Source organism: Saccostrea cucullata, unplaced genomic scaffold (assembly GCF_032062105.1).
Source record: "Saccostrea cucullata isolate Sc308-1 unplaced genomic scaffold, CSIRO_AGI_Scuc_v1 ctg1939, whole genome shotgun sequence".
Classification (NCBI taxonomy): domain Eukaryota; kingdom Metazoa; phylum Mollusca; class Bivalvia; order Ostreida; family Ostreidae; genus Saccostrea; species Saccostrea cuccullata.
In genome coordinates this window covers 5,824-77,912 of record NW_026937659.1, presented here as the reverse complement: position 1 = coordinate 77,912, position 72,089 = coordinate 5,824, and the positions used below count along the sequence as shown (strand labels likewise).

The window sequence follows — 72,089 nt, the reverse complement described above, 5'->3', positions numbered from 1 at the left end:
CACAAGGGGCCTAATGCTCAATCTTTGATGCTTTATATCTCAAAAGTGAGAAATGTTTTGATAAGTAATATTGAACAAAAGATGTTCAAAATAATGTTCTGAAGAATATGCAACCTTTCACTTTTCGCTAAACGTCCCCGTTAAGGAGTTGAAGGGTTGGCCCCTAAATATTTCTTTTGCAAATAACTCGAAAACAAAACAGAATTTGTGAATAGTTGTTGAACAAAAAGTGTTCAAAATCCTGAGAGATTTGAGGTAAAATCCAGAAAAAGGGGCTGGACACTTAAATCAAGGGCTGAGAGGGGCCAAAAGTCTTAAATCGATAACTCTTTAGCAGTTAATATTTTGTTATACATTACTGAAGCAAAAATGTTTATCTCAACAATCTATAACTATGTATTATGATTTTTATGTCGTATGGTACATAATTATGGGCGATAAAGGGCCAAAATGCTAATTTGTTGATGCTTTTTATCTCAAAAATGGGAAATATTCTAATAAGTAATATTGAAAAAAAGACGTTCAAAATAATGTACTAAACAATATGCAACCTTTCATTTTTCGCTAAACGTCCCCATTAAGGAGTTGAAAGGTTGGCCCCTAAATATTTCTTATACAAATAACTGGAAAACGAAAACGAATCTCTGAATAGTTGATGAACAAAAAGTGATCAGAATCCAAAGAGCTTTAATTTGATATGAAGAGAAAAAGGGCTGATTTCTAATATAAGGGACCGTGAGGGGCCAAAAGTTGAAGTTTTAAGCCTTTAATGTTCAATGTCTTTTTACAGATTATGGAGGCAAAATCGTTCTTCTTCATCATCTTTATCCATTATTTTTTAATGAAAATCTCAATTAAAATCTAATCTCATCTCAACAATTATCGGACGGAATTCCCACTCGTTGCTCGCAACGAGATCGTATCTAGTTCTTCTTTTTCATTTTTCCCCCCAAATCTTGTCGGCAGGATTTCTCAGAGATGGCTGGACGGATTTTCCTGAAATTTTCAGGGATGATAGAGAATAAAAATATTCCGAGATTTTTTTTCATTTTTTCAAAATTCACTTCCGGTCGTCAGATATGTCCGATTTCCGCTTTTTTCAAAAATATTTAATCCGAGTGAGATCTCAGAAACGGTAAGAACTTACAGGGATGATAGATCTTGATAAGTAGGGAAATCCATTTGGGTTAAGATCGTCCGCCGTCACTTCCGGTCGTCACAGGAAGTGTTCATTAATATCGAAAATTTCAACTTTTCTTTTTTGAAATTTTTTTTGCATCACAGTATAGCATCTTACTTGTAGTGTTGAAATATGTCAGTTCCACCGGAAACAAAAACGGCAAATTGCGGTTATAAGAGAAAAACAACATAATTTGAGTATTCTTCTTTCCTATCAATATTTTTTATAGCTAAAGTATTTGTAATGATTTTTGGATATGTTATTCAGACTGCCAATGTCTACAGTAACGTCAAATATCTTTTTAAAATTCACTTCCGGTCGCGTGATTTCCTGTCCTCAAAATGAGAACTTATCATAGGGAGATCTCGGAAACGGTAAGGGATGAAGACACCAAACTTAAAGGAATGGTAGATCTTGATAAGTAGGCAAAACCTTTTGGGTTAAGATTGTCCGCCGTCACTTCCGGTCGTCACAGGAAGTGATCTAAGAGATCGAAAATTTCAACTTTTCTTTTATGAACTTTTTTTTGCATCACATTATAGCATCTTATACGTAGTCTCGAAGTATGTCAGTCTCATCGGAAACAAAAACGACAACTTCCGGATATAAGAGAAAAACTGCATATTTTCAGTATTTTTCTTTCCCATAATTTTTTTTTTATACTTTAAGTATTTGTATTGATTTTTGGATATGTTATTCAGGCTGCAACTGTCTACGGTAACGTTAAGTATCTTTGCAAAAACTCACTTCCGGTCGCGTGATTTCCTGTCCTCGTAATGAGAAGTTATCATAGTTAGATCTCATAAACAGTAAGAGATGAAGACACCAAATTTATAGGAGTGGTAGATCTTGATGAGTAGGCAAAATCATACGGGTTAAAATTGTCCGCCGTCACTTCCGGTCGTCACAGGAAGTGGTCTAAGAAATCAAAAATTTCAACTTTTCTTTTATGGAACGTTTATTGCATCACATTATAGCATCTTATTTGTAGTTTCAAAATATATCAGTCCCACCGGAAACAAAAACGGCAACTTCCGGTTATAAGAGAAAAACTACATAATTTGAGTATTTTCTTTCCAATATATATTTTTTATAGATAAAGTGTTTGTAACGGTTTTTGGGTATGTTATTCAGATTTCATATTGCTACAGTTACCTCAGATATCTCTGTAAAATTCACTTCCGGTCGCGTGATTTTCTGTCCTCAAACTAAGAAGTTATCATAGCTAGATCTTGTAAACGGTAAAAGATAAAGACACCAAAGGAATAGGAATGGTAGATCATGCTGAGTAGACAAATCTATTTGAGTTAACATTGTCCGCAGTCACTTCCGGATGTCACAGGAAGTGATCAAATAAATCAAAAAATTCAACTTTTCTTTGTGGAATCTTTCTTAATATTACATTATAGCATTTTATCTGTAATTTCGAAGTATATCAGTCCAAGTGGAAACAAAAACGACAACTTCCGGTTATGAGAGAAAAACTGCATAAATTGAGTATCATACTATCCCAGAAATATCTAATATAAAAAGAGTATTTGAAATGATTTTAGGACATGTTATTCAGACTGCAAAAGTCTAGAGTAACCTCAAATATCTTTTATAAACTTTACTCCCAGTCACGTGATTTCTTGTCCTCAAAATGAGAAGTTAACATTACGAGATCTCTTAAAATGTAACAGACCAAGACACTAAACTTGTGAAGATTGGGCAACAGATATAGGGTAAAATGCGTCAGCTGTCACTTCCGGTCGTCACAGGAAGTGATAAAAAATTGAAAATGATTTTTTTTTAATAAATGTTATTAAGATTACAATTGTCTAAAGTAACGTCGAGAATCTTATTGATTTATACCTCCGGCCGCGGGTTTTCCTGTAATTAATGTAAAATTAATATTATACTGTAAAACAAGAATATTTGGCGCACTACCAATTTTAGCGCCTTTGGCGCAAGATCCCCTGAGCGCTAAAATTTATTGTGCGCTAAAGGATTTCTAAATATCATTTTTTATGTGTGTTCAAAGCTTTTACATAAGTACATGTAAACCGGAGCGCATGATTCTGTAATGTCGAAGGGTCATAGGATTTTATATAAACACTAGTACTTCACATGTTTGGAAGACAGAAAATTCTGTCAAATTATATTTTAATTAAACTCTTGTTACCCCGGTAGTTGTTACCCGATTATTAACATTGGCACCTTCAAAGTTTGGCTTCTCGTCGTGTCAATCATCTATCGCCTCAAGGTAAAAAAAATGCAATCAAGCATGGCGATTGAGTTTGCAGAAAATAAATGATTAGGATTACCGTTTTATCCAAGTAATTTTCCGTTGATGCATGCATTGATTTAATGTGATTCAAAGAAGTAAATACACCATTTCTTTTAATTGAAAATAGAAATAAAATAGATTTTAACATTGTACTACGTCCATGTGATAGCAACACGTACTGCGGTAAAGGTAATATGGAAGGGAATTACCGCCAAAAGTCTATGTATCTTGCTTTTATTCTTATTCTGGCTACTTCTTGATGCTTTGTTATTATTGTAATTATATGTCACTATTCCCTTCCATAATATGGAAGGGAATTACCGCCAAAAGTCTATGTATCTTGCTTTTATTCTTATTCTGGCTACTTCTTGATGCTTTGTTATTATTGTAATTATATGTCACTTTATTGTTTCCATATTCGTCTTTATTACATTTCACTTTGACTTTTATCATTCTTCATTTTGTCTTTACTTCTATGTTGCTTTATTCTTGTAAATTCATTCTACTTTCTTTTAAACTTAAACAGTTTCTTTAATAAATTATTAGCATTATCTCTACTACGAATGTTTATTCAATCACACTAACAATGAAGCATATTCAATGAAGACGAATGGAAGTTGTCAAACCGTCTAAATTTAGTGCGGCATTATAACGCTAGGTGGCGTGTTGTTCGCTACGAGTGTTGGTAAAACTAGGTAAGCAAACCCGGGTCGGGTTATTTGAGATTTTTCAAAACGCCATAATACTTTATCAATCGAACTTCAGAAGGTCCGATCTCCCGATCCAATGATGGAAACTCCATATTTATTTTCTCTGGGCACACAGGAATAGCGGCTTCTTTTTTTCAGACATAACTTTATACTATACTGAATATGTTCATTTAAAGGTCGACACACTTTTTGTAAGAGTAAGGGTCAAATAAGTAAATGTAGTACGTATAGTAGGAAGAAAATTTAAATTTGATTGTATAGAAGAATTTGAATCTAACTCAACCCCCCGCCCCCGAAATAGGTTTTCATTGGCGTCGCAAGTTAATTGAAAGTTGGGGGGGGGTGGTAAGTGTAAAAAATTTTTTTGGACCTTCAAAAAAAAAAACCTGACAAGCAAAAATAAAATGTCCATTTTCCAAACACAAAAATCCTATTTCGTGAGGAGGGGTGGGGTGGGGGGTGGGTTGAAGGTTCGAACTCCAGTGCCAAAGTTTTTTTTTCCAAATACCACCACTTTCCCCATTTTAAACCTTTACTGCATCGTATCCATGGAAAGTGTGGGGGGGGGGGGGGGGGCTAAACCTACGCAGGAATGTTCAATGTCTATACTAAGTCTATCTTTGGAAAGAAGTGGGGGCTAACCCCCCCCCCCCTTCCCCGGTTCCGACGCCTACGTATTTTCAAGTTTGGACAATTTCCTGGGGTTTATTTTGCGCTTGTCAAGTTGTTTTCAGCTGGGTAGCTTGATTGCCCCCCGTTTAAAAACGATGCTACGTCACTGTTCTCTCGCCTGAAAAAATATATCTCTACTAAAGTTATTTGTTGGATATTTGAATTACAGTTTAATTGTTATAAAAATGTTAAATATTTTGACACTAGTTAACCCTTATAAATTGGGTTGTTTTTCAGAACCTTCCACTGAACTGATCTTTATTTCACGACAGATAATAACTGTACGTATATGCTGATGCGCTTGATTCTAGGGACAGGACTTTGCAAAGGAGTGTGGAGCGTTATGGGTAGGCAGGCGCGGATCCAGAATTTTTTTCCAGGGGGGGGGGGGGGGGGGCACCAAGTAAAAAAAAATCCATTCCCAGAAATTTCTTGACAAGCATAAAAAGAAGAAAAAAAACCTAAGCTCACTCAAACGTGAAAATTCTATTTCGTGGGGGTGGGTAACTTTTTTTCCTTGTTTTAGTAACCTTGTTAATTCCTGGGGGTCCTACCCCCCCCCCACCTCTAGATCCGCTCATGGAAGGCGAAGTCAGAATTAGACTACATGCATTCAGGCATACTAGAAACACCCCGGTCTTTTTTTCTGCGTTAATACTTTATATTAAAATAGCACTTTTCAATAAAGAAAGAAATATCTTTAGTACGCACCGTGTTTGTCATCAACCAGGAGAACTAAAAAAAATCTTAACAACTCGAAAATTCTATTTGGTGGTGGTGAAGGGGGGGGGGGGGGTCGTCAACTTTTTTCAGTAATAAATCTTACTCATATGCCACTAAGTACATGACTTTTAATATATAAATTGACTATTAGTACTGCAACAAAAAGTGTAAGGGATAAGGGATGGGGGGCAACAAGCCTTTCGCTGAACTTTTCCAGTAGTAAAAAGTTACGTTTAGGAAAATGTTTCTTGGCCACCCTCCCCTCTACCGAAACTTACCCCATAGGAGGTCGTCCACCCGGAAGTCAGTATATATATTGAGAATTTGGTGGTGTGATTGTACATTGTATAATTTCCTTTTCGAGAATTTTTCACTCAAATGGAGAAGCCACCTCTTGCCGGTGGAGAGCTGCAAATTTGTCCTACTGTATATACTGTAAACCAACTTTAATTCGCGTGCGAGAAATTTTCGCGAAGTTCGCGAGAGCCTATTTCTCGCCGCGAACCGGTCCTTAAAGTGTATGTGTCTATTAACAAGAGATCCAAAAAGGCTTGATCGCGAAAATTGATCGTCGCGAACTAGAAAACCCTTAATAAATCGCGAGTTAAAGTCGTCGCGAATAAAAGTTGGTTTACAGTAATCGGCACTTATAGCCATTGAGCAGTGAGGGGTCTTTTTTGGTGCCAGCACCTACTGCGACACAGGAACTCGGATAATACGGTCTAGATCTCATCCGAAGGACCGAACTCCACATCCTTTAGTGGGATTCGAGTGGTCGACTCCTTACTACTGTACTTCGTGACTCTATGTAGAGCAGACGCCGTAACCACAGTGCCACGCGGGCGACTGCATCCAATGGGGGGGGGGGGGGGGAGAGAAAGAGTCATTATCCATATGTACTCGTGAAGATAATCTATGTTTAACTAAATGGTTAAAATGATTTAATTATAAAACACTATTAAAATGACATTATTTAAATATTTATTCATATAGAACCAGGGACCTATATACTAGTATAGGTCCCTGATAGAACAGGTCTGGGCGGCCTCCGTTTTTGGAGGATCGCTAAATTCAATATGGCAGCCAAATTTTTTACCATATATGGAAATCGCAGTGCAATGTCGGATAGTTTATCTTCTGTTTTAAGAGTATAACACAGGTAATTTTCAAACGCCTCGTGCCTACTTTTAATCAAAAAGTGCAAGCACGAGAGTACAATTAAATAAAAGTTCAAACATTAAACTATCGATTGTATGTGGCGATTTGAGATTCTATGTCTAGAATTTTTACAAAACGCTTTCAAAGTTGGCACTTCTTACGATTTATTTCTACTTAATATTTCTTGTTATTTTGTTTAATTTTTATGTTTTTCCCTATACCCTTTTCCCTCTTAGACGAATGAACAGGCACTTAAATGCTCAAACAATACATACATGATATTATTTTCATTTAATTCAAAATTAGAGATAAAGGGGAACACAAAAGAAAACGTACTGTAAAGAAAAAATACACTCTGCCTGATAATTTTAGCAAATAAAACAATTTGAAGATAAAATAAGTATTATTCAGAGAAATCAAGAAAAAGCACCGCCACCCACTTTATAGCTGTGCAGCATCCAAATTCCTATATGAGGCCTCGACGGGGAGTATGCATCCGCAGTATATATATTTCCACGGACAACGTAAGGTTCAGTCAGATTAGTTTTGTCAACGGGATAGACGTGATTGAATTTTATTCAGTCTTAACTGATAAAGATGACGGTTTAACCGTGCTGTAGATGGAGATTGATCCTAATTTATTTCAGGGTTCTTAAAATCTCAGTTTAATTAGATACAGATACAGACAGTTCTTCGATGGGCTTTGATGTCACAGATTTTTATTGTGTTATTGAAATGCGACAATAAAAACGAAGTAAGAGATGTCAGATGTATGTACTGCAGTCGTCAGAGATAAAGATTTGTAAAAGATGATTTAGAGGGTTTTTTTTTAAAAAGTGGGGGGGGGCTAAAAAGGTACATGTACTTGAATCAGTTTGCACGAGAAGAGAGGAAAATGGAGGGGGTGTGGATTTCACGTAATGTATGCTGCATCCGTGAACCAATGGACTTTACTTTTATTTGAAAGGGACACAATAAAAGCAGGGAAAGCAAACATGTTTGCAGGAAATTATCCAACATACGATTTTTTCCGTAACTTTGAATTTTCGTTATCGTTTGGATCGAAATATAATGTGTAGATTCAGTTAGGAATAATTTTAAAAAATGATTGAGAAATTTTGATATTATACATTGCAAGGACAATATTTCTCCACAATTTATAATAGGGAAAAAAATCAGCATTTAATTAGTATTTGTACGTGCTTTTGATAAATTGAAGCAGATCCATTTTTTGACCGTGCTGCATGTATTTTAGTTGGTCAATACAACAGTATACAAGGGTAATACAAAACGGAATGTAGCTCTGCCCTCTGAGTCCCGTTGCAAACTTAATACCTAGATTTAATCATCATCGTATGAAATTTAACATTTTATTTGTTTTGGTTGAAAAATCAGCGTAGACTGCCCTTTGTTTTGAAAAGTCCGGTAGGTGGCGACACCTCTATCCTCTGTTTTTAGGGGATAAAAACTATCCTCCAAAAACAGAGGCCGCCTAGACCTGTAGAACGGATAAATTTCCTTCAAAAACTGAAAACGTTAATATATATAAACATTGTTTTACGATTTAAAAAAACTATTCGGGGGAGGGGTTGCTAGGAATGGGGGCGAATTGCTATATTTAGCGAGATTTCCCACGGAAGACTAGCTATATATTGAAACTTCCCCGGGGGAGTCCCACTGTATAGTCTTCCGAAGGAAGCATCACTATGTAGTCAGTCTTCCAGGAGAAATCTTACCATCTAGCGAGACTTCCGAGGAATTGGCATGTATCGGGTTTATACCTGGACTTATAACAAACATCAGTCTTTTAAAAATTTAAGTTTGATTAATAAAGTATTAAGGCAGAAAATTGAAAAAAAAAACTCGAATAACCCCGGCACGGGTTTGCTTACCTTATTTTACCAACACTCTTAGCGAACACCCCTGCCACCTAGCGTTATAATGCGGCACTAAATTCGGACAACTTGTAGTCGTCTTCATTGAATATGCTTCATTGTTTGGGTGATTGAGTTAGCGTTCGTAATAGTTATAATCATTTAAGAAACTGTATCAATTTAAAAGAAAGTAAAATGAATTTACAAGAATAAAGCAACATAGAAGTAAAGACAAAATGAAGAATGATAAAAGTCAAAGTGAAATGTAATAAAGACAAATATCGAAACAATAAAGTGACATATAATTACAATAATAACAAAGCATAAAGAAGTAGGCAGAATAAGAATAAAAGCAAGATACATAGACTTTTGGCGGTAATTCCCTTCCATAAGGTAACGAATGTTTACTGATATGCGGGAGTACTAATGTCTTTCCGTGCTTGACTAACCAAAAAGTCAAATACGGGTGTATATAAAAAATTTTATATCACATGTATACATTATACTGACAAGTGCAAGCGCTAAAATTTATTTGCGCCAATGCATTCCCACTTGTGTTTGCGCTAAAATACGTATGCGCCAAATTTTCTCGTTTTACAGTCTGCCTTTTTTAACATAGATAAAAGCTCAATTATACAGATAAATAGAGGAGAACGGAAGACCTTTTTTACTGCTGTAGCAACAAGAGTTTCTAGTTATAATACTGTTTACAAAAATGTGGGATTTTTTTATGTTGACATACACTTCTGTTTATTTTGCATTTTAAATAATATGGTGACCTGCACATTCTTTGCAATAATTGGAAAATTTAAAGTATATTAAATGAAAATAAATGCAGTTTTTGTACTTTGAACCATTAAAAATGTGAGTGTGGAAACACCTTAAACGGACAAAACATTTTTTACATAACTTTTACGGGATGGATTTCGTCCGTCTATTACTGCTTCTGGGTCAACCGTGAGCTTTCCTCTTATTGTTGAACCCAGATTCCTTTAAACCTCAAGAAACAAATACGAGCTACTAATTTTGTACTTTTATGTAGAAACAGCAAGGAACATACTTTTACATGAGCTTGGGAACTATCAGCACCGAAGGTCTGATTCCAACTGACTATAATTTTTTAAGAACAAATCATACATAATATAATAATAATAAATTCTTTTACTTAGACAGGATAGCACAATAAGTTCAAATGACTAGTTTACATTGTGGTCCTGTATAAAACATATTTACAGACAGATATAAAAAAAGTAGAAATTAGAGTAAAAAGAATATATACATAGCATATTATTAAATATTGCGCCATACGATAAAATTCATTTAAGAACAATTTCTTCACATGTTCAAATTATAATTTTGCAAATATGCACATTTAAAAGAAGCTAAAGAGTTACAATTTCTAACAGTGTCAGGCAACTAGTTCCATAAAATTGCAGTTGAAACATTAAAAGCTTTGGGAATGTATAAAAGGCCACTAACACTACTCCTTGTTGCCCTAGAGCTAACCTGGCTAACATATCTAAAACATGCAAATATTCTAGTGTCAAACTTTACATAACTTTAAAAGCAAGGACAAGTTTTCTATATATAAAATAATCATGTATAAGCATCCATTTAAGAGCACTAAAATGTCAACAGTAGGAGTTTGAATATCTTTCACATTCATGATAATTCTAGCGGCCCTTTTCTGTAATCTAAAAATTCTATCAATAAAACTCTTGTTTTTGGCTGAACACAAAACAGTGCAACAATAGTTAAAATGAGGAAAAATAACAGTGTTATAAACTTTTAACAATGCTGCCTTTGACGTAAAACTTTGAAGACGGCGTAAGATACCTATTTTTTGTGAAAGCTTATTACATAAAAATTCAATTTGTACAGACCAAGTTAAATATTCATCTATATGTACACCAAGTAGTTTGGCACTTTTAACAGTCTCTAATACAACATCACCTACTTTGATACACAATTTTCTACATTTTGAGAGCTTTTGTGCAGTACCAATCAACATGCATTGCGTTTTCTTTAAGTTCATCGTAAGCTTATTACTTTCCATCCATTTCATAGAATTTAAAAGATAATCATGCAACCTTTCTTCAATAACATCAGTAGATTTATGTGACACATCCTGTGAAGTATCATCAGCATAAATATTGACATTTGAGTGCTTCAGACATTTTGGATAATCATTTACAAATAAAATAAAAAATAAAGGCCCCAATATAGATTCCTGTGGCACTCCTACTGTAACATCTTTTTCCTCAGATAAGACACTTTTCCATCTAACACATTGTGATCTTCCACTAAGATAAGACTGAAACCAGTTAAAAGATCTTTGACATATGCCATATGACAAAAGTTTGTGCAACAATACTGCATGATTTACAGTGTCAAAAGCTTCTAAGATCAATAAAAGAACACCAGTTAAATTGCCATTGTCTATATTGTTTAACCATTTATCAATAATGTCATGCAAGGCCGTTTCACATGAATGCTTTGGCCTGAAACCAGATTTATGTTCAGTTAAAAGATTATTATTATTCAAATACTCATAAAAAGAGTTAAAAACACGCCTTTCTATGATTTTGCTAACAATTGGTAAAACTGACATGGTCGATAATTGTTAAGAATAAAATTTTCACCCGATTTAAAAAGGGGAGTAACTCTAGCTTTCTTCCATTCAGATGGAACGTGACCATTTCTTATAGATTTATTCATCATAAAAGTTAAAATGTCGACAATAACATCTGAGCTAATTTTTAACAATTTTACAGAAATAGCATCCAATCCTGTACCTTAGAATTTGACATTGTTTTTATTTCTTTTACGACAAAATCTATGGAAATGTTTGGAATACTAAAAGGCCCCTTAGGCATTAACTGTTCAATTTCTGGTAAGGAATTATCAAATTTCTCAGCAAATTTATGTCCAATGCCACAAAAGAAGTCGTTAAAACTATTGGCCATGTCTTTTATATTGGAAACCGATTCGCCATTCACATCTAAGTATGATGGTGAAGCCGATGCTGATTTCGTTGGTAAAAATTGATTTAATTCTCTCCACATGTCCTTTGGTTTTGTGTTGGCTTGATCAATAGCATTTTACACAAACTCACGTTTTGCATCGTTTATTATAGTAACGACTCTGTTTCTCGCCGCCCGGTATAGTATCCAATCGCATTGATCACGAGTCTTTAAAGCCCGAAGGTGAAGGATATCCCGCTGACGCATTTCCGAGAGAATTTGGTCATTTATCCATTTTTCCGAATCGCTTCGATACGTCGTTCTTTTATGGGCATATGCTTGTCGACAACTGACATGAACATAGTGCGAAAAGATGACCACATACTCTCTACGTCAGACAGTGACCTTATCGAATTCCAATCAACGGCGTGTAAATCATTAATAAAATCGTTTTCAATAAGTTTCTTTTGATCTCTATATTTAACGTAAGCATGGTCTAGTTGCGGATCGCCTTTAAATTTCTTTCGAACCGAATACACCAAGTGATGATCGCTCAGTCCGATTGGTATTACTCCACTGGAAATATAGAGCACGTATGGAACGCCATGGCTGCCTTATGTTAAGTGATTATATTATATGCTGTGGTCTATTATTATATGCTGTGGCTATATAATTATATGCTGTGGGTTTGTTATTATATGCTGTGGTTCTTATATTATATGCTGTGGTTCTATAATTATATGCTGTGGGTCTATTATTATATGCTGTGGGTTTGTAATTATATGCTGTGGGTCTATAATTATATGCTGTGGTTCTATAATTTTTTTTTTTAATGCTTTATTTTTGAATATTTTCATACTTACAAAAGAAACAAAATACACACACAAACACACCCTCACACACCACACGCACTCTGTGCACCTTTCCTAAAATACCAGCTTTTATAATTACACCTTAAGTGATAATTGAAATTATGTATGACAAATCAAATCAAACATTGCCCATTTACTATACATTTTAGTTCTACAATGAAAATTGCTCTCACAATATTTTTCAATTTTCCTGTAATACTTAAAAATGTTAACAGCTTCTGTAAATTTAGGTATAGTACATTGAGTTTTTGAGTAATACAAATACTTTTTTCCTAACAAGATGAGAAAATTTTCTAAACAACTTCCTTCAATATTACCCAGCATCACCTTTTGTTTTGAAATTACATAATCATTTTCAAATGCTTGATACCAATTTTCAAAATCTTTCAAAAAAATAGTTACATGTTTACAATCATAAAAAAGATGAATCAATGTTTCTGGATCTGTTTTACAGAAAGAACAAAAATTGTTTTCAGCAATTTTTATCTTGTGAAGAAAAGAATTTGTGGCAAGGAAGCCCATAAGAATTCTATATTGAAAGTAAATTATTTTGGTGTCCTTTGTACAAATTGAAGCATTCCGAAGGAAAAATTCCCAGTGTTTTTCTGTAATAGGTTCATTTAAATAAATCTCCCATTTTAACTTTTTGGATTCTGGTGCCACAAAATTCTTATCTTTTATAATTTTATACAGAAATTTTATACTTGTCACAGATATCATTTTTTGTATAACACATTTCTCTGGTGCTGCAAATTGATTGCCTCTTTCTGTCATATAAACAGTTACTTCCCTTTTTACTCTTGCTGGTACATTTGATACAATGCTAAAATAGTTTAAAAAATTATTAGTACCAACGATTTTTTTAACATCATTAAAACACCTAAATTTTCCATCATCCGACAACAAGTCTTTCAATACTTTAAAACCTTTTTCTACCCAAGTCTTGTAAAAACTCCATTTTTTGATATCAACAAAATTTCTAATCCCAGATAGCATGACTATGTTTGGCCAACATTTGTAAAAGGTTGTATGGTTGGCGTTGGGGGAACAACGTTGGGCCAACGTTGAACCAATGTTACCAAGTCAACCTTCTTGACCATGACAGAATTCCTATGTTGGCCCAACGTTGGTCCAACGTAAGCAACTTCCATTCACTTTAGTGCCCAAGAAAGGAAGGATCCTGGTGTTGGTTCAAAGTTGGACCAATGTTTATAATACACCCTTAAAGAAAAGTGTATTGACAAGTTGTTAGTAGTATGTTGGCCCAACGTTGGCCTGATGTTTGTAATACACCCTTAAAGAATGTGTCTCATCAAGTTGGTAGTATTATGTTGGCCCAACGTTGGTCCATTGTTTGTAATACACCCTTCAAGAAAGTGCCTTATCAAGTTCAAGTAGTATGTTGGCCCAACGTTGGCCCGATGTTTCTAATACACCCTTAAAGAACGTGTCCTATCAAGTTGGTAGTAGTATGTTGGCTCAGTTGGCACAATGTTTGTAATACACACAAGTGTTGTTTTGGTTAGGTGTTTAAAAGATGGGATATTTACATAGGGCCAACGTAGGCCCAATTATTATACTGCCAATTAATTGATGGTGTCAATTTTATAATTAGCTACTGAGCTTTACGTTGGGACAACGTTGGCACATTCTGAAATAATTAAGAGGACTTTCTATGTCCATGCTTATCATTGGAAGACTGCTCTTGTTTAGATATGATATTTTCAACATTTTAACTTTGCACTTAAGTGATCACAGCACCAAAGAGTGTTTTATTCTATTTTTTGAATTGTGTTTATGCTTATATTTATTTGTATTAAACCAGATAGCAGAACATCGTTGGCCCAATCTTACATTATGGTTGTATTAACACTGTTGGGTTACCTTTATTGGGCCAACAATGGCCCAACATAGAATATCGATAGCTGGTAATGTATAATGGTGCGCTAATGCTGGGCTAACTGTTCGCATTATATCATAAAATTATTATCATGAGAGAAAATATTTGTTTGGGGATTGGCATCGGCCCAACGTTGGCCCAATATACCATGAATCTGACTGAGGATCATGGGTAGACAACAACCGGGTTACTTGTAATATCCGCGCCATTTTTAATCTGACACGAGCGAGCGTAATGAGACTGATACCTTGCATATCTGCTTCCACTTTGTAAGTATGTATAATATGTTTGCCTCGGCACAGCTGAATTAACGTTTAGTTTTTAAACGATATCATGTACAAATCTGCGCAAAGCAGACACGGGGAAGTGCAGAGGCCAGGTGCTGTTGGGTCAACACTGTACCCCAGATGGCATGCTAACATTGGGCCAACGTTTGGCCAATGTAATCGGTTACATCGGGCCAATGTTGGCAAATGACATTGACCCAATTTAAGTTTGCTCATCGGCCCAATATGTTGGGCCAACGTTGGCCCAGTGTAGAGTGTTATTTCTACAGATATTGGCCCAACGTTGCGCCAACACTGGCCCAATGAATGCGACATTGTTTGACCAACGTCAATAAGAACATTGGGCCGATGTTGGCAAATGACGTTGGTCCAGTGTCATTTTGCTCCTTGGCCCAATGTTGGCCCGATATTTTGGACCAACATTGGGCCAGTGTGTATAAACATTTAATTGTTACAAACCTGTATATCAACAAATCTGATCATCTCTACAATCATTTATAAATCTACAACCAACCCTTCTTGAAAGTACAAGCTAGCTAAAATAAATTTACAAGGCTTGTTAAAATGTTAAATTATCAGTGATTAAATGTTTTTGTTTTGATACAAGAAAAATAAATTAAAGTATAAAATAACAAATGTGTTTTGATACAGTTAAAACAATAAATAATTTGCCCCTTATTTATATTGAAATGTATGACTAGTAAAATACATTTCCGAAGTCTACCACTGAATTTACTTATATACACTTAACGTCGAGCACATGATCAAACATTTTGAAAATGTTGAACTTGTTGAAGTTAAAACTAAATTTATTCAGTACTAAACATAAATTGGGTTCTTTTTATTAAAATTTGTTCAGTGCAACGACTTTTCTATACATGTATTTTATATGGGGCAACATTGAATCAAAATCGTTGTGATGATGATAATGATCAAGCGTAGAAACGTTATGCATAAATGCCTTCATCATGCAAGCTAATCACTTAATCACACCATGAAATAAAAAAGACGGTTATTCCTTAATTGACAGCTTAAACATATAGTGATATACTTGTAAATTTAATTGTATGTTTACTCTTTACTGCATGAGAAAAGTAACAAATGTATTAAGTACCAAATACTATAATTTTAGTGCTACTGGAGATTCTAAAAAAGACATTCAAAACACAATCAAAGAATAGCTAAGGTATGCCAAGGACAGGGATGGGGGAGGAAGAAACGGACAGAGAAGAAAAGAAGGGGGAGGAGGAGACTCGGGAGAGAGATGAGAAGACTTAAGAGAGGGATCAGATGGAAAGTGGCAGTGCCTAGCTTTTTCTGTTATATACTGTGACAAATCTGTTGTTCTACCCTTTTCTGTGTCTGTTTGTCGGTTACAAACACGATGCAGATGCCAGAAACATTTTTTGTGTAAGTAAACAAAATGACGGGATTCGTTTTAGTATTATTTTAAGAACAGGGGGGGGGGGCTTTGTTTCTTTGTTAGACCTGCTTATTGATACCTGCAATTTACTGAACTTGTGCATAAATTTACATCAGAGAGGGAGTATACAGTCATGTAACCCTACATGTATCGCTTGAAGTGAGCATCAACTTTTATTTCTTTATTAATGTTTTCTTCATGCACTGAGCAATAAAATACTAGTATGTTCTAATTTAATTTCATATTTTGATTTCTTTTTCCTCAGTTTTTAGCTCACCTGAGCCAAAGGCTCAAGTGAGCTTTTCTGATCACATTTTGTCCGTCGTCCGTCCGTCCGATTGTCTGTCCGACTGTCTGTCCGTCTGTCTGTCCGTCTGTAAACTTTTCACATTTTCGACTTCTTCTCAAGAGCCACTGGGCCAATTTTGACCAAACTTGGTACAAAGTATCCTTTGGTGAAGGGAAATTTAAATTATTAAAATGAAGGGCCAAGTCCCCTCACAAGGGGAGATAATCAAGAAAAGACAAAAATTGGGTGGGGTCATTAAAAAATCTTCTTCTCAAGAACCATTAGGCCAGAAAAGCTGAAAATTATGTGAAAGCATCCTTGGGTAGTGTAGATTCTAAATTGTTCAAATCATGACCTCCGGAGGTAGGGCGGGGCCACAATTGGGAATCAAAATTTTACATAGAAATATATAGAAGAAATCTTTGAAAATCTTCTCAAGAACCACTGGGCCAGAAAAGCTGAAACTTATGTGGAAGCATCCTTGGGTAGTGTAGATTCTAAATTATTCAAATCATGACCCCCGGGGGTAGGGCGGGGCCACAATGGGGAATCAAACTTTTACATAGAAATATATAGAAAAAATCTTTGAAAATCTTCTTCTCAAGAACCGCTGGGCCAGAAAAGCTGAAACTTATGTGCACATGGAAGCATCCTGTGGTAGTGTAGATTTTAGAAATTTTAAATTATGATCAGTTGGGTAGGGTGAGGTCGCAATATGTATTAAAAAGGGGAAATCTGTTAAAGAACAGAATGGTAAAAGTTTCTCAGGTGAGCGATGTGGCCCATGGGCCTCTTGTTAATTAATGCTATGAGATATATATTGAGAATATGTATTAAACTATTAATCTAGCATATATAGATAGTATTAAAGGGCTTTTACCATTAAACTGTACTACAAAACTAGTATAACCTTAATATATGTATTTGTTTGTCAATTTTGAGGACAAATGGCCAACCAGTGAAGAGCAAATGAGTTGTCATGATAGAGAGCCGATAAGATACAAACCAACGTTGGCCCAAAAATGATGTTTGCATAATATTGAAAGAATAAGTGGCCCAACAATGGCTCAATAATATCCGTTCGTTGGTCCAGCAATAAGCCAACAAGTTGGTCTGACTAAGGGCCGATGAGCAAATTACCGTTGGCCCAACATTAATTGCTTACAATGGCCCAAATGTACAAAAAATGACGTTTGCCCAACATTGAAAAAATACATTGGCCCGACAGTGGCCCAATATTAACTGTTACATTGGCCCAACAATAAGCCAACAAGTTGGATTGATTAAGGGCCGATGAGCAAATTACCGTTGGCCCAACATTAACTGCTTACAATGGCCCAATTGTACAAAAATGACGTTTGCCCAATATTGAAATAATACATTGGCCCAACAGTGGCCCAATATTAACTGTTACATTGGCCCAACAATAAGCCAACAAGTTGGTTTGATTAAGGGCCGATGAGCAAATTACCGATGGCCCAATGTTGAATACAAACGGTGGCCCAACATAAGGAGCATTGTTGGCCCAACAAAGGTCCAATAACATCCTGCTATCTGGGATATCAGTATATAAATAATCTGTAGCACTCAAACAATCTTTTTTAACAATTATAAGAGCTTTTATAACATCTTTCCAAAAATCATTACCTATATGATTCAAAAATTCTGAGAGTTTTTCTTTGGTTAAAAAACAAAGTTAAAATCTTTTTGATTAAAAATACAGGATAATAATTGCTGCCATGCTCCACTGTTGTCTGTAAGGACTCTCTTGACCCATTTAAGTTTTATATATGAAATGAAGGAGGATAAATGGATCATGTTTAGTCCACCTTCCTCAATTTTTCCTATCAATGTATTTCTTTTTACTTTTTCCACCTTGTATGCCCAAATAAATTGAAATAAAATTTTATTGATCTCATTAAGTAATTCCTTTGATGGATTTGGAAGAGCTGAGAATAGGTGCACAAATTTTGGAATAACAAGGGTTTTAATGACTGTAATCTTTCCTATTGGGGTCAAATCTCTTTTCGCCCATGATGCAAGCAATTTTTTGATAGAATTTTATTTTGGGTCGACAATTGACAGACACAATATTTTCAAAGTTTTTTGTGAAAATTACTGTAGATTGGCAAATAATCACGATGGTTTTAATTTCGCTATGTTTGCGATTTATCATTTTCCCGCGAAATTAAACCCATCGTGAATGTCATTATTAGTTTTTAGAAATGTTTAAATGCTTATACGAAATTTTGAATTAATTTCTTGCAGCGTGAAATTAAAACCATCGCGATTGGTACTTTTTCAGATATCGTGAAATTTTAACACCGTGAAATTAAAACGATTTACAGTATTCCTAAGAGCTTAAAGGTATCAGCACTCCAATTAATTTTTAAGTCATCACATAGAGTTTGTTTTGATCCTGCCTTGTTTCCCAACCATACTGCTTGAGATTTCGAAATATTAAGCTTCAAACCAGAAGCATTTCCAAATTTTTCGATTATTTTCATTGATTCTCTCAAAGACTTTTCACTTCCATCTAATGTTAAAAAAGAGTCATCTGCATATTGTCCTAGTTTATTTTCTTTCCCATTAATCGATATACCTTTTATGTTTTCATTATTCTTCAGTGAGATTGCAAGTAGTTCTACAGTAATGATAAAAATGTATGGTGCCAAAGGGTCTCCCTGTCTACATCCACGTTCAAGATTAAAAAAGGAGGATAAGTTTCCATTATTTATCACGCAGCTTGTACTGGTTGAGTAAAAGGTTTTAAACCATTTAACTAATGAATCTCCAAAATTAAAAGACTTTAATGCTTTAACAATAAAATCCCATTCTAAAGAATCAAAAGCTTTTTCAAAATCTAATAAAAGGAGCAAACCAAATTGTTTTTTATCTTTAAGGTAATCTATTAAGTCGTATAAAAACCTAGTGTTTTCACCTATGAAACGCCCTTTTATAAAACCTTTTTGGGTATCACTTATGATACTGGACAACACATTCTTAATGCGATTTGCTATGGTACTAGAACCAATTTTGTAATCTACATTTAACAATGAAATAGGTCTCCAATTTTTCATATATCTTCTATCCTTTTCCTCTTTTGGAATGCATGTAATTACCCCCTGAGATTGAAACTGTGAAAGTTTTCCAGTTATATACCCTTCATTTAAAGATTTCATAACAAAAATACCTATATCTTTCCAGAAAAATTTGTAAAATTCCACTGTAAACCCATCTGATCCTGGGGATTTTTTGTTTTTCATATTCTTTAATGATGTTGTGCATTCTTGAAGTTTCAAAAAACCTTCACAGTTGTCACTTTGTTCATCAGATAATTTGACATTATGTTGTAAAAAGATATTTTCACACAAAGATGTTTCATTAATATTGTTATCCTTTTTACTTTTGTACAAGTTTGAGAAAAAAGACCTTTGTTCATCCAGAATGGCAGACTGGTCTGCAATATGATTACCGTCTGAGTCTATTAATTCAGATATTGTTTTATTTACATAATTTCTTCTTTCTAATTTACAAAAGTATTCAGAATTTTTTTCACCCATTTCATACCAAGTAGCTTTTGAGCGTAACATTAAACCCTCTATATAGTTCGACCTAGAATTTTGTAAAGTTTGTTTTTTTTCTTCAAGTGTCAAAATATCTTCTTCTTTTCCTGAAATATTGACTTTTTCTTCCAAATCTAAGATTTCTTTTTCTAAATTTTTCCTCTCTAGTTTTTGTTTTTTGGACCTTATGGAAGAATATTCTATTGTTAAGGATCTGATTTTCATTTTCAAGACTTCCCAGAAAAATTGATTACTTATACTAAATTGAATACTCTCCCTTTGCTCAATATCTCCTGATATCATATATTCTTTAATTGTTTCTGAAATACATTGCTTTACTTTTTCTATAAACTCCTTTTCATGTAATAATTGACAATTAAATTTCCAATAACCTCTTCCTCTATTACTGTCATTTGTTTTGAATTTTAATACAATTGCTGAATGATCTGTTCTATACCCTGGGATTATTTTGGTGTCTAATACTCTACTAAAAATACAATCAGAAACAAGAAAATAATCAATTCTACTTTGAATAACTGGATTTGATCTTCTCCATGTGTACTGCCTAACTTCTTCATTCCAGATTCTCCATGGATCATAAATTTCAAGTTCGCTTTTTATATTCTTTATTACTTCATTTGCCTTTGGATTATTAAGATTTTTAACATTGAAAGTGTCAAGTTCTTTATTTTGGACCACATTCCAATCCCCACACATGAGGATTGACATGTTTTCTAATTTGGTAATTTCTTCATAAATATTCTGAAAAAATTCTGGATTATCATTATTTGGACCATACAAATTTACCAAAGTAAATCTCAAATTTAACTGAATGGATATCTAATTCAAAGTTATTTTTGAAAAGTATTGCGACTCCAGCTGAGCTGCTTGTATAAGTACTGAAATAGGATTTGTAACCCCACTCTGATTCCCATAACCTTGAAGTCTCATGAGTACTATGTGTTTCTTGAAAACAAACAATAGAGATATTTTTACTTCTAACCCAATTAAACACATCTCTACGTTTTTGGCTGTTAGAAGAGAAACCTCTTACATTCATACTCAATATACCTGACATTTCTACTTTGTTGGTCATTTTAGTTGTCGCATCAAATGTCATGAAAATTTTTCATTCTTATTACACAGAACATTAGAGAAGGTGCACTAAAGCTCAAAAACAACACATACATACACACTCTACACATACTTACATTCACAAAAGTCAACCATTGTGGTTCTATAATTATATGCTGTGGGTGTATTATTATATGCTGTGGATCTATTATTATATGCTGTGGGTCTATAATTATATGTTGTGGGTCTATAATTATTTAAGAAATAAACAACGTTATTCAGTAAACATGGCGTTATGAATAGCAATTGCTCTGCTGGCATATTCCATGATGCGCGCTACCGCATCATTGAAAATATGCCAGTAGAACAATTGCTATTCGTAATGCCATGTTTACTGAATAATCGTTACTTATTACTTATATTTGCATTCTTTGATTTATTCAGGAATATCAGAGGAAATCCTGACTTACATAAGGACGCGGCCTCTTGTCTTCAGTAATGAAAAACATACGGCTTTAAAATCGGTACACCTGATCAATGATCCTTTTATCTAATAAATCACAAACAATTATAAAGTATTTGTCTCTCAAACACAGTTATCTGGATACAAGCAGCGCCGTCAACACATTCTCTTAATTTTTGTTTTGATGCAGTTGTGATGTCATTGATCAACGTTATTGAAACGGTTTTACCCTCTGACAAAAATCAATGATTTAACACTATGATGAAAAATGATAATGCTTTTATAATGATTATTACCCCAGGATGCTTTTCTATTTTTTTTTTTAGTTCTTCTATTTTTTTTAATAGCTGAAATTATTCTTGAAGTAGATATACTAGTTATATACTAGTTTTCTGAATGTTATTACCCAAGTGTGGAGAGTTATCGTTCTTTGTACAAATATGCATGATACAAAAAATAAAAATATGGCAGTTTTCTACAATTTTTAAAAAGTTTTATTATACAATTAAATACATTGACCAAAATTGAATTTTTAAAGATATAAATCAGCAAATTTAATTATTCTGAATTTATTTTTGTTCAAAGAATATTATTAAAACCTTATTTTTATTCCTTTTACGAAAAGTTTCATATATATATACTTCTCAACACAATATGCTATTGTAGAAGAGCTTGTTCTACAGAAATTCGATAGAGCAATTGCATTCATAGCAGAAGCAATTGCATTTATAATACTATGAATGCAGTTGAAAAGTACATGTTCATAGTGGGAGGGAGCAGTGGATATGCAAATATATGCTGTTGTTTCATAATTGTATGCTGTGGGTCTATAATTATATGCTGTGGATCTATTATTATATGCTGTGGGTTTATAATTATATGTTGTGGGTCTATAATTATATGCTGTGGATCTATTATTATATGCTGTGGGTTTATAATTATATGCTGTGGGTCTATAATTATATGCTGTTGTTTCATAATTATATGCTGTGGGTCTATAGTGTGTGAGAAAGAGGACATCAATCAGCCAAACTGTTCATGAAATTTATTAGGACCCGACACTCTTAACCAAACTTTGTGACATTTTTTTAAAATTTTAATTTTGATTCATACATCATTATATAGTAAAGAGTGTTTCGGCGGTTTTAAAACGGCTATATGCCCTAAGGCCCGCCTATTCAGGGGTCCACCTTAGCAGTGTATTCTTGTGGTAAACGTGATCTAATAATCATATCGCCTATGCTTTTGTGCTTGCTATAAGCTACAACTGGTTCCGATGTAAATATTTCTTTGCATCTTGTGTCTGTTTTCATTTCATTCCAATATTTTAAGATGCGTCTTTTTAATCCTTTGATTCTCGGATTATATTTTGTAACCATAACTAATGGATTGCGGAGTTTAGATTCACTGTTGTTTTTATTTAGCATCTTATTTCTGTCTGTTCCAGTTACGTCCGTGATAATAGGGTCTATTTCTGTATCAGAGTAGCCTCTCTTTGATAAGTGTTTCTTGAAGTCTTGTAGGATTGTGCTGAGGGTTGCAGTGTCATTGGTATTTCTTATATGTCTTATGCATTCTCCCTTAATAAAACCTTTGAATACTGCTGGGTTGTGAGAGCTTTCTCTGTGTATATATTGAAAATTATTTGTTGGTTTAATGTACGACTTGTTAGAGACGGCTTGAATAACTTATATAACCAATGGTTAAAACCATTGGAGTTATAAGTTATTCAAGCCGTTTCTAACAATGGCGCGACGCTTCAGGCGTCTAGATAAACAGAAAAAAAGTGTGTTAAGAACGTCTAATGCATTTGCTCATAAACAACGCATTCACAGAGCAAGCGTAATAAATGCAAAAAAATTTGTTCTTAATTTATCCTCATGTGGTCTTAAAGATAACGAATACATACTGCTAGCCAAAGGACTTAAATTCATCCCGTCACCACAAAGCAGCAATGTCAAAAGGTCTCTCCTTAAGGATTTTGACGAGTTTGCTAGAAAACTCAGATGCAAATTCTTCTTTGATACCGGGGAAAATAATAAACTTCATCCCTTCAGAACATCTACTGGTTTTAAACCCGATCAGGCATGCGGTGCTCTTGAAAATTATATTGACAAAACCAAATTAGAATTATCATCTATGCCAATAAAGCAATATCGGGATAATTTAACTAACCAGGAAAGGGCGGCATTGGTCTCATTAAAAAACAATCGCCATATTGTAATTAAAAAAGCTGATAAAAGTAACACTGTGGTCATCATGGATAGAGAAAAATATGTCACTGAAGCTTTACGTCAACTTGAATCAAAGCACTACCTTGAAGTTGAAAAACCTGATTTGTCACATTTACGTAATATCATACAAGAAAAAGTATCTGATATGTTTATTGGAGGAGCTTTAGACAAAGAAACATATCGTTATCTAAGTGATAGCGATTCGTCCCTTAAATGCGGACATTTATACTTGCTCCCAAAAATACACAAGATCAAAGATAAAATCATGACTGCCCTTATGAACGGCACTTGCAGCCTCAGACGGCTACCACCTGGACGACCAATTATTTCACAATGCGATACACCAACACATAGGATTGGTGCTTACTGTGATTACTTTCTAATCCCGATTGTTCAAAAACAATCGACGTACATAAAGGATACTACGGATTTTATCAATAAAATCGAAGCCTAATGCTTACCATCGCAAATCATACTGATCACTTACGATGTTACAAGTGTGTATACGAACATGGAGTTTGATGAATTATTAAGCGCTGTTGAAGAGGCCTACCGAAATAACAAACGAGATTTATCAGATCTGCCTTATCCCGAGGTCTCAGATCTCCTCTTTCTTCTAAAATGCATACTTGGAAATAATTATTTTGAGTTTAATGGAAAATATTACAAACAAATAATCGGTTGCGCAATGGGTTCAACTGTTTCCCCTGAAGTATCTGATATAAGAATGTTCCAGATAACTCAATCAATCATGGCGCAATTTCAATATGCCAATAAAGTCTTGTTTCACGGCAGATTTAGGGATGATGGTTTTATCATTTTCAATGGGTCTGGGAATGAGATTCTTGATTTCTCTCAAATTGGCAATCAATATAATGCCACCCGCACTTGAAATTCGCTTTTGAAATCTCAATTGACTCTGTGAACTTTTTAGACACAACAGTGTACAAAGGGAGGAAATTCCAAGAATCCAACAAACTAGATATTAAGTCGTACATTAAACCAACAAATAATTTTCAATATCTACACAGAGAAAGCTCTCACAACCCAGCAGTATTCAAAGGTTTTATTGAGGGAGAATGCATAAGACATATAAGAAATTCCAATGACACTGCAACCCTCAGCACAATCCTACAAGACTTCAAGAAACACTTATCAAAGAGAGGCTACTCTGATACAGAAATAGACCCTATTATCACGGGCGTAACTGGAACAGACAGAAATAAGATGCTAAATAAAAACAACAGTGAATCTAAACTCCGCAATCCATTAGTTATGGTTACAAAATATAATCCGAGAATCAAAGGATTAAAAAGACGCATCTTAAAATATTGGAATGAAATGAAAACAGACACAAGATGCAAAGAAATATTTACATCGGAACCAGTTGTAGTTTATAGCAAGCACAAAAGCATAGGCGATATGATTATTAGATCACGTTTACCACAAGAATACAACTGCTAAGGTGGACCCCTGATGAGGCGGGCCTTAGGGCATACAGCCGTTTTAAAACCGCCGAAACACTCTTTACTATATAATGATGTATGAATCAAAATTAAAATTTCAAAAAAATGTCACAAAGTTTGGTTAAGAGTGTCGGGTCCTGTCACGACACCCTAAGCTTGATCAGTGATAACAAAACTATTTTCTATTTAAAATTTTATATAAAAACAAATATGTACAAATATACAAAATGAAATTAATGAATTTCAAAATGTCTATCAGTGTCCATCCTGAGACCACGTTCCCATATCCGTCCCCGCCTCCTGTGTTTAACGGTCCATGACCTACGGGTACCACGCCCTTACACTAAATGCCACCACGTCCTCGACGTCCCGCGCCTATCCCAAGCGTCTTAAGCGTCTGCAATGCTGCCAAATCCGGGAAACCACGTTTCCTCTCTCACGGTCTCGGCCCAGCGTACCACGCCCTTAGGTTGCCTCCGCCGACAGCACCAAATCATACTAACGTACATGTATCAATAGGGACCTTCAACAAATATGCGTAGACATAATAAGCTTGACCCCGAACGGGCTGCCTTACAACATAACATAAATGTTTACACATATACTTGTTTAAACATACAGTTTTAACTAACATGTATCACACCGCTTCGCAAAGCAAAATAATAATACAATGTAACGTTACACTTTGAGTAATAAACTAAAATCATTTCTTTACGCTTAAACTCACGGCATGTGCACGTGGTAAAATTCCCGTATACAATTCAAACACTTTCTCGTGGATAAAAATAGAATAAGCTCAATTAACATAATACTGTATTACTTTTTAATATAATAAATGTAAGTAAATTACACTTACCCTGATTGGAGATTCAGTTACCACGAAAAACTACCTAACCCTCCATGGACATGTGAAACTACTTTCACTGGTCAAGGAAAACGTGCGCTACCCAAGACAAACCTGACATCACCTTATATAGCGACTGGCCAAATATTTAAATCACCTGAGCGTCACAATGGGGCTCCTTGCAGGATAAACACTAAATACAAATAAGGCTCAACACAGGGCAATACTAATAAAAGAAAAACAAATAAACATGTAACAAAATCAACTTTGATTGTGACAGGTCCTAATAAATTTCATGAACAGTTTGGCTGATTGATGTTCTCTTTCTCACACATCATTATACGGTTTCGTTATTATATGCTGTGGGTTCATAATTAAATGCTGTGGTTCTTTTATTATATGCTGTGGTTTCATTATTATATGCCGTGGGTTCATAATTGTATGCTGTGGGTTCATAATTATATGCTGTGGGTGTATTGTTACATATTATGTCGGTTTATTAGAAACTAGCTATTCGAATCTGGACTTCTAGTTTTTTTTGTATTTTACTTGCTCAAAAAAAAAAAAAAAAAAATGGCGGCAACTGCAACAGGCCTAACCGTAATAGGAATGAGAGAGTGGAGTGCTGAATAGGAAGGTATTACCTGATTGGCTGAAATGAGGTACATGTAATGTTTTTTTTTAAAGTAAAAATATTAATGCTTGAAATAAATGAGGGAATGTATGAATATTACAGAAATATAGAAATACAAGGGGAGATTGCAGGAGCGGGGTTGATTTTATTTTTTGGCAGAGTGTTATTTACTGCCGGTTAATTTTAAACAATTGCAGTTTTGACCTATAAACACCATGGGACCCTATATTTTTTGGGGTGGGTGGGTGGGGGTGGGGGTGGGGTTATAAGCGCCTGGAATATTGGAATAATAAAGTTTCAAACGATGCCAAGGAATTGTCTGAAATTAAATTAGTGTAGTAGTGAGAGGACAAAAGGTTTGTATAGAGTTCTGTGGTAAATAATTGGCACTCTTTTTCCTTAAAGAGATCTTAATTTTTAAAATGTTACGTGAAATTAAAGCCAAGAAAAGTGATATTTTGCTCTTTATTTGATTACACACCGAGAGGAAATATACATGTATATATATATAAAAAATTTGTTTTTCGTGTGTTGAAATTTGAGAGGAGTTATGTCCTTGGTTAAAGGTGGGGGGGGGGGGTAGTGAGAAGAATGTAGATATTAGTATAGCGTGGTGCATTTGATATTGTCCGAGGAGGGGAGTAAGTTAATAATGTGCATCAGATTGCTCTTATGATAAATATTTGTAGTGTATGGCATCATTTGAAACTTTAATCCAAGCGCTTATAAAAAAAAATTCCCAGAAATATATGGGGTTCCATGGCATTTATAGGTCAAAATTGCAGTTGTTTAAAATTAACTTAAAGATACCGGCAGTAAATAACACTCTGCCCCCCCCCCCCAAAAAAAAAAAATCAACCCCCACTTCTACAATCTCCCCTGGTATTTCTATATTTCTGTAATATTCCTACATTCCATAAAAAAAATCTACCCCCGCTCCTACAATCTCCACAGGTATTTCTATATTTCTGTAATAATCATACATTTATTCCCTCATTTACTTCAAACATTAGTATTTTTACTTTAAAAAAAAAAAAAAAATTACATGTACCTCATTTAAACCAATCAGGTAATACCTTCCTATTCAGCACTCCACTCTCTCATTCCTATAATTATGATTAGACCTGTTGCAGTTGCCGCCATTTTAATTTTTTTTTTTTGAGCAAGTAAACTAAAAAAAACTAGAAGTCCAGATTCGAAAAGTAGTTCTGTTTCTAATAAACTGACTGAATATGTAACAATACAACCACGCATATAATTATGAACCCACAGCATATAATAATGAAACCACAGCATATAATAATGAAACCACAGCATATAATAATAGATCCACAGCATATAATAATGGACCCACAGCATATAATTATAGACCCACAGCATATAATTATAGACCCACAGCATATAATTATAAACCCACAGCATATAATTATACAACCACAGCATATAATTATATACCCACAGCATATAATAATAGATCCACAGCATATAATAATACACCCACAGCATATAATTATAGAACCACAGCATATAATATAAGAACCACAGCATATAATTACAAACCCACAGCATATAATAATAGACCCACAGCATATAATTATAGAACCACAGCATATAATTATAGACCCACAGCATATAATAACAAACCCACAGCATATAATGATAGACCCACAGCATATAATAACAAACCCACAGCATATAATATAATCATCTAACATAAGGCAGCCATGGCGTTCCATAATCACGGGATGATTAACATATATATGATCAATCAAAGTACTGCTGTCTATCGTCTCACGGGTAGGCTCATTAATGATTTGAATTAGACCACAGACTTCCATCATGGATTTAAAACTTAAAGTTTTAATTCATCTATATAAAAATCACCCATGATTACTTGTTCAGTGCCGGTGATTGATAAATCTTCTATCCGCTCCTCGAAAGCGTCCATCCATTGCGCGTTTGAATCAGGCGGTCTGTATACAACTCCTACAGCGATTTTTGGAGAATTAAGAAGTTTAATATCTGCTGTCATAAACTCCAAGTTTTCATCCTTGTGTATGTTCATCACAGTCCATTTATCTTTTATATACATAAGTACCCCTCCCCCACGTCGATTTCGGTCCTTTCTTATAACCTTGTATCCATGTATTTGAATTTCAGAATCGGAAATATTACAATCAAGTTTGCTCTATGTAACAGCCAAAACATTAAATATGCCATCCTTATACATACTGAGCAAAGACTGAGTAAAATAAAAGGATTAACAAAAGAATATTAGAAATCAAGTATCAAACAATTATTGAGTAAATGGTGACATTTTAGCAGCATGTATATCATAGAATTAAAGATGAAAGATTAAGTGTCAATAAATATAAACAGCAGTCAATTTAGGGATTAATTGTCCAATCTCTGACTATGCCTCAGGTGGGATTAAGGCTGTGCGGAATTTATATAATTTATCACATTTGCCGAAATATAAGAAAGTGTTTATAACAATTTACACAAAGTCCGAAAAGTTAATTTACAAGGTAATTTAAAATAAGTCCAAAAATGTCGCATTTTACACGGTAACAAACTATACTCGTGATTATGTGTTTTGGCCAGGAAATCCACTTGCAATTGTATTCACCGATAGCGGATAGTACAACAAAGGAATTAATGCAGACGCAAATCCCTTTAACAAATGAATTGTTTGCCATTGTTAACATGAATAATAATAGAATTTAAAAAGATGCTTTTAATTAACAAAATGGATGGGAAAATAGTCTTTGCGCCTTTCCGATCGCAATGATATTTTCCTTTTTTCAGGCGTAAAATTCCTGTAGTATTCGACGTAACCCGTAATGCAATCCTCATTCAGCTGATTTGTCCATCAAAGTCATGTTGGTGCCGCATTTGCTAATCTGACGCCAAAAAATATGGTCCATTTTCCGATGCTAAAATATTTGTCCAAAAAGAAATTTTAATTCATGACTGCAGAAAATTGTATCATAGAGAATACTTATTTAAGTTTGAATGAATTCAACAGAGATCGATTGAAGTACATTCTTACAGATATTATAGGGTGGTGAAAACTGAAACGCAGCATAACTTTTCTGTTTTCACTTCCTAGCTATATTTCCGTGAATAATTTACCCTATCTCACTGTAGTGACGTCGCTAAATCTCGCCAGAGCCACTTCCAGAGCTACTCTGAACTCATCGGGTTTTATAATTTGCAGAACACCGAAAAATAAAAGGTTCCGAACACATTAGTAGGGATGTATCAGGTAAAATCATAAATGGACAAGAAGCTTTTACCTTTTTTAAAGAAATGTTACATTATCTTTTGTTAATGGAAGGGTCAACATAGAATACATAAGACACTGTAAAATTACATATTTCCGTGGAGTCAAATTTCCGAGATTTGAGAAAAAAATATTGGTTTTTGGGGTATTTGATATCGAGGTTGGAGAAGTGTTGATTAGTTATGCATATGAACTTTTACATTTCGAAGAGGTCATGAATTCGAGGATCTCTATATACCTCGAAAACAACAAAAATTAAACCCTCATGAAAATTATTGATTTCACAGTACCCAATATAACCTCCTTCTTTCTCTTTATCTTTCCAATAATAGCACGAATAGTTTCTATAAGAGCAGCATATCAAAATGCAATTCAATGATCAAGTTAATAACAAGCACTCTCGGTCGTCTGACACTTATGCAAGTTTAACTTGACGAATCAACACAGCGTAATTTTATATTATCTTTTAAAGACACAAATTTTATCTCATTTTAAAAATATTTTCGATATGCATGCACAAAGGAATATTAAATGAACGATATTAAATGTATTTCATATCATCTTTTAAAGACACATATTTTATCTCATTTTTAAAATGTTTTTGATATGCATGCACAAAGGAATATCAAATGAACGATATTAAATGTATTTCATATCCCTAACCGTTCCATACACTTAGAGCATTGGCGTCGGAAGCAAATTAAAAGGGGGGCTAATTGAAAGTGGGGGAGGGGCTAAACGAGCAGGAAAAGGTAAACCCCAATTTTCAATGCCTATATAATGTCTATCTTGACCAAAAAGGCCCCCTGCTACCGGTTCCGACGCCTATGTAAGGAATGAATTAAGGTAGGTCACTCGTCAGCTTTTTGGAAAAGTTCACGCAGAACCTCTTACTTCAAAACTATTTATCAAAATTCAATTTTTATAACATATTTAGTTTCAACATTGTTAATGTTTAACATTCAACAAAAAAACTGCTCAAAAAGCTACAAAGAAGCAAGATTTGTGAGGGACTATTTTTTGTGGTGGAAGGATATTTAGCAGATAATTCTACAAATCTGCACATTTATGAAATCTAATATCTTGGACTTTTAGCCTCACATACTTTTACTCGGAGAATATTTTCCATTATGATATTGCTAGGAATACTTAATATACGTCTTAATTATATTTTTATAACAAGTTTTACACATTCCTTCAACAAACTTTGCCAAAAAATGAAGATATGTCAAATAAGTCAATATAAAAGTAACACCATTTTTTTGCCTGAAAATCACATATTTTGACCAATATTTCAAAATTAACATCACTGACCCCAATTTTTTCTTTCATTATTTTAAAGTACTCGATACTTGTGACTGATCAGCACTTAAGTCGTAAAAAGCTTGATTTAAGAAAATGTTTTATTGCCTATTTAGTTTTTTAATGCCGCAAAATATGTTACTTTTTAGTGCAAAAAGGTCACACAATAATTTACGCGCATAAATTTCCAAGATTTTTTCAATGATACATATTCCAAATATTTTACGTAAAATAAGATAATATTTTTTGAAATGGTTATCTCTGATAAAATGTAATAAAGGTTTAAGTAATTAACCGAAGAGTTAAAATTTAAGTGCAAAAAGGTCAACTTCATTGTACCGTAGATCAGTAAGATGAACACTGACCCCCTATTTTCTCTGCGATTTTGAGTCACTCTATATGAGTACTTATCCAAAGTATATCTTTATCCAATAAATTCTTGATTTAAGAAATTTCACGAGTGACATACCTTAATAGCAATACAAGTTATACTGCATAACCTGGGTTGGGGCAGTTTAGGCTTATGTTATAGCAGTATAACTTAGATTGCATTCCTTATAATTTAATTTTCAATCATTAAGTAAATAAAACAAGACAATTTCTCCCTTATAACGCCTTCAAATTGTTCATAATTTGAACGTAACTTCTAGCGGATTGATACGTTTTTGACGTTAGTTTGACATTGTGACGTAGGCAAACCAGACAATACAAGTTAGATTAATTTTTTATCCAATCAAATGACGCTTTTCAACCAAAATTAAATTATTTCAGCATAATATTGATTTTTTTAATGTAAAACATATGTGATAAAGTCAGATTTGTATTGTTTTGCAATACACTATACAATGTGCATTGTCATCAAATCAATCAAAGTACTGAAAGTACTGTTACGAGTTGATGTTATTGATTGTTTTTTGTTTAACGTCCCTCTCGAGAATTTTTCACTCATATCATAAGGAGACGCCGCCACCACTTGCCGTTGCAGAGCTACAAATTTTGTCATATCTCGGCACTTTGCCATTGAGCAGTGTGAGATCTTTCATGCCATCACATGCAACACAGGACCTCGGTTTACTAAGTATAAGGTCTCATCCGAAGGACAGGTCTTCTTGTCCCATAGTGGGATTCAAACCCACAACGTTAGGATCAACTCCTTACTTCGCGTCGCTAAAGCAGACACACGGGCGACTTGATGGTATTGAATATATAATATAAATGAGCTGAGGTCTCTGATTAATATTTTGGGTTATGTGTGTTATGTGCAATGATGAAAAATATCAATTTCAAATTAAAAAAAAAATTTTTTGTTTGTTTGAGAAATGAAAGTATACATGTATCATTTCATTTGAACCTTTAACTGTATTTTACACGTTTTCTTTTTTTTTTCTACTTGAATATATAATAAATATTATAATCACAAATAAATTATAGGAAACATAAATTACCCGTTAGTTTTGGAATTTTTCTTGAAGTACTAATTTCGGTTGCATTTAAAGTAATTTGTTTCTTAACAAAATATTCAAAGGGTAATCATTGGAATGGTTACAGAGAAAAGAATTACAAATAAAACTACGTGGAAAGTTTTTTAGACACTTGACATAATTTGACACCCCCCCCCCCCAATAAAAAAAGCTTTTCGCACAGATAAGTCATGGATTTAAAGCTAGGCATAGGGATTACATGATCGACTCAGTATTTTTTCTTCCTTTTTTGAAATATTTACACAGTATTAGGTTATGGTAGGACAAGCAAAAATTCATGTAGGGCAAATAAATTTTAACCATGTATTTGCCGGCTGCATTTCTTTTCTGGAATTTTTTGTAATTATAAACTTTTCATTTCCGACATCTTTTAGTTTTCAGTTCCATCATTTTTAATTTTCATTTCCGACTTTTTTCATAGTACCTTGAGTAACAGATTTCAAAACTTAACCTATGAAAAACTTAAAGAAATAAATCCTAAATAAATCATTGAAATTCAATTTCTGAATTTTGTCAATCTATAAATGAAGCGACTGTGAAATTTTCACTGATGGGCACAAATGTATGTGTTGTCATGTGAACTTATAACGGATAAAGATGGATGGTAATAGCTAAGGAGGGTGACCAGCACATTGAACTGTTTTAACTAGACTTAGTGCTGCATGTATGCATATTTGTAAAATGGATGGTTTTATATATTTTTTTCATTATTCTGCAATAAGTACTTTCAAAATTCAACTTTTTTTTTTACTTGGAAAACATTAAATTGCTGCACAGGTAAATTCCGGAAATGAAAAAGAACATGTCGGAAATAAAAAAAGAAAATGTCGGAATTGAAATAAAAAATGTCGGAAATGCTATGCAGATTTCCAGAAATGAAATGCAGCGTATTTGCCCTTGGACAATTAAGTGCCTTAGATGTCAGCCTGACATTTATAAACATGCATTTCACATTTAACTTATCAATAACACCCGACCTAATATTTTTGTTTGCTTGGGTTGGTTATTTTGTTGTGTTTTTTTAAAAATTCAATTTACCACATAGTCAGCATCTTATAGCAAGACACCGCTAGAAATGGAAAAGGAAAACACTATCCAGCGTAGTGCCGATCCCTTATAGCTTACTGTTATATAGATCTTGATAGTGGAAGACAGGAATTCTCTACATTGGTTTTAACAAATATATATACATACATAATTATGTAATTCATCTCGGTTATTGACTCTAATAAAAAAATGTGTTTCTCACGTTGTTTATAAACATAGGTAGTATTGTCTGTGTTAAACGATTCATCACTAACGCACTGTTTATAAGTATATTGGCTCAGCGCAAGGATTGCAGAGCATATCTTGACCTTAATTTCTAGTTAAGTTGACAAGTAAAAAGTTAACGAGATGGAACTTCTTTCTCCATATACTGAAAGTCTGCGGAACAGCAGTGCGTTACATGTATTTCGGCACGAATGACATTACGTAACAAAACGTGACGTCATAAAAAGCACTGCATAGAGTGATGAAACATGACGCCGAGAAAAAAATACAATTTTGTAAACAACAGACAATACATAAATATACTGAAAGGAAAAAAGCAGGGTAAACGTTTGAGGTGAATTAAATTTTTTTCTTCTTTATTTTTTTTTCAGTATTCCTTATATCTAACTTTCAAAAATCAACTTTAAAGAAAAAGTAACCAAAATCCCATTTTATTTGTCTTAAAATTCATGAGTTATTGAAACTTATATGACGATGCCCCCAATAGTGAAATTTGAAAACTCTCAATATCTTCAATGTCTCCCCCACGCATCTTTAATTTCACAGCCTTATGATTCTCCTTTGCATAGAATTCATCAGTGTTTAACTTTCAAACCTTTGCTATATTGGACATGGGTAACCACGCCGAAAAATAAGTCAAAGGACGCGCGCATGCGCCAGTCAGAGGAGCTCAATATAAAGTTTGCCAGCTCAAAAACTCAAATTGCGCAATTGGTTTCTTTCAGTTTTGGGGGGAATATAATGATTATGATAGTCTAGTGTATTATATAATTTAGCGGTTATTGTGGTAGTAAGGTGGCGATTAAACATGCAGGTGGCAGGACGAATAACCCGATCTTAACGTGACTCTGTTTCGCATCAACGTCATGGTTGGTTGGAAACCATTCCAGACCCTATCTGAAAACGGGTAAGACGTTCTACGAAGGAAAATAAAAAAACAAACTGTTTAATAACCCGTTGTTGCCTTTGTCCTTACTAATAAGGCATTTAGAAAACCACACCCCATTGAACTTACGTAAAGTGTACCAAGAATGCAAGAAATTCATATTCTCCGTAAATATTATAAACAATGTGTATACCTCAGGTGCATCAAATGGTTCAAGATTTGTTGAAAAACTCGTCGTCATTAATTTGCACGTGTTTTGGGCTTTTTTTGCGTTTTCCCCACATGACGTCATTCATTTTACGGCTGAGTAGTTCTGAACACCGATTTTAGTGCATATAGGAACTAACATTCTCATCTGACCAATTTTCGCATTTTTCGGCCATGCGGTCAAAAATTTCGAATACTGTATACAGGGTTATTTTCGCCCCGTGTTATTTTCACCCTTTCGCACTTGCATTGCAAACAATTTTGCTCCGTTTTAAATTCGCCCATTCATAGTTCTGTTTGATAAATTATGCTGTGTAATTTAAATTCGCCCCATTTTAGATTGAAGCCCAATCAAGAATAGGGCGAAGATTTCTCTGTATACTGTATAATGCTACCCTGCGTTTCTTATTCTCTTATTCCTTTCAGTATACTAGTATTTCATCGGTGAAGTAAATTCATTATATAGGTTTTAAGTGACAGGGTTAGTAAACTTCATTCCTGGTTCGACTTCAACTTGCATGTTAAGAATTTACTAACCATCATCCTGTAGCTGGCACCACAAAAATAAATGTATGACTTAATCCCAGATAGCAGGATGTTATTGGATCTTTGCTGGGCCAACAATGCTCCTTGTGTTTGGCCACCATATGCATTTAACATTGGGCCATCGGTAATTTGCTCATCGGCCCTTAACCAAACCAACTTGTTGGCTTACTGTTGGGCAAATGCAACAGACAATATTGGGCCACTGTTGGACCAATGTATTCTTTCAATATTGGGCATACGTAAGGAGATGGGTGAATATGACGAGAGATAAGCCCATAGTACAACAAACATGAAGGTCAAAAATTAAATCTTAATTATATCAAAATTTTCCTTAATATTTCATCTAGCACTAAAGTATACTTTATGTAAAATCTCTACAACTTGCACAAATCTTATGAAGATTGATGTTATTTGCTTATGAAATATTATACACACACAAAAGAGGACAAAACGAGTCATATTTTTCACACTTTAACACTATTTTTCGATATGAGTGGGTCTTCTCTCCATTTTTTTGAAAGTTAATCCTCAAAGTTTGCATACAACCCTACATATTTTGGTTCCCAAAATTATGGAGCAAAGACCCACTATACCTTAAAAATATAATTTTATGACATAACTTTCGTAGCTTTCCGAGAAATACTTGAAGTCCCTTAGATCAATGGTCATATCACAAACATGATTTAAATGCCACAATTCATCAGGACTTGTGTAGCGTAGTGGTTAGCGTGCTAGTCTCAATATAGACTGCAACTCTGGATTTTTATTGCCCATGTTCGAACCCAATGGATACCACATTATTTTTTCTTATATAAAAGAATACATGTTAACGAAAAATTTTCCTCAAAACATTTTGTTTATCATGATTTCATAAAAATCAATGATGAGAACTTTACTCCAAATACTAAATTCACAATTTGAATATGATTTTTATATATCTGAAGCTATTGGGCTTTCCGCACGCTAAGTTCACCCATCTCCTTTTTGTACAGTTGGGCCATTGTAAGCAATTAATGTTGGGACAACGGTAATTTGCTCATCGGCCACTACGCAGCACAGTTAAGGTTACAGTAAGGAGGCGGGGCCTAATTTGTACGGGGAATGTTTACTATGACGTCACGCATAATAAAAGGTCTTCAAAATACCACAAAATGAAATTATTTGCTATTTCAAACATCTGGATAGCTGTATACTACATACAAACCTACTATTACACGCAGTTTTATCGTTTGATAAATCCCACACAACAGTATATAAACGATGCATCGATCGCAATGCACTTGTCAATGTGACGTCATCTCGCAAATATGACGCAGGTTTTATACAGTAAGAGGCTGATCAAGTCACATTTTGTACAATGAAAAATGTCTTTTGTTTTCAAATAAAATATTATTTGCGGTAAAATAAAAAGCCATTAACTTGGATGCGATGTTTATTTTAGTATTTTATTCATAAACTGTACGTGCATTTATCAGACAAGCGATACTGTCGTGTGTTTGTATGCAGATTCATTGAAAAAGTTATGGAAGGGCCCTAATAAATCGATTTATTGCAAGGACATACCCCCAATGTATCTTGTCAAAATTTTACACATAAACTCAGGAAGCATTAAGATATTTGAAAAGTGCTGCGAACCTCTTGAAATCTTGCAAATAAATTAATTATAGCTATATTTAATGTAGTTGACCAGCAAAATATTCAACCTGCCGTCCAACAAATTAAATTTTACCAATTAAAAAAGGGAATCTATATAGGTTCGCAGCACTTTTCACAAACTACATATAGTGTTGAAAAGGATTATAAAATAAACTAAGATTTTTAGCTTGGTTATGCCCTTGCAATATTGAAATTTATAGATGACCTCTAAACTGCAAGTATAATTGGCAAAGTCATGTGACGTCGACATCACATGAAAAGTCTAAATAAAAAATCTAAATGTCCCCAACATGTAGATTTAAACCACATTACATTTTTTTTTATATCAGTGAATTCCTAAAAAGATTCGCCCATCCTAATAAAGTATTTATTTTTTATCTTAAAAAATCGCCGATATTTCCATTTGTAACCTTAACTGTGCTGCGTAATCAGACCAACTTGTTGGCTTATTGTTGGACCAATGGAACGGATATTATTGAGCCATTGTTGGGCCACTAATTCTTTCAATATTAGGCAACCATTGTTTTGGGGCCAACGTGGTGTGAGTGTATCTTATTGGGTCTGCATCAGGCCAACTCAATTGCTTTTCACTGGTTTTATTTCATTTTACTGCTCAGTTCATGAAGAAAACATTTATAAAGAACAAAAAGTTGATGCTCACTTGTAGCATGTACGGTTGTATGATGTGAATGCACAAGTTCAGTAAATTGCAAGTATCAATAAGCACGTCTAAAAATCAAGCCCTCATGGATTACGTTTCTTGCATCTGCAAAGTGTCCGTTGCCGACAAATAGACACACAAAAAGGTAGAACTATAAGTATAAGAGAAAAAAATTAAGCACTGTCACTTTCCATCTGATCCCTCTCCCGAATCTCCTCCTCCTCCATTCTTTTCTTCTCTGCCCGTTTCTTCCCTCCCCTTTCCTTGGCATAGTTAGCTTAGTCGTTCTTTGATAGTTTTCTCAATGTCTTTGCTTTTAGAATCTCCAGTTGCTCTGTTTTTACGAACACTCTCTAAAATTGTAGTATTTGGTACTTTTATTACATTTGTTACATTTTCAGTAAAGAGTAAACAAACGATTAAATTTACAAGTAAATCACTATATATTTAAGCTGTCAATTAAGGAATAACCGTCTAATTTTTTGGTTTCATGATGTGATTAAAGCAATTAGCTTGCGTGATAAAGGCATTTATGCATAAAATTATCACTCCGCTTTAGATTTTCGCCCTAAAGAAATCAATATTCAAAGTAGAATACATGTATGAGACATTGTTTAAACTAAACGTTAATTATGCTGTGTCAAAGCAAACATATTATAAATACTTACAAAATGGATGTAGATGTGCAATGTATCGGTCGCAATAAGCTCGTGTAAGATTAAAAATGGAGCAGATATTACAAGTAGCCCTCATGCTATCTACCTATGATGCTCAGCCAGATATATGGTGTTGGGCCAACTTAGAGCCGATGCAAATTCCACAACAAATATTCTATCTCATCATAAGTTTTATGATATAACGCCAACAGTTAGCTTAACTTGGCCCCATGATACATCAACAACTATCAATATTCCATGTTGGACCAACGTTGGTCCGATAAAGGTAACCCAACAGCGATAATAAAAACCATAATGTAAGATTGGGCCAACGATGTGCTGCTATCTGGGAATAACATCCCCTAAAATTTGTTCCCTGGTTTCAGAGATTTTTTAAAAATACTTTTTCAAAGCTACTAGGATTTTAACGATTTATAACATATTTAATTTGTGGGTCATGTTTATGGAATCCTGCATAGGGGCAGTTTATATTTGTAATCATCATATCAATTTTAAATATTTTTTTTATCATGAACATAAACTTAGTAGACAGAGAAAAGGGACATAAATTTTAATCCAATTGAGGTAGGATTCTTCTCATATTTCTAATATTTTAAAATTAATGAAATTGTCACAGAATCAAGAAGACAATATCAGTAAGTGATAGTATCAGTGAAATTAAATTTGATCATTTTATATTAGAGGCAAGGTCAGGTCAAGGTCATTATCTTTTTCCTTGACATTGAGAATAAAAAATACTGTTGCCAATCATGTGATACCTACTTCTATTTCAAAAGTTTAAAGATTGTTCTTTTTGCGTAAAAACATATTACTATATCGGGTCTATAGCATGATATTACCAAATTTACGTAAGTAATTTAACTTAACTGGATATTGGCTAATCCGAATTTTCTCTGTTTTTCTTCATTTTTTTAGGATATATTAGTTATTTTCATATGCTTCCTATATTTAACTTTTTCTTATTTTCACACGTAATAAAGTAGTCTTATAAATGTACAAAATGATACAAAAACAAAAAGTTTTGATCGTTTACTAAGAGAGAAAAAATACTTTTTATGGATTTTTGGCTCAAATCTGCACTTTGATTGGAAGCATTTAAAAGCTAACAAAGTTCCAGTTTGTTTCAAAAAATCATATTTATTTAATATATTTTGAAAGTTTAGTCCCTCATTATTAATTCAACTTATATTTGAAAATTCCTCCAAGTCTGCGATTGTTTAAAAATTATAACTTAATTCTTTGTTCTATTATAATTTTGAGAGGCAGAAAAGAAGACATTTTCATACGCCACCATTCCGCCAAAAATATAGTCCCTGCTAGTTAAGGTCTTCCGTTTCCAACGGAAGACCTTCTACTGATTCTGATGGTTAAGATTATTCTTATTATTCTTTTTTTTTTCCTAGACGCCAACTTTGAGACCTCGTAACTCGCTCATTTCTCAACGGATTTCGCTCAAATTTTCAGAGGTTATAGACGTTTATAAACTCTATCAGAATGCCGACTAAAATTTCAAAAAGTCACTTCCGGTTTTGAGTTATTTCCCTTTTAACGAAAATTTATAGGCTTTCGTTTCCAGACAAAGGCTCAGAGACGGCTAAAGCTGGAGCAGAAATTCTACTGATTTTAGATAACAGAAGGATTGAAGTTGTGCACATCGGTTTTTGTTTTTCGATTTCTCTATTCAAAATGGCGCTATATAGGGGTCAAAAATTAGAACGCTTAAAAGAACCAAAAATTACTCATATTTTGCTTCTTATCTTCTAAACTAAAAATATTTTGTTAAAATATATAGAGCATAATTTGTGAAGAATTAGAAGATCTTTCAAATGATATGTCGGAAAAAGGGCTGACCCATAAATTAAGGGATCTAGAGGGGCCAAAAGTTTTTTCCAGATATCTTTAAAAGTATTGAGATTTTGTTATACATCAAAGAAGCAAAATTGTTGAAAATGTCAAGCTAAATCTAATGGAGTCGTCAAAATACGTCCAACGTCCTCACTTCCTGCCAAACCGGAAGTAGTCGGTTAACGCGTATTTTTGCCGTTTTTGACAAGTTTTTGGGCAACATATGTCTCTGGGAGCTTAAAAATTAATTTTTCGTGCGTAGTCGTCACTTCCGGTCAAACCGGAAGTAGCAAAAAATGGCTTATTTTTGCATTAATAAACATAGCTTTAGAGGATTCAAAGCATTTTTGGGCGTTATTTCTCATTTTTGTTAAAAATGAGAGCGACTTCCGGTCAAACAGGACGGAAGACCTACTCGTTGCTTTGCAACGAGCTTTGCTCTAGTTTTCAATAGCAGTTTAACATTTTTATTTAAAGTTGTACAATTGTGATGAGGAAAGAAAAATATGGTCTTTTAAATTCCTTACACCTCAATATATAAGACATATAAGCAAATATACTTTGAATGTTTCATCTAGTCAGAAACCAGCGAAGAATCCTACCTTAAACCAAGTACTAATTTCAAGAATATGTTAAACGAATCTTATCCCGGAGCCCAAACCTTGCCTTTTGGACTCTCACAGGAAACCTTAATTCTATAGAAAAAGAAAGCTATAAATTGGACATTGTGACTTGGGCACTTTATTGGTATATGGACAGGGTATTTCTATGCATAAACTGAACATCCCTCTTTCCCCTTATCCTGAAGCCTAAACCATTGACCCAAGAGCCACAGACTGTACAATTCTAGTAGCAGGTTGACTGCTCAATATTACCATGCACTCTGCTATTAATCAATGAAAAGAAAAAAATAATTTTCAATATATTTTAATGAAGATATGTCACTCGTCAGCTTTTTAGAAAAGTTCGGGCAGAACGTATTACATGTACTTCTAAACTATTTTTTACAATTCAATTTTTATAACATATTTAAATGAAAAATTATGTATATTGTTAAACATAAAAAACAATCATAAAGAAGCTAAGATTTATGAGGGACTATTTCTTGTGGTAGAAAGATTATTTTAGCAGAAAATTTTGCAAATCTACACATTTATTAAATCTATATCTTGGAACTTTAGCCTTTAAGTCGTAAAAAGTTTGATACAAAAAATATTTTATTGCCCCAAATATAATGTATGTTACTTTTTTGTGCAAAAAGATCAGGCAATAATTTAGGCGCCGCATTAATTTGCAATATTTGTTCAATGATAAATATTATTCAAAATAATTTATGTAAAATTAGATTATATTTATAGTCATAATTACATCTGATAAAATATGATAAAGGTCAAAGTGATAAATCAAAAGTTAAAATTTAAGTTCAAAAAGGTTTACTCTAATTGTATCGTAGCCAAGATGCAATACCCCCTATTTTCTCTGCGTTTTCGAGTCGTACTATATGAGTATTATTTACAAGTTACTTCTCAAAAAATCCTTGATAAATCAAATTTCACGAGTGACATACCTTAAATTTATATTTCAATATTTAACAATTTATCTTCCCGAAGGTTTGTACACTGAGGTATCAATTTATGGCTTTTTTAAACAACAAAGAAATGTGCATTATATTATATGGATTTTATTTATTTTTAAACAAAACTTGTAGGATACAGGAGGCTACACCTATAAAATATGCAATTTCATCTGTCAAACATCATTTTCTTCCCTTAGTTTCAATATTAAAACATTTATAAAGAATTAAGATGAATCGGTGTCATAAATAATACAAGGCCACCGTACATAGAAACTCGCCCTCTTTGCCTTGCTTTCTCGCTAAGACTACAAGATTTTTACACGGCTGTTTCTCCTTCAGGCTGATTTAGAGAGACACTGTCCTTCTGCGATGTTTCTACACCTCTCTTTTCTTCTGCTGTTTATCAGACTTAATCTTTGCTTTGTCGGAGATCACTTTGCCTTTATTTTTCTTCGTTTTGTGAGTGCTTTGTCCATCTTCAAATGCATGTGTATTTGGATTCGAAAAGTTTTCAGGTGATTCTCCCTTATTTGGACCTGAAAAATACTTATTCTCCAGTACTGGTTTTACACCTTTTTGTCCAATTTCTTCTTCATAACCAGTTCTTTTAGAGTCGGAATCACTTATTGCTTTCTCTTCGTCCTTGATTTTGATTTGTAAACTATTCTTTTCTATTTCAGTTTGGATAAGAACAATTCCAGGGGATTTTGAGCCATGAAAGCTCGTTTCCTCGTTCTTGCTGATGCTTAAACTAACATTAGGTAATTTACCAGGACATTTCTCAGGATAGGCTACATTTAATTCTGGTTGCACTTTATTCCACGTTTTCAGGAATGTACTATGTTCCATAAAAACATGCTTAGGCCAATCAGGAAAAGTTTGACAAGATCTTTCCATTTCTCCATTAATTCTTACTGCCAAGTCCATGAATGCGTCAATTGGTAGACAAACTGTACCGACTGGGTTACTTGGAATTATATCCTTTATTGCATTATTATATGATTTAAATATCCCATCTTTAATCCAGCATCTGTTTAGAAGAATTTCAAGATCAGCATTTTGAATTAAAAAATTAGCATTTTTTGTCTCGGTAAGGAACTGCAGCACAAAACATAACAGTGAATCGTGACGGAAAACAAATACATCATTTTCTTCGTACAAACAACTCATTAAACGTCCATTTTGCCTTAACAAGCCTTCAATGCTCTCAATATCCTCGCGACATTCTGATTTATACTCTTTACAAACATTTTCATAAGTTGGACGAACCACTTTACTTGAAAAATCGTGTAGCGTAACCTTTCCTCCTTGAAGAGCTGTAAACAAGAAAATAGTAAAGCTGTCCTTTTCATCTTTTGATTCGTCTGTCAACCACTTCTGTAAAAATTTTTGCAAAATCTTTGAAAATCCATGCTTTGTAACTTTTGCTCTTTTTGGCACTAATAAATTATTTGCACAGAGTAAGTCAATCACCAACGGTAAAGAAAACTCTTTATCTCTTTTCAGATCTTCTGCTATGGCTTGTTTGATTATTTTCTCTTTATTCCTTTTCTCGTTTGTCAAATTTTCCTCATCAGATTTCGTCTTTGTTCTCATGGAATCCTCTCTGGTCTCATGATACTGTAAGTGGTGTATAATCATACTTTGCACCACTTCATTACTAAATGATTTATTATTTATAAAGAACAAACTTTCACGCCAAAACATCTTTTGATTTGACAAACGATTCCCGTATGCTTTCCATCTATCTTCTTGGACTGTAAAAATGATTCGTACTGTTTTATAGTTTATGCAATCGTCAAAAATATGGTCAAACAACTGTTTATCTTCTTTCACTTTTGAAGGATAATACATATATTGGTCTAGCCAACCATCCATAATAACATACAAGCATGCATTTTCCAATTTAGGCAATGCAGTTATTTCGTGCAGTGTTTTGCAAAACACCATCTGGGTCTTTTCTTTTCCACAGAGTTGTCTTGCAAGTTGGACAGCCATAAAAGTTTTTCCTGATCCTGGTGGACCAATAAGCGTGATGTGGCCTTTTGTTGACAAAATACCAACAGCATGTTCATAGGATTCAGGCCGGCAGAATACTTTGTTCTCCAAGTAATTTATAGTCTTTTTAAATCCTGTAAATGCACGAAATTTAGAAATTATATTAAATGTTCATTTTCATATTTAGAATGCAGCCTGTAATGGCCAGTACAGGTGCTAAAAGAAATACATGGCAGTAAACAAATAAAAGGTTTCTAGATATGGTGTCTGAAAACATCAGTAATAACATATGTCAGAAGTGAATCTGGACGTCCTTCAACCCAAATTTCAATGTGTTGTACATTGCAGCATTAATTAAACTGGTACTTCTTAATGAGATATTTAAAAGTTCTGTAACAAAGATTCCATAATTAGTGCTTATAGGTAACCTTTTTTTCTCAAATTCTACTTCATTATTTTTATTTTTTTTTTTTATTTTCAAGTAAAATGAGACTTAAAAGAAAATTTAGAATGCTTATTCATATGGCTTGATATGCAAATAAAGTTAACAGTGAATGTCTTTTTGAAAACAGTGAATTACACACTTATAACAAATACTAGAAATATGTTCATAGGACATGAATGCACCATCAGGGTTCATTAGCTATGCAACATAAAAATTTATATTTTTAGTGTATTAACTCTCACTGAATAAGGTATCAGTGCATAACCTTATATAAAAATATCTGAAATGGTTTCTTTGAGTTAAACACAATATAGAAAAAAAGAGAGGTTAAGGACAAATTTGAAGTCAAGATCATGAATGTTGATTGGAAATACGCTGAATAGTTTCTTTGATACTATGCTAAAAACAATTTTGAAGTCAAGATAAAAATGTGAATGCCATTACATAGCACTCTTCAATATAAATAATATGGCATGCCAAATGTTGCAATATTCCATCTTTGCCATTTGTATTGTATAATTTCTCATTCGTATTGTAAAATTTTTATGTGCATAATTTTCAATTTGTTTTATAATGTTTAAGTTGTTTTTTTTTTTTTTTTTTTTTTAAATAATTTTTCATTTGTTTATTTGAAGGATATGGAGATAACGAACAGCATTCAATATAAAAGTCCATAAAACAAAACAAAATGGGAGCAGAGCAAACACGGACCTCTAAAACACCAGGGGTGAGATCAGGTGCCATGGAGGAGTGAGCATCCCCTGCTGACCGGTCACACCAGCCGTGTGCTTCTTGTCATGATCGGGAAGTCAAGGAAAAATCCGTCGTCAGTTCATTGTATAAATAAAGGACTAACAATTAGAATAAAAAGCGTTAGTCAGCATTTGACTCAATGATGAATTGTATTTGCTGACAAGGTCATTGTATCGACCAAAGAACTTACGAAATGATGACGAGAGCGTTGTAATTTTTTTTTCATCAACTTGTTGGCAATAATTTACATTGTTTTAAAAATTGTTCATACGTAGAGCATGCTCTTGCCTATCGAATCAACTTAGATATAAAAACACCGTATGCAGGTGATGAAGCTAAATTGCTGCATTTGTAAGGGAAATTGACGATAGAAAAGTTAAAAGTCATCGCCTTTATCATAGAGCTTGGTTGTTAGATTACCATTAACATCTTTTTCAAGTAAAACATCCAAATATGAGACAGATGTGTCAGACTCTGTGGTATCTTTTATCTCAAGTTCACAAGGATATTTTGTATCAACATAGGAATGAAAATTACCATTATTAATTTATTTTTCATTTAAATTGTATAATTTTTCATTTGCATTATATAATTTCTTAATTGTATGGTAAAATTTATCTTTATGGATAAAAATTTTATTTGTATTCCATAATTTTTCATTTGCATTGTATCCATTGGTTTGTTTATTTTTTCCGTTACGAAGGATTTAATTTGTCATCTCAAGTTTTAGTCTTCTAGTAGTAAAGTGTTCAAACAAGCTAGATATGTTTGCGATTAGGTGAATTCTGGATTCCTATACATGTATTTGCGCGGACTCTAAGGACAGATTACTTTATTTCTGCCAGCGCTCCCTTTTCATGTTAATGGCTGTCCTCTAACATGAACGCAAATGGAGGAGCCCAGTTTGCTTTTCCGGTGCACCCAGAACACCTTGCTTATTTTTAGCATGATACAGGGTAAAAATTGATCGATGAAATCCTTTGTAATGAAATAAATATACAATCCTCGAATTATGAAATACAAAGAAGAAATTTTAAAACACAAATAAGAAATTATAGAATACAAATAAGAAATTATACAATGCAAGTGAGAAATATAGAATGCAAATGAAAAATTATAGAATACAAATGGAAAATTATAGACTACTAATAAACAAGAGGCCCATGGGCCACATTGCTCACCTGAGCACTGTGGCTAGGAAAAAGTAGAAATTGGTTTACTGTAAATCACTTTTTATTCGCGAGAACTTTATTTTCGCGTAATTAAGCGAGCCAATACGTTCGCGAAAATTAAATTCTCGCGTATAAAAGTATTCCTTACGGTTATATAGAGGAATAACAACAATTCGTGAAAATTATGTCTCGCTTACAAAGAGTCAATGACAATCTCGCGAAAATAAGGTGTCGCGAAAATTTAGTGATCTACAGTATTATTAAAAAGTTTAAATCCAAAAGTAGCCCCATGACAAATCATGGCTTTGCTATTCTTGAGAAGATAATTTTTAAAGAATTTTCCTATATATTTCTATGTAAAACTTTGGTCGGCCATTGTGGACCCGCCCTACACCCGGGGGTAATGATTTGAACAAACTTGAATCTACACTACCTGAGGATGCTTCCATTTAAATATGATCAATCATGGCTTTGTTATTCTTCATCAGAAGATTTTTAAGGAATTTTCCTATATACAGTGGATCCCGCTTATTCCGATAGTAAGTTTGCCAGCCTTCTGTTATCACAATAGCCGAATATTGGAATAGCCGTTTTGCTCTATTTTGAGTCCAAACAAAGATGTACATGTACAAAAAATGTATTGACAACTTGCACTTTCGTTTCGTTTGATTACTTTACGTGGCGATTCTCCTAAATTAAAATGTTAAACTTACTCATCAGTTTAATGTGATAACATTTTTCTACTCAAATGACTTATAAAATTTGTTTTTTTAAAGTTATTGCTATCTTTAATCAGCACATGTTAACATTCCTTCTTCGATGGCCGCCATTTTGGAAACGAAAGTAGACTAAATGCCTGACTTTATTCCGTAATTTATTTTTTCCCCGGATAAATGGCACATTAATATTAAACAAAAATATTAAGTTGTTTTGTTTTATTTGTTTCTTTAATATGGTTAAAAATTTCATACTGTTTGTGACAATTCTCAAGTCAACAGTCCTGTAAATATGATGCATTTCAGTGTCCCAGCAAATTGGCATACACAAGCTAATACATGTACGTTCAATAATTAAAATCTAGCTTTGGAAAAAGTTGCAAACAGTTATCATAATTATCGAGTACATAAATTTAAAGTAATTTTAACCCAAGCTGATTATCATAACCGTATCAAAACATATCAATTTAGTGTGCCAATTATTAACACAGGTAAGGTGACTGCGTGCGTTCAGCTGTAACTAATCCCCTCATTATCGTACTCAAGGTGTCAGACAGTGTAAACAAAGGCTTCACTGGGGAAGTTAGAGGTGTGAACAAGATCACAATTATCAAAAAATACTACGATGGACCACATTTTTGTATCAGATAAAACAAAATTCTGATATTTTCTTATCAGAATATCAGGTGAAATTATTAATAAATATATAAGAAGTGGTTTTGTGCTCAGATATTATATTGAAATAGCCGAAATATTTGTTTAACCGCTATCCGATTAAGTGGAAGTCACTGTATTTCTATGTAAAACTTTGGTCGGCCATTGTGGCCCCGCCCTACCCCCAGGGGTCATGATTTGACCAAACTTGGACGCCGGACAAAATGTGATCAGAAAAGCTCACTTAATTGAGCCCTCGGCTCAGGTGAGCTAAAAATATACAAAACAAATGAAAATTATACTATGCACATGAAAATTATACAAAACAAATGGTAAATTACACAACACAAATAAAAATTATACAATACAAATAAAAAATTATATATTACAAATGGAAAAGATCGAATATTTGACTAGCCTTAAATAAGCATGAAAAGTTTGACAAAAGTATTTTGGGCATTTTCTTTGACATTTAGCTAAAACGAATTAAAAGTAAAAATCAAAGGAAGGGTCATTGTAAAAAATGTTAATGAAGTTGTATAACTCTCAGAAATATGTAAAACTATATTAGGTTTGATTAAAAATTTTGGAAGTTTCTTAAAAATGAGTTTTATATCAATTCAATATATAACTGGTCAAGGGGGAGGTCAAAAAGTTTAAGAAATTTTTTTTTATTTTGAATAATTCTTGAAACTTTACTTAAAACAAATTTAAAAAGACAGTGGACAAAGGAAAGGTCAAGGTTAAAATATTGTTGAGGTTGAATAGTTTTCAGTATGTATGGTTTGATACAAATCTTGAACACATGCAGTTTCTTTGAAATTGAGCTCTATACAAATTTGAGTAAAGTAAAGTCAAAGGAAAGGGCAAAGTAAAAAAAAATATAAAATTAAAAGAATATTTATATATTATTTGAAAAGCTCTGATCAATGACTATTAGCTATTAAAATCTGATATAAATATCTTGGAAAAGTTTCTTTGAAGCTGAACTATACATGTCTAACTGAAGATGAAAAATGTTATATGCACTGCCATATTTATTGTGGTTCATAAAAACTCTTACACGTATTTACTTTATAGTTTATAATAAACACATTTCATTGACACTAAAGCAGAAAAATGTTCAATCACAAAATATTATCTTACTCCAAGGAACTGTATTCTGATGAAGAAGGGGCTGCAATTCAATGTCATTTGCATCGAGCTTTGTCCCTAATAAAAAGTAACATAAATAAATAAATACTAGGGATGTCAACGAATATTCGAGTACTCGACTATCGTTCGATCATACCGACTATCGACTAAAATTTCTTTAGTCGATTATTCATTAAAAATGTGTTTCATCAAAGTAATTTTTGAATTTAAGGTAATAATCTTATATTTGCCCATTTCATTTATTTACAGATCAATATTAATTTTTCATGTGTAAAATTAAGGGTATGGTATATTTGTTCAAAGGAAATTATTTGTACGTCGATGTATGTTCGGCAAACATGTCTTCAAAATATAGAGTTTTTGGTATAGCTTAAAAAAGGTAAACAGTGTTATCAAATATATGTGAAACAGAACTGTATTCTGCAGTTTAACATCAAACATGATGTATCATATGCCGATCAGTCAAACATATACACAGTCTTCAAGTGAAACTTTCCTATAGTAAGTTCTCCGCCTAAATGACAAAAAAAGCAGAATGGGAAAGAAAAATGAAACATGTTTATTAATAATTGTCTATCTCTGACTGTTTTAAATGGAGAGGGAAATTGTTTAGTTTTTTGTAGATTCAACTAAGATCTGACGTGATACAACTATTCAGAAAGAATATTAATTACTAGTAAACAGCTATAATATTACAAAATTGTAAATGCATGTAAATCGGAGTCAGTTAATATGAGAGTAATTAAACCGTGTTTTCTTTTTCTGATATTAATTTCATACAATCATTGATTGTTTGCACAAAATTTCATAATTTAAATTTATCCCAAGCTATCGCTCTCTCTTTGTTTTTATAAGAAACACGCTTTAATTTTTTTCCTGTGAAATATCTTTGACGGACACGTAATAATTGGCTTCAATTAAGGGGCACATGAAATACCGTTATGTAAATAAAAGCCAGGACAAATACGGACGTTTATCCTGCATTGAGATAAAACGTGCACAGCTAACATATTACTTTTGAAATTAAATACATTGGATACAATATTTGGTGTACAATTTTTATTGCACTACGTACAGGTTTACAATTCAGAAATTCGTTACATAATGGTGATAGAGTAGGTTCAATTATGTAAACCAGTCTGTAAAAAACAAACAGTGAAACTGATACGAAAAAATAATTAAAATTAAACGAATATTCGACTATCGTTCGACTAAAGCATCCGACTATTCGACTAAGCTGTCCGAGTAAAATTGACATCCCTAATAAATACAGAACAGTCCTACATTAAGATTACATCTAAAGATACAAATATCAGAGTATCAATTTAAATACTTATATAAGAAAAGAATAAACAGGAGTCTGTGTATGCTTTTTCATAGGCAAATATTTTTAGTCTTTGTGAGATTTTTGTAAATTATAGAGATTTTACATTAAGTATACTTTAAAATTAAATGAAATATGAAATTTGGATATAATTGACATTAAATTTTTCACTTCTTATCTGTCGCGCTATAATAGGCATTCTGCCCGCCTTACAGCTCAAGCAATTTTTAAGCTCACGTTTTTTCGCACAAATTAAGGTCACATTGTTATGATGTAATATTGTGTATCGAGGCATCAAAATACACTTTAAAAGTTTTTGTTTACATTATTTGAGTTTTACCGGGGGTATTTCATTTACTAAAACATAATTCACACATATCAATTGGTAAAACTTTTTTTTTCATGGCTGATAAATAACAACTACTCTCATTTGAATTTTTGTGGTTTCTTTGCCAATTGCAACTGTCTTTTTAACTGTCCATTTGAAGAGCTCTTTTCAGGGGGGGGGGCTTGAATTTTAACCCCCCAGGGGGTCATGATTTGAACAAATTAGAATCTACACTACCTGAGGATGATTCCATCAGTAATCATGGCTTTGAAGTAATTGAAAAGAAGATTTTAAAAGTTTCCCTATATATTCCTATGTAAAACTTTGGTCGGCCATTTTGGCCCCATCCTAGCCCCGGGGGTCATGATTTAAACAAATTTTAATCTACACTACCTGAGGATGATTCCAAATAAGTTTCATCTTTCCTGGCCCAGTGGTTCTTGAGAAGAAGATTTTTCCAATATATTCCTATGTAAAACTTTGGTTGGCCATTTTGGCCCCATCCTAGCCCCGGGGGTCATGATTTGAACAAATTTTAATCTACACTACGTGAGGATGATTCCACATAAGTTTCATCTTTCCTGGCCCAGTGGTTCTTGAGAAGAATATTTTAAAAGATTTTTCCAATATATTCCTATGTAAAACTTTGGTTGGCCATTTTGGCCCCACCCTAGCCCCGGGGGTCATGATTTGAACAAACTTGAATCTACACTACCTGAGGATGATTCCACATGAGTTTCATCTTTCCTGGCCCAGTGGTTCTTGAGAAAAAGATTTTAAAAAATTTTTCGTAATATTTCCTATGCAAAACTTAGATCAGCCATTTTGGCCCCACCCTAGCCCCGGGGATCATGATTTCAACAAATTTGAATCTACACTATTTGAGGATGATTCCAAATGAGTTTCATCTTTCCTGGCCCAGTGGTTCTTGTGAAGAATATTTTTAAAAATGTTTCCTAATAGTTTCTATGTAAAACTTAGATCAGCCATTCTGGCCCCACCCTAGCCCCAGGGATCATGATTTGAACAAACTTGAATCTACACTACCTGAGGATGATTCCACATGAGTTGCATCTTTCCTGGCCCAGTGGTTCTTGAGAAGAAGATTTTTAAAGATTTTTCTTATATATTTCCTATGTAAAACTTTGATCGGCCATTTTGGCCCCACTCTAGCCCCGGGGATCATGATTTGAACAAACTTAAATCTACACTACCTGAGGATGATTCCACATGAGTTTCATCTTTCCTGGCCCAGTGGTTCTTGAGAAGAAAATTCTTTAGTATTGCCATTAATTTTTCTCTAATTCATAATTATATCCCCTTGAAAAAGGGCGTGGCTCTTTATTTGAACAAACTTGAATTCCCTTTACCAAAGGATACTTATTAGCAAGTTTGGTTGAAATTTGCCCAGTGATTCTTGAGAAGAAGATAAAAATGTGAAAAGTTAACGACAACACCGACGACGACAACAACAACAACGACGACGACAGACAACGGACAAATTTTGATCACAAAAGCTCACTTGAGCCTTCGGCTCAGGTGAGCTAAAAATAAATTATATCTGGTGGTTAACAAAAAATAATCTGTTGACCCCCTAGCCTCCTTAAAGTATACTTTACGTAAAATCTCTATAAATTGCACAAATCTCGTGAAGATTGAAGTTAATTGCCTATGAAATATTATACACACACGAAAGAGGACAAAACAAGTCATTTTTTCATACTATAACACTATTTTTCGATATGGGTGGGTCTTCTCTCCATTTTTTTGAAAGTTAATCCTCAAAGTTTGCATACAAACATACATATTTTGGTTTCCAAAATTATGGAGCAAAGTCCCACCATACCTTAAAAATATAATTTTTTGACATAATCTTCGTGTCTTTTCATGAAATACTTAAAGTCCCTTAAGTCAATTGCAATGGTCATATCACAAACATGATTTAAATGCCAAACTTCATCAGGACTTGTGTAGCATAGTGGTTAGCGTGCTAGTCTCAATAGAGAATGCAAGAAGAAAGATTGTTCCACAATAAACTAATAATCTAGTAGTGTACATTCCAAGATGCAACATTTATTTGATGTTGATCTGATAGGGCTAACAGTTATGTATATACTTGAAAATGGTTTCATCCAAATATTTTAAATTAAGCACTCTTCCAGAAAATGTATTCAAATCCAGCATCTGAAGCCAATTATTGAGTGTTCATTTCAATATGCATCATTCATGCAAGATTGATTTAAATAGATCTTATACTTTATACGTAACAGACATGCTCCAAAATCTTTGACCTACTCATCTGGAAAATATAGGTCAGTTCCAGCATTTGAAGCAAACCTGGTGGTATGCATCCTTAGATGTATCCAATCTAACTAAAATCTTTGATCTGCTTCTACTAGACTGCTACACAAACTAGTTGGAGGGGATCAAAGGTCTAATTTTAATTAGACTGTAGATGTATCATCCATTAGAGTGTGGTCCACATAGGACTTTTAGTTACCTGGAAATGAGACCTACTCCAAAAACTTCAGCCTGGTCACTCATCCCAAAAATAAAGGTCAGATTCAGCATCTGAAGCAAGTCTGTTAGAATGCATCTTTTAGGGTTTAAATGTATCATCAATGTAAGTTTGGTAAACATAAGCTTATGAGCCTTATAATTACTTGGAAATGACACATGGTTCAAAATCTTTAACCTGGTCACTCATCAAGAAAATATAGGTCAGATTTAGCATCCAAGGCAAGCTTTGTAAATTTGATCAACATAGAGCTTATAGTTTAGAATGAAGCTTCACCAAAAAAACATCCGTAAACTGTAGATCAAATCCTGAATCCAAAGAAAGCATAATAGTTGAATCTTCATCATCCATGCAAGAATGGTCAACATAGGTCTTATAGTTATTTGGTCAGATCCTGCATCCAAAGCAAGTTTGGAAGTGACAACTACTAGATGTATCATCCATGCAAGTTTATGCGGTTTATGCTTATTAATGATTGATTTCAATGGAATCAAATGATTCACCATTTGAATCAAACAGAATCTGTTTGGAGAAGCATTCTAAGCATTATTTTAAATAAAAAATATTTTTAATCTTTTTTTTTTGTTTTTAACTGATAAAATTAAAACCCAACCTTTTCTCCTCCAGCAATAAAAAGCAACTCCAATAAGAAGCAGCAGTAAAAGAGGTATGGCGACAGCTGGAATAATAATCTGCAGTTTGACTGGAGACAGGACTGCAGATTCACTGTCAGTCCTATCAGTACTGGTTTTTCCACTGGAAAATAAACCCATTCATAATCTTAATATTCATGAATAACTTCAGCTGATCAAATATTTTTAAGATCTTGTACTATGAAAACAAGAGGCCCAACGGCTAATTGCTCACATGTGTGATCTACTTTTCACTCAAATAATAATATCATACATGTAATTTAATAGAGACCATGTACCATTTCTTAGCCATTTAATAATTAAATTTCATGATTTTACTTAGTTTTTTTTTTTTTAAAGAAAATAGAGATTTGAACTTATAAGCTTAAGCTCTACATGGCTATGTTCCGATATTAATTTCTAATTGTAGCCCATCTAGACTTAGATCTGGTCTTGTAAAAAAGATTTTTCAGACACTCTTAACTTGCTGTTGTCATAACTTATATATATGACCATTTATTGTTATTGGGGGGTGGGGGTGTAGAGGTTTATTTTATACAAAGTTGAATCTCTTTCAAGAATGAAAGCTTTACTTTAACTTTTGCCTTTAATTTTCTGTAGTTCTGAAGATTTTTAAATGATTACATGACCTTTTTCTTTTTAAAAAAACTACAGATTTTAATATTTATTGAAGTTATCCCTTTGAATAAAATCTCCCCTTCATTTGCACAATAACTCCTTAAATATTACAATAATATTTCATGCCACATTTGGCTAAAATTTATCCTTTTGATAGATAAGAAACCCAAATAAGGAATGTTAAAATGTTAACACAGGACGAATTACTGACCAGAAAAATACAATACACAGATTGATGGCGGACAACTTATATCAGAAAAGCTAACAAATTGGTTCATCTTTCTTTGAACTCCAGATCCATATTTAAATTGTTTAAAAGTGTCAACATATTCTTACTGATTGATGAATATTTAATTATTAATAAGTAAAACCGATTTTTGCACTCATCAATTCGTGTGCCACGAATTTCAGCAATTCAAACTTACAAAATGTCAGCTGTAAACAAACTGTGTTGTATATATGTCAATGTACTTCAGATCTGTATAAACCTGTTGCCCCATTCCTTGCACCATGATTAGAACAAATATGCATATAAATAACACATTAGACATAACTTGTATTCGATTATACTCTGTTGTTCTTTAGATGAACATTTTTGATAGCTAGAATTTACCCTGTATATTCATATCTTAATTTTTTAATTCCTCAACAATGCCCCATCAAGCCCTAAGAGATCATATATATGTAACAACATAACTTTTTTATGTCCCGTGATCGTAGATTGGGTAATATTTTTGCCCTGTCCATCCATCTGCCTGTTTGTCCGTAAAACCTTCAACCTTGCCAAGTACTTTTGACTAGGTGGGGCTATGGCTTAATATTTCACAGGTGTATTTCTAGTGACAAGACCTTTCTTTACCACTAAAAACATAGGTAATCAAAGATTACGAAGCTCACCTCGATGAATGTTATCAGTGTAAGTAATGCAAATCTCACATCATATTTTCTTAATATCTAGTATTTATCCCAACAACAATATTCTTGCAAGTTGTGTTTAACCCCTTACATGTCACTTACACATTTCTATGCATGTAGCGTGAAAATCATGTAAAGTGTAAACAATTATTCATAAATTTGTTAATACTGCAGATATCAAGGACTTCAAGTTCAGATCCAGCATCCGAAGCAAGTCTTGTAGTGTCCATCCCTAGATGCATCATCCATGCAAGTTTAGTTCAGGCAGGTCTTATAGTTACTTGGGAATCAAAATGTAGGTCAGATCCAGCATCCGAAGCAAGTCTGGTATTGTCCATCCCTAGATGCATTATCCATGCAAGTTTGGTTCAGGTAGGTCTTATAGTTACTTGGGAATGAAAATGTAGGTCAGATCCATCATCCGAAGCAAGTCTGGTAGTGTCCATCCCTAGATGCATCATCCATGCAAGTTTGGTCTGGGTAGGGCTTACAGCTTCTTGGGAATGGACCTGCTCCAAAAACTTTAACCTGGTCACTCATCTGGAAAATGTAGGTCAGATCCAGCATCCGAAGCAAGTCTGGTAGTGTCCATCCCCAGATGCATCATCCATGCAAGTTTGGTTAGGGTAGGGCTTATAGTTCCTTGGGAATGGACCTGCTCCAAAAACTTTAACCTGGTCACTCATCTTAGGAATGGACCTGCTCCAAAAACTTTAATCTGGTCACTCATCTAAAAATGTAGGTCAGATCCAGCTTCCGAAGCAAGTCTGGTAGTGTCCATCCTAGATGCATCATCCATGCAAGTTTGATCCGGGTAGGGCTTATAGTTACTTGGGAATGGACCTGCTCCAAAAACTTTAACCTGGTCACTAATCTTGGGAATGGACCTGCTCCAAAAACTTTAACCTGGTCACTCATCTGGAAAATGTAAGTCAGATCCAGCATCTGAAGCAAGTATGGTAGTGTCCATCCCTAGATGCATCATCCATGCAAGTTTGGTCTGGGTAGAGCTTATAGTTACTTGGGAATGGAAGTGCTCCGAAAACTTTTACCTGCTCACTCATCTAGAAAATAGGGATGTGCGATTTTATCGGTATACCGGTATATCACGATTTTTTGTTGCGTGATACGTATCGTGATAAATACCGGTCTTCAGGTACATATTATAAAGTCCAGAAATTATTCATTTATTTGTTCAATCTTTCAATAACAATTACAGAAGGTATAAAAAATGTTGTAAAAAGTGAAAAGAACGGCATCTTATCATCCAAACGTAATTGATTCTATATACATAAAAATTTCAAGAAAGTAAAATTTTGTTTTTCTAGCATAGTTTTTAGAAAAATAATGACTTTTCATATAAAATCATTGAAAAAACTGCTTTTAAAAATATCATGATATTATCGTGATATTGTGGAGAAAAAATCGTGATATATCGCGATACGAAATTTTTGGCGATACCCATCCCTACAAGAAAATGTAGGTCAGATCCAGCATCCGAAGCAAGTCTGGTAGTGTACATTCCTAGATGCATCATCCATGCAAGTTTGGTTCAGGTAGGGCTTATAGTTACTTAGGAATGAACTTGCTCCTAAAACTTTAACCTGGGACGCCGACGCTAAAGCCGACGCCAACGCCGGGGGTATAGCATAAGCTCATCTCGACTTCATCGAGGTGAGCTAAAAATGATCTCTTAACCTTGATGTTGGTGCTAGGGCTTAATTAATACTTAACTTGTGTATAAATTGTGACAAGACCTTTCAATTAGTTTAAATATTTTGTACCTATTCAGTTTTGACCTTGACCTAAAAGTTTGAGCAGCTATGTAAAAAACTTTAACCTTGGCCATAATTTTTTAATCCTTAGTACAAGGGCTTTCATACTTTACAGATGAATTCTTTGTGACAGGACTTTCCTTTGGATATGAACAATTTTGAGTTTTTGCCTTGAGCTTGGTGTTTGACTTCCATTTGATGAACTTCAACCCTCACTATAAGCTGTGATACAGGGCATCACTGTTTCAAAAGCATATCTTGCATTTTATAAAACCGGTGACATTCCTCATCATTGAGTTGATTAACCTTATGCTTGTCATAATACAGTTTCAAAAATGTTTTTATTTACATCAAAAAACATGTAAAAATATTTAAAACAGTGAAATCAATTACTAGTATATAGTCATATTCTGACCAAAATCTATATGAGATTTGCTTTCTTTTTTAATACATGTATGTTAAAAAAAGATGAAAAAAACATCTGCATGTCAAGAATACTTACATTATGAGAGTTTTGTTTAGACACCCAGGATCTGTAACATTGATAAAAGGATTGATCAGCATGTTTAAGATGGAAAAAAATGTCTATAACACATATTTATGCCACCTAATTACAACAAAAGACCCAGGGGCTATATCACTCACCTGAGCAAACTGGCCATGGCTAGCTAAGAGCAAAAATCAGTTCAGTATTGAAAAAATATATAATAGGGTTCAGGGAAGGGGGGGGTGGGGTGGAACAAACTTAAATCTACAGTTCATAAAGATGTTTTTGAATTAATATGATACATAATGCCTTCCCTGTTAACAAGATGATAATTTTCATAGACATAGCCTTTGTTTTCCTTTGTATAACTATGATCCACTTTATAGGCTCCTCTGTTCTCCTAGTTGGTCATGATTTGATCGAATTTAAATCTGCATTACTTTTTTATGGTTCATATTGATGATCAATCATGGCTTTGTTGTTCTTGTGAAGAATTTTAATGATTTTTCCTATGTATTCCTACATAAATCCTTGATCACCAATTGCGGCCCAACTCTAACCCCGGGGGTCATGATTTGAACAAACTTGAATCTACACTACATGTACCTAAGGATGCTTTTATATAAATATGAAAAATCTCAGTTTTACCATTCTTGAGGGGAAGAATTTTAATTTTTTTTCTGCATGTAATCCTACTTAAAATTTTGATCAAACAATTTATGGCCCAACCCTTGCCCCAAGGTCATAATTTGAACAAACCTGTATCAACACTACCAGAGAATGCTTCCATATAATTATGTAAAACTTTGATCATCCATTTGCCACACCCTACCCACAGGGGTCATGATTTGAACAAAGAACTTTATTCGGTAATAACCATTACTTGCCCCCCAAATCAAACCTGGACAGCGAAATATTTAATTATGTTCTTAAACAGAGGGATATATGCTGACTTCAAAGCTCTGGATATTTTTATGAGCAATGTCGTCATATGTTTGAAATGATGTCAAAATGATATCAAATCATTTTCGTCATAACTCTTGTGATTGTATTTGATCTTTATGCAATACACGTGTAAATGTACTTTCTTATTATTAGTTGACCTTACTGTCGATATCTTGGATGTCATATTATATCGAATCATGATTGCCAAAAACATAATGTTTTAATAATTTTCATCTTAACCCAAATACTCACTCTTAATCTTACCACAGACAATAATAACTCCTATCCCTTTGTCATATTATTCATAGATTCATGCATGCCAATAATGAATGTATACCGACTTTTGTTTGAAGTTTGAATCTACTCCATTCAAGAGTTCAAGGATGAAAGAAACAGAAAAACAAAGGCTCATGGGCCACATAGCTCACCTGAGCTTATAATAATTAGGTACCCCTCTTCTGTGCCAGGGGGATATGATTGGGGGGGGATTGAAAAATACCCTCAAATCCACAATAACGTAAGATGCTTCTACATCATGGCTTTAGAACATGTAGAAGATTTCTCAAGATTTTTTCCTGTATATTTGATCTTTTTTGTGGCACAGGCCTAATCTACTGGACATCGATGGAACTACTTTGAATCTACTCTATATAAAGAAGCTTATCAGGTTTCCATATAAATAGGACTTATTATAGCTATGCTGTTTTTAAAAAAAATATTTTTCAAGATTTTTTTTCAATGTACTCCTAAATAAAACTTTGATCACTCATTGTGGAAAACAATACCAATATGATTTAAACAAACTTGAATACTACCTGAGTGAGGATGTTTCCAGATACATGTACATGATGTACATGCAGGACCATGATGGCTTTGCTGTTCTCAAAAAGTAAGCACAACAAGTGTTTCCTTTCAAAACAAATCATACAATTTTTCGAAAAAACCATAAGAGCAAAATTAAAATTCAATTGTATTAAATTTATCACCCCAAAAAGGGAAAAAATCCATATTAAAATATACTTTTAAAAAATGTAGCCTGATTTGTATGATTTGTGTGATAAGCCAGAAATAATAAATTCAGAAGGCAGCTTTTGAAGAGAACTGGCATTTGCAGGGTTCACAATGTAAAGGTTTGGTTGATCTGATTATACGTGAACATTTGCAAATGTATTAATTGTTAAAACTTTATTAACTATAAAACTTAAAAATATTTCAATGCTTTTATCTATTTTTTAATGCTTTAAATTTAGTTTAATTAAAGGACTTGAGGATGAATATTTTAGACAACAACAACAAAAATTGAATGTAGTACTAATTCAGGTATTTTACATGAAGATACATTAATGTACAAACATGTATGCTTTCTTTTACAAATCATGAGCATAAATGGATTTCGTGTCATATGAATTAATTATACTGCATATATATTTTCAAATTGCTGCTGTTGTGCACTGCTATTTTTATCTGAGAGTTTGTACTTACATAGAAAGACTTGATTAGATCTGTAATCTGTGTCTGAGCATGCTCCATATTGAAGGTCACAGGGAATGAGGTCAATGTCATTGGCAGCCGTATTGAAAATGGGACAGTAATCTACATAATAAATTAATGAAGAACTGTTCAAGCAAGACTGCAACAAAACTCTATCATAATTACCAGTATTTCCTGTATTAAACCCCAATTACACCTATCTTAATTGTTATTATCTCATTATTCATATAAAATATGATAATTATTGAAAGACTATACAATTATATAGTTGAACATTTGTATTTTTACATGTAGTTGATATTAGCTATACATGTACTTATATAATTTTCAAGTTCTATTCATGATGAGCACAGGGAACAGCTTGCTAGCACATATATAGTGCTGCTTGTCACTGCGAGCTTTTAAAGTAATGCCTGTGTGAAGAGAAAATTCTACCTTTACATACAGTTGCACTATCAACATATTAACAAACTTATAATTATATATGCAAGTCTGCCACTTAGCTGTACCACAATGCAAATCTGCATGTTCCAACAACAAAAATTCTTAATTTTTTTTGTATACTCCAAGACGGAGGCAGTTATCTGTCTAATATTCATTACAAAGCACTAGCACTCTTAAACTTATAAAAGGCTTTCAGATAAACATTCTGAACTTGTAGCTAAACCAAAATGTTCAGCAGTGATGCTGTTGTCATACTCTATTGATCTGAGATCTTTGAAGTTGATATTTGGGGTGTTGTTAGGTCAGAACAATGGCATGAATAACCCTCTTGCAATAATTAGTAGTCAACTGAAAACGGTCTTGTTAGATGATCTGTGCAGTTCAGGGATAGCTAATACTTTAGATGACGTCATTGCATTACATTCATGCAATTTACATAATCCTCTGAAGTGATGCTGTGCTGCTGATGTCACATAGTCTACCATATTTTTGGCAAATATTGGGTATTTGATGTTAATGGTTTATGTTTTATAGGTTAGTTATGGCGCTGTGCGTAACATTAAAACCTCTTGCGATTGTAGATTGCGGTACCCCAGCTTCCAGTCACCCATTTTCTTTTTTGTGCTATCCAACATTCAGATGCAGCATTTTTAGGAAGCGTCATCTTTCAGATAAATCCAGATTCAAAATATCGAGAACCCCCACTTTTGATAGCCCCTTTGTACCTGAAGGAATTGCATCAGAATTCAACAAATGAAAACTGAGATAAAAATTTTGGGGGAAATTTTGCAAAATCAGGTCTTTTTGTCTGTGAGACTTGTAGAATAGCTGTAAAGTTAACAATTGCATTAAAAAATCACGTATTTCACTCTAATACATCATATCCATATAAAAATAAAAAGTATGACAAAACTATCATACATTTTTAAGGGTATTGTTCCTACTATGCGTTTCTCTTTTTGAAGAGTATATTTCATAATATATTTTACATCATAACTTTCTATAATTTCCATTAGATGTTATACTTACATATACATGTATAACTAATTAATGCTAAAAAGCTTTTTGTTTTGATTCAGCCTTTTTCATCTTTCACTATTTGTTTATGATATCGCAACTGATAAGATATGTGTACAATAACGTGATGTGTATAAGTTATTAGTAGTGTTGTCAAATCGGTTGAAAATCAGAATTGATTAATCGGCAGCAACTGTTGACTCTAACCAACTGATCATCAGCGATAATCAAATAGCTGACCATTTGTACAAAATAGTTATTAGACTAGTCAAACAAGAGGCCCATGGGCCACATCGCTCACTTGAGCGATGTGGCTAGGAAAAAGACATAAATCAGTTTATTATTGAAAAGTTGAAACCCAGTTATAAGTGCCCCCAAACAATCCTTAAAAGGGAGAGGGTATGATTTGAACAAACTTGAATCGACACTAACTAAGAATCCTTGCATATTTCTTTGACTACCTGTGGCTTTATTGCCCTTTACATTTGAACTTACATTGTGGCCCCGCCCTACCCCTAGGGGTCAAGACTTAAACAAAATTGAATCAACACTATCTGAGAATGCTTCCATATGAATAGGATTAATCAAGGCTTTGCTAATTCTGACAAGAAGATTTTAAAAAAAATTTTCTACATGTTTCTATGTAAGACTTGGATTCCATATTGTGGCCCTACCCTACCCCCAGGGGTCATGATTTAAACAAACAAAAATGTCCACTACCTGAAGATGCTTCCATAACAAGAGGCCCATGGGCCTTATAGGTCACCTGAGCATTATGCAACAACTTTCCAGTGATTGAATTTGATTCATGTTTTAAGCCAGATGCTATGGCATTCACAATTTTGAAAGAGGCATCATTGATCATCATAACTATACACTTAGAAGTTGCTTAGTTTGGTTACTTAATACCCATAGGCAAGGCAGAGGAACAAAAAATGCATTTCAACTAATCAGTAATATTCAGCAATAATCAGTAGTGCCCCTACCACACATGGACCCCTGACCTTTAGGCCTAGATCCACATATTGCACAATCTTTGAAAAGGCATCCTTGCTTTTCAAAAATATTTGTTTAAGACCAAGGGGGCAGATTTCAAACAATTCATTCATTTTCAGTCTATAAGTACAGCCCGCCCCCCCCCCCCCTCTATAGTACCCCTGACCCTGGGGCCTTGAAATTCACAATTCTAGAAGACTAGGGTCCTTGTCCATAACTATATAGGTAGTTCAACTGCTTAATGCCCAGGAGCAGAGAAGTTTATTTTCAAAGAATTCATGAATTTTCACTATAATTAATAGAACCCCCCTCCCTTAACACCAGAACCCCTGACACTGGGGCCCTAAAATTCACAATTTTGGAAGAGGCACTCTTGCTCATCATCACTATGTACCTAGTTAGTTTATTTAATACCTAGGAGCAGAGAAGAAGATTTTCAAAGAAATAATGCATTTTCACTATATACTTATTTAGCCCCCCCCCCCCCAACACAAGAACCCCTGACCCCAGGGCCATGAATTTCACAATTTTGGTAGAGGCACTCATGCTCATCAAAACTGTGCACTTATTTAATCTATTTGATACCCAGGCGCAGAGAAGAAGATTTTCAAGTATTTTCACTACAAAATCAATAGAGCCCCGCCCTAACACCAGAACCCCTGACCCTGGGGCCCTAAAATTCACAATTGTGGTAGAGGCACTCTTGCTCATCATAACTATGCACTTAGTTAATCTATTTAATACCCAGGAGCAGAGAAGAAGATTTTCAAAGAATTTATGTATTTTCCCTATATAATCAATAGAGCCCCGCCCTAACACCAGAACCCCTGACCCTGGGGCCATAAAATTCACAATCTGGGTAGAGGCACTCTTGCTCATCATAACTATGTATGTAGTTTGTTTATTTAATAACCAGGAGCAGAGAAGAAGATTTTCAAAGAAATAATGCATTTTCACTATATACTTATTTAGCCCCGCCCTAGCACTAGAACCCCTGACCCCAGGGCCATGAATTTCACAATTTTGGTAGAGGCACTCATGCTCATCAAAACTGTGCACTTATTTAATCTATTTGATACCCAGGCGCAGAGAAGAAGATTTTCATGTATTTTCACTACATAATCAATAGAGCCCCGCCCTAACACCAGAACCCCTGACCCTGGGGCCCTAAAATTCACAATTGTGGTAAAGGCACTCTTGCTCATCATAACTATGCACTTAGTTAATCTATTTAATACCCAGGAGCAGAGAAGAAGATTTTCAAAGAATTTATGTATTTTCCCTATATAATCAATGGAGCCCCGCCCTAACACCAGAACCCCTGACCCTGGGGCCATAAAATTCACAATTTGGGTAGAGGCACTCTTGCTCATCATAACTATGTATGTAGTTTGTTTATTTAATAACAAGGAGCAGAGAAGAAGATTTTCAAAGAAATAATGCATTTTCACTATATACTTATTTAGCCCCGCCCTAGCACTAGAACCCCTGACCCCAGGGCCATGAATTTCTCAATTTTGGTAGAGGCACTCATGCTCATCAAAACTGTGCACTTATTTAATCTATTTGATACCCAGGCGCAGAGAAGAAGATTTTCATGTATTTTCACTACATAATCAATAGAGCCCCGCCCTAACACCAGAACCCCTGACCCTGGGGCCCTAAAATTCACAATTGTGGTAGAGGCACTCTTGCTCATCATAACTATGCACTTAGTTAATCTATTTAATACCCAGGAGCAGAGAAGAAGATTTTCAAAGAATTTATGTATTTTCCCTATATAATCAATAGAGCCCTGCCCTAACACCAGAACCCCTGACCCTGGGGCCATAAAATTCACAATTTTGGAAGAGGCACTCTTGCTCATCATAACTATGTATGTAGTTTGTTTATTTAATAACAAGGAGCAGAGAAGAAGATTTTCAAAGAAATAATGCATTTTCACTATATACTTATTTAGCCCCGCCCTAGCACTAGAACCCCTGACCCCAGGGCCATGAATTTCACAATTTTGGTAGAGGACTCAATGCTGATTACAATCATGCAAACAGTTTGTCTGCTTGATGTCCAGGAGTAAAGAAGAAGATTTTTAAAGATTGCATTAATTAATAATAGTGGTTTTGGCCCCACCCCTCAGGCCCCAGGGGGCAGGGATCATGAAATTCACAATTTTTGTTCCCCTTCCCTCATAGATGCTTTGTGCCAAATTTGGTTGAAATTGGTTCAGTAGTTGCAGAGAGGAAGCTGAAAATGTTCAAATGTTAACGCACAACGCACAATGCACAACGCACAACGCACGACGACGGACAAAAACAGATAGCAATAAGTCACCTGAGTTTACTCAGGTGACCTAAATATATGATCATTCATGCCTTTGCTATTCCAGAGAAGAAGATTTTAAAAGAATGTTCCTATATATTTCTATGTGAAACTATGATCGACCATTGTGGCCCTACCCCCAGGGGTCATGATTTGAACAAACTTGAATCTATACTACCTGAGGATGCTTCCCAATAAGTTTCATCTTTCCTGGCACAGTGGTTCTTGAGAAGAAGATTTTAAAAGAATTTTCCTATATATTTTTATGTAAAACTTTAATCCATGTGATTCCGTATGAAATGACAAGTGAATTCTCCCAAATACTGAAAACTAATATAATTATTTATTTATACAACTCAAGTAGTTTAGTTTCTTCAGTTTAGAATTTATACAAATATCATTATCTTATAATTTATTTTAAACCAGATTTTAAAAGTATGTTAAAATGGTAAATGACAACACTTGGATGATATATATTTTGGTAACAAGAGCTTTTTCTTGAAATAATAGTGAGAAAGCTACAAAAAGATATGCGCTGTAGTACACCGAATATAATTGATTGTTAAAATCTCCAATCGATTGTCTAAAATCGACAGCCTTTCCAATCAATTATAAATCAATCATCATGACAACACTAGTGTATAGAGTTCTTACTTTTTGACGCCCAGTTTGGTTTGACACAGATCTCCCCCGGCTCGTTGTACTGGTTTGGCATACAGTGATAAAACTCTGGATCTGGACAATTTCGCTTATTCTTCATTGTCTCCCAGTCATTACTATTGAAGGGACACAACTTCTCAGGTTGTAATTTGTTAAATTGGTTTTCAGTCATTTTAGGGGAATATCCTTTGAAAGCAGAAGAACAGTAAAATTATATAACCATGTTTTGCATGTAAGTGTTTTTGTGTAAGAATGTAGAGGAAAATAAGCAAATAAATTCCAACGGGCTATTTTAAAACAGGTAGACATCATGTGGTAGATGTAACCAAAATATTTATGCACATTCAATATTTTGTTCTTTAAAACCAGAAGTCTCTGTCCAGACTGTAGCTCTACTGGTTTATACTTAAAACAAAAGAAGAGAAAAGAAACAGTTGGGACTTGAAACTTTAAAACAGCAATAAATAGAAAAATGATCCTTGCCGCTCATCAAAATAACAAGAGGCCCATGGGCCACATCGCTCACCTGAGCACTGCGGCTAGGAAAAAGTAGAAATTGGTTTACTATTGAAAAGTTTAAATCCAAAAGTAGTCCCATGACCAATCATGGTTTTGCTATTCTTATTTTTAAAGAATTTTCCTATGTATTTCTATGTAACACTTTGGTCGGCCATTGTGGCCCTGCCCTACCCCCTGGAGTCATGATTTGAACAAACTTGAATCTACACTACCTGAGGATGCTTCCATATAAATATGATCAATTATGGCTTTGTTATTCTTGAGAAGATTTTTAAAGAATTTTCCTATATATTTCTTTGTAAAATTTTGGTTGGCCATTGTGCCCCCCCCCCCTACCCCTAGGGGGTCATGATTTGAACAAACTTGAATCTACACTACCTGAGGATGCTTCCATATAAATATGATCAATCATGGCCTTGTTATTCTTGAAAAGAAGATTTTAAAGAATTTTCCTATATATTTCTATGTAAAACTTTGGTCGGCCATTGTGGCCCCGCCCTACACCCGGGGGTCATGATTTTAACAAACTTGAATCTACACTACCTGGGGATGCTTCCACATAAATATGATCAATTATGGCCAGGTTATTCTTGAGAAGAAGATTTTTAAAGAATTTTCCTATATCTTTCTATGTAAAACTTTGGTTGGCCATTGTGGCCCCGCACTACCCCTGGGGGTCATGATTTGAACAAACTTGAATCTACACTACCTGAGGATGTTTCCCCATAAGTTTCATCTTTCCTAGCACACTGGTTCTTGAGAAGAAGATTTTTAAAACTTACCACCAAATTTTCATTAATTCCCAATTATCTCCCCTTGAATGAGTGCCTGGCCCTTCATTTGAATAAACTTGAATCCCCTTCACCCAAGGATGCTTTGTGGCAAGTTTGGTTGAAATTGGCCCAGCGGTTCTTAAGAAGAAGTCGAAAATGTGAAAAGTTTACGGACAGACAGACGGACGCCGGACAAATTTTGATCAGAAAAGCTCACTTGAGCCTTCGGTATCTTAGTATAGTCTGGTGTGCCAAGTTGTATTGAAATCAGACCAAAACTGTGGGAGGAGTAGCATTTTGAAAGAGTTTCACAGAAATTTCTATTTTTAGTAACATGGCAACACAATCATCGAAATCAACAACTGATGCACAGAATTATGTATCTTAGTGTAGTCTACTTGTGTGCCAAGTTTTATTGAAATCGGTCCAAAACTGTAGGAGGAGTAGCATTTTGAAAGAGTTTCACAGAAATTTCTATTTTTAGTAACCATGGCAACATCATTCATCGAAATTAAAAACTGATGCACAGAATTATATATCTTAGTGTAGTCTACTTGTGTGCCAAGTTATATTGAAATCGGACCAAAACTGTAGGAGGAGTAGCATTTTGAAAGAATTTCACAGAAATTTCTATTTTTAGTAACCATGGCAACATCATTCATCGAAATTAAAAACTGATGCACAGAATTATGTATCTTAGTGTAGTCTACTTGTGTGCCAAGTTATATTGAAATCGGTCCAAAACTGTAGGAGGAGTAGCATTTTGAAAGCATTTCACAGAAATTTCTATTTTTTGTAACCACGGCAACATCATTCATCGAAATTAAAAACTGATGCACAGAATTATGTATCTTAGTGTAGTCTACTTGTGTGCCAAGTTATATTGAAATGGGACCAAAACTGTAGGAGGAGTAGCATTTTGAAAGCATTTCACAGAAATTTCTATTTTTAGTAACCATGGCAACACCGTTCATCGAAATCAAAAACTGATGCAAAGAATTATGTATCTTAGGTAGTCTACATTTGTGCCAAGTTATATTGAAATCAGACTAAAACTGTAGGAGGAGTAGCATTTTGAAAGAGTTTCACAGAAATTTCTATTTTTAGTGACCACGGCAACACCAATCATCGAAATCAAAAATTGATGCAGTAAATTATGTATCTTAGTGTAGTCTACTTGTATGCCAAGTTAAACTATAATTGGTCCAAAACTGTAGGAGGAGTAGCATTTTGAAAGAATTTCACAGAAATTTCTATTTTTAGTAACCACGGCAACACTGAACATCGTTCATCGAAATCAACAACTGATGCACAAAATTATGTATCTTAGCGGTCCAAAACCGTAGGAGGAGTAGCATGCACAGAATTAAGTATCTTAGTGTAGTCTCCTTGTCTGCCAAGTTATATTGAAATTGGTCCAAAACTGTAGGAGGAGTAGCATTTTGAAAGCATTTCACAGAAATTTCTATTTTTAGTAACCACGGCAACACCAATCATCGAAATCAAAAACTGATGCATAGAATTATGTATCTTAGTGTAGTCTACTTGTGTGTCAAGTTATATTGAAATCGGTCCAAAACTGTAGGAGGAGTAGCATTTTGAAAGAATTTCACAGAAATTTCTATTTTTAGTAACCATGCCAACACTGTTCATGGAAATAAAAAAACGATGCACAGAATTATGTATCTAAGTGTAGTCTACTTGTGTGCCAATATTGAAATCGGACCAAACTGTAGGAGGAGTAGCATTTTGAAAGAATTGTTTACAGACGGACAGCTAGACAGACGGACAGACGACGGACGCATTACTATCGCATAAGCTCTTCTGGTCTCTGACAAGTAGAGCTAAAAATATATTGACTAAAATTCTATAAAAAAAAATTAAAAAAAAAAAAAAAAAAGGCCTATAGGAATTCCATATACGACAGCCAACTGCTAACTGCTTACTGCTGACTGTCAGCTGCTTACTGCCAACTGCCACACATTTTTGAATAAATTTTCATATTTATTTTGATATTCTTGTGAATTGTCAAAAAAGGTGAGGATCTAGTAGAAAAAAGGCGAGGATCCAGTAGGAATTTTTTTTCCAAGAGGGTCACCCATGTAAAAAAAAAAAACCACCCAACCCAGAAAATTCTTGACAAGAAAAAAAGTAAACTCATTTCCTGAACGTGAAAAATTATTTTGACGGGGGGAGGGGGAAGGGCTTCTTATGCTATATGTCTATCTATTACATTTTTTTTTCATTCCAACTAAACACGGATCCACGTCTTCGGGGGGGGGGGGGGGGGGGGGGGCAAGGTCCTTTTTTTAGTAAAAATTTCAGTTGGTTTAGTTTGTACTTTAAATAACTTTACAAATTTCAAAGGGGTGGTCCGGACCCCCCCCCCCTTCCCCCTCTTTCCCTAGATCTGTTCTTATTAAACATAACTTATTTTGTAAAAACAAAGAGATATAAATCTTTGAGAAAAATGTTCAAATGTTTACCATAGAAATTAACTGAAAATTGAAATTTACCGGTATCTTAACAATATCTCCCCTTTGAAACAAAGACAAATCCCAATCTTCAGTTTTTATATTTTCCAAAGGTTTTGTTGTCTTGGGGGGGGGGGATAAAGATTAAAAACAGGAAAATAATCATTTTGTAAGATAACGAATAAAAATATACTTTATCAATCTCATATGATTGTTGAATTTTACGTAAATTAAAACATACGGTGAGATTAAGGAGTCGTCGAAACGACTTGTTCAATGCTATTTTTAGAATGATATATTTACGTATTGTAAACACTCATGTTCTATTATGGGGAGATAATTCGATCAGTATTTCTGAAAATGAAAGTTTATTTTTAAATGTGCAATTGTTTATCAAGAGATCTGGTCGTTTTTGAGTAATGTATTTACATTTGTTTGTCCATACTACATTAATTCAATTCTGTACATGCATTACCTTTGTTAGATAATCTTCTTGACCTTAGATTAATTGTTGTAAAGGAGAGGACGTTCTAAGTTTTTAAGAACTTGTGTCCAATCCTTTTGTTATAACATCAAAACAATAAAATATGTTAAAACTCAGGAGTCGTTTATCCAATTTCATAAGTATTTGAAAATCAGAGCAATTAAACTTTTGTCAATGGTTGTTAGAATAAGTACTTAATACTAATAATGAATTTTTCTTTGCATTCAAACAAGTTTTTAAACAGATGGAGAACGTGGATGGGAATCGAGAATTAATATGCGTAGTTCTTACAATTATAAGCATGCAATTTGTACAGTCATTCTATATATAAACTAAACCAACTAAAACTGACCTTGGACATCCCCCCCCCCCGACAAAAGCGGATCCCTGTTAAGTTAATTTGTATGAAAGTTATAGATATGAAGCATTACCCCCCCCCCCCCACCACCACCACCCAAATAATTTTTCACGTTTAGGAGAGGAGTTTACGCTACTTTTCTTGACAAGAGAAATTGAGTTGGATTTATTTTTACTGGGGTGGATCCCTCCAGGAAAAAATCCTTGATCCACGCCTGTTTTTTTTGTTGTTTTTTTTTTTTGACAATTCACATAAATATCAAGTAAATATGAAAATTTAATCAAATATGTGTGGCAGTTGGCACTAAGCAAATGGCTGTCATAGCCTAATAATCTTACCTTGCTTTAATACCGGTCTACAATGAATGACATACAGTTGACCTACAAAATTGATCAATCATTACACATTACCATGGCAAAAACCTCCTTCTAAACTTTCAAATTCATAAATATGATTTTTATTGTTTAAATAAAATGATAACCTATTAAACTATTACTGACTACCTACCAGTAGCACTGCATCATAGGTATTCCCACAACACCCGAAACCGAAAGTGTGGCGTCAGCCGAGGATTAAGACTGTGACTATACGAGTACTCCCCCTTGACAATAGGCTATTTATAGTCTCGTTGAACCAGACGTTCGACAGTGTTAATCTCCGACCAGGCCAGAGGGGGCGTTTTACAAAAGACTTAACGATTAAGACAAAAATTTAATTCTGCTTATAACTTAAGTTTATAATTTACATTTTATTGAAAATGGTTTTAATCTTTTTAAAAGGTCTTGTAGGAATATACGAGGATTGTCCCAAAAAGTAGACAAGGAAAACGGTTTATATATATATAGAATAGAATAGAATATAGAATTAATTACCAATCAGGGCCCATTGGGCATAAACATATAACATATATAATTACATATAAGGCCGGAATTAAAAATATCTTTGTTTCCCCAAACCCGACCCTGAATTCTCAAGGTGAGTCGGTAGGTAGGTAAACAATTTTATTTTATGACAGCAGCTTTGAAAATACGTTCTAAAATGTAATAGAAAAAAAACTTATTAAGTAAGAAAAGTACAAAAGAAATCGACTTGTGAACAAAATGCTAGGTATCAAACATATGCTGCTTAAACATGTTAAAGGAAAATTTATGATTAATTAATTTACAACTGTTACTTAGTTGAACTTGTGAGATATCTCACGCCAGAGTACATTTATATAGATCGAATAGATAAAGACAAGATTCTCAAATACGCAAAGACCGGACTTCCGAGTATATTTTTCAAACCTTCCATCAGCCTCCAGTGCTTTACAGACAATCAATGTACTTTTTGAGGGCCATCAGATTTGCTGTGTTTCTAGAGCAATTTGCTTTAGAGTTAAGAACTAAGTGTCTAATTTTAAGTCGCAGGTCCAAATACCAATAAGGAACGTTGAAAACAGTCTTTCAAAAGGGACCATAAAAACTTATGTCCAGTCTCGCAAAAGTTGCTGGCTCAAAAAAGATCCCTTACTGCTTAATGGCAAAAAAGTGCTGAGTACGTCTAAATTTGGAGCATGGGGAAATCTTCAAATGTCGTCCAAACAAATCTCAAAGGGATTAAAAGCAAAGAAACAAGCAATCTTCGAGGGCATTATTAAAGAAAAATACACTGGGAGTCTCAGGAAGCTGAATCATGATTTCAAAACTATTTGTAAAGAGTATTTGAACAATATTTAATTGAACCAAACCGAATCTACAAATGATAAAAATGCCACATGTATATACAATATCATAGTCACGAAGTTTAACCCATAAATAAAGGCATTAAAGAAAGAAAATCTGAATTATATTTATCAGGATGAATATACAGACATATTTACAAACTCCTATGGTTCCGTAATGGCATATAGTAAACATAGGAACAAAGATGAACTGGTTATTAGATCAAAACTCAAATTAAATAAAATGCAGTGAAATTGAATGATTGTTCACTAGGTGGGCCCCTCATCTGCTCATTAGGCAGGCCTTACATGTACCATGTATTACGTACATGTACCTTAAATTCAACAGACAGGTTTGTTTCTTGTTTACCGTCCCTTTCGAAAATTTATCCACTCATAT

At 34.0% G+C, this 72,089-nt stretch overlaps 1 protein-coding gene across 2 annotated transcripts; it reads right to left on the bottom strand.

Annotated features, from left to right (window-relative positions):
* Window positions 1-42,140: 42,140 nt before the first annotated feature.
* On the bottom strand, window positions 42,141-70,557 carry LOC134248610 (uncharacterized). 2 transcript variants are annotated; one of them, XM_062731021.1, is made up of 8 exons: window positions 70,495-70,531; window positions 70,326-70,367; window positions 65,374-65,565; window positions 59,935-60,045; window positions 57,523-57,553; window positions 53,673-53,815; window positions 48,881-48,946; window positions 42,141-44,128 (listed from the first exon to the last, which is right to left on the bottom strand). In XM_062731021.1, exons 3-8 carry the CDS (start codon window positions 65,549-65,551, stop codon window positions 42,372-42,374), a joined length of 2,286 nt encoding a protein of 761 aa, XP_062587005.1. In that variant the 5' UTR covers window positions 65,552-65,565; window positions 70,326-70,367; window positions 70,495-70,531; the 3' UTR covers window positions 42,141-42,371. The 2 variants fall into 2 exon arrangements, with proteins under 2 accessions (XP_062587005.1, XP_062587006.1); XM_062731022.1 differs by lacking the exon at window positions 70,326-70,367 and having other exon boundaries at window positions 70,495-70,557.
* Between the last annotated feature and the right edge of the window lie 1,532 nt (window positions 70,558-72,089).

Bases quoted from the DNA above. Each gene is read 5' to 3' on its own strand.
- LOC134248610 (XM_062731022.1), bottom strand. From the start codon at position 65,551: ATGACTGAAAACCAATTTAACAAATTACAACCTGAGAAGTTGTGTCCC. The intron at 53,816-57,522 runs GTAAGTATTCTT...TTTATTTTCCAG, and splicing joins CTAAACAAAACTCTCATAAT to TGGAAAAACCAGTACTGATA. The intron at 48,947-53,672 runs GTTGGGTTTTAA...ACTTTTTATTAG, and splicing joins TTATTGCTGGAGGAGAAAAG to GGACAAAGCTCGATGCAAAT.